General features: G+C 50.8%; 1 protein-coding gene across 2 annotated transcripts; it reads right to left on the bottom strand.

Annotated features, from left to right (window-relative positions):
• Positions 1-10,104: 10,104 nt before the first annotated feature.
• Positions 10,105-50,871, bottom strand: NDRG1 (N-myc downstream regulated 1; the record flags this gene model as incomplete). Of its 2 annotated transcripts, none has more annotated exons than XM_080693832.1 (15): positions 10,105-10,346; positions 13,713-13,764; positions 16,095-16,130; positions 18,541-18,588; positions 18,932-18,983; positions 19,707-19,763; positions 21,035-21,138; positions 23,738-23,794; positions 26,928-27,074; positions 28,081-28,141; positions 28,800-28,862; positions 31,116-31,236; positions 32,875-32,980; positions 46,309-46,344; positions 50,809-50,871. In XM_080693832.1, the coding sequence occupies 15 exons, from the start codon at positions 50,869-50,871 to the stop codon at positions 10,105-10,107; spliced, it is 1,245 nt and encodes a 414-aa protein (XP_080549958.1). The 2 variants fall into 2 exon arrangements, with proteins under 2 accessions (XP_080549958.1, XP_080549959.1); XM_080693833.1 differs by having other exon boundaries at positions 26,988-27,074.
• Between the last annotated feature and the right edge of the window lie 15,400 nt (positions 50,872-66,271).

Below are 66,271 nucleotides of genomic sequence, written 5' to 3'. Positions count from 1 at the left end.
TGAGGAAACCTCCCAGACAATACTCTAGGGGTGGGGCAATGTCAGCCAGTCTTAGAAGCAGCAGTTCACCAGTGCACCAAACCTGCTGCTGACCAACAGTTGTCCGGGCAGTTAGCCAGGCTCTTCTTTACATCCGGATCTTATTTCTGCTTGAGGCTTATGGAAGGTGGTGGAGCCCCTGGTATGGCTTCTCTGGCCCCTGAGAGTGTTGTCTTTGAACATTCCTCTACTCTTACTAAGCCCTTGGAGATGCCTTTAAGGTCTAGACCAGACCCACAGGTTGGATAGGGATCAAACCAAGAAGTGGGTTCACCTTGGGATGAGCTCTAGAGCTGGAGGTTATAAGAACACAAAGGTCTCTGGACCCAGAACACATCTCTTTCTGCTGCATTGACCTACATCATAGCCTTTGGGTCTGTGGATCAAAATGACCAGATTTCTGGTCTGAAAACAGAGGTTGACCAGTTGTTTCAAAATAGAAACATGTTTCATAGGGGTTAAAAGTCAAAAGGAGGTAAAAGCTAAAAGGAAGATAGGGTTATCATAAATAGAAATTAAGCTATTATTTATTTTATTACTAGAAAATAATCTTGTCATAATTCTTTTACCTAGTACCTTCTATGTATAAGATATTTTTTCTGTGCTTCATATACATTTTCTCATCAAATCTCTATGATAAGGTTGAGAAATTCTCATTACTATTTTTCTTCTTCCAAATGTGAAACAGCAGCTCAGAGAGGTCAGGAAACTTGGCGAGAGTCATTCGGCAGGTAGGTGAGGGAACTGTAGTTCAAAACCAAGTAGAATTGACTTCATAATTCCAAAACTCCCTGCTTCTAGAGCTTCTGAAAATGTCAAAATAAAAAAACACAGTGAAATAAGCAACTTCTCATTCTTCATTTGTACTCTTATTATTGTCTTCTTAGCTCCTTTCCCAAGAGAAAAGCGTATCTGATTTTTCTGATAATTTAAACATGTAAGCATCAAAGAAAAATGGGAGAGAAAAAAATATCCATGCATTCCCAATAGATTACCTCCTTCTTCTAACCAGAACCAGCTCATATTGTGCATTTTAAGGCAATTCTGTTTATCCAACACTGCATATTGGAGGATGTGATGTTATTTCCAATGGAAGTACAGCAGCATGCAGAGGGATTCTTAGGCAAGAGGAAGGACTGACATTTGACCTCCTTATGGCGACTTCCCAAAGGCTGAGCCCAGTGCGGGGCATATGGTGGTGCTTAAGATGCATTTGATGAATAAAATAAACTGTGCATATGTTCCTACCTTTATTTAGGAACTCTCTTCTCACAATTGTGTGAAAATCCATTTTTTATCAGTGAAAGTCTTACATCGAGTGCCATCGGAAGAGACATGTAATATTTTAAAGAAATGCATATTCATGTATGTACAGGAATTCTCATGTAAAGAGAATTTACTCCATGAATAATCTCTTCTGTAGGATTGTGTAGATCATGTTAGGTTTTTTTTAGAGCAGAAATACCTGGCATCTATAAATTTTAATGTTAGATAACAGCTAGCATATAAAAACTCCATATAAAACTCAGGAGAAAGCCAAGAGGTAGATTCTTACTAAATTTGAATCTTAATTTGGGAAACTGAGCATGATTTCTAAGAGTGTAAGAAACTTGGTTGGAGGAATTGGGGATTGTACTGGGAGTAGATAGGATGGGATGGCCAGAGCTACTCAGTTATTTTTGTTAATGAGAAATGGACATGAACTGTATAGGACCCAGAGGTGGCAGTCGCAGGGAGGGAGATTTGAGCCCAATAGAATGAAGGTCTTTCTAACAGAATTGTCTCAGTGGTGTGACCTGGTTCAAAACTTAAGACTAATAATTATAATTTTAAAAATCCATTTATTGAATGCTTCTTGGTGCCAAGAACTATGCTAAGTTTTACATTATTTTATCAATTTCACAGCAATTTTGAGTATACTTCTTATCCCCATTTCATAGGTAGAAGCTCCAATTGCTCTGGTGTGCTTAGTCATGGGAGAGAGACTAATTTTTGATACACCTTATAATAAGTACATAAGTGTTTGGTGAGCCCTGAGCATTGCCAGCCCTGTTGCTAGGTGTTTTACTGCCATAACTCACTTAATCTTCATCTTAAACCCAGGAGATGTGGTGTTATCATTGCCCTGTTTTAGAGATAAGACAGAAAAGTCTTATCAATGTAAGTAATTCGCATAAAGTTTTATCAGCTAGTGAACAGCAGACCAGGATGGGCAAACAACGGGCCACCTGGCACCTGAGCCATCTCTCTTGACACTACGCATAGTTATCCTGTCCCCAAACAAAAAGCACAATCTTTATAAGAGGTGCTTTCTTGACATAGTAGCTTTGAAGGTGATTCAGAGAATGATGGAAGAAAGTAGATTCAAATGATATGTCTGCACTCTCATATTGTACTGTGCATACATAGGGATTGTGGGGCAGTAACGTTGCCTGTGACTATTATATTGAATTATGTCATTGCTTTTTATAGACTTCTTTTGATGCAAAGTAACCAGGATGATAGCACTGCATAGCTGGGAATCTTAAATGCTCATTAAAAAAACTAGCTATATGTCCCTGCCTATATGTGTGTACGTGTATTTGTATGTGTATATATATATATATTTTTCAAACTGTGATTTAATATTTAAATAGCCCTACTGCCATTGCTGTAAATGACTAAGTAATACAAAAAAAAGTCTTAAAATTTCCCAATAGAGGAAAAATAGCACTTGGGCAACCTGTCGTGTTTCACAACATTCCTCATTTTTCTCATGATTTATGGAGCGTGGAGCATGTTTGTTCAACGTGAAGGGTTTTCATTGCTCAAATTCTGTTTACAGCCTTTCTCCTGAAAGCAATAAATCGTCAGCAAAGTCACTTACTGGACTGGGTGGATTTCCCTGCGTGTTACGTTGTTCTGAGGCAATCATAAAGCACTGGGCCCATTCCATCCACGTGCGGATGGCAGAAACTAGATCCCACATATTTTGGAGAAAATTTTGGATTTAGGCGTAGAAACATACATTCTGGGATGCAGAGAAAACCAGAGCTGCCCATGCACTCAGGATCAAAGACACCTCATAAATATAGGATGGAACTTTCAGCATTCATTCATTTATTTACTCCCTTCTTTAAAATTCAGTACTTTCTATTTCCCCGACTAGACCAGGGTACCTTGAGGTCAGGAAAACAACTATACAGTTGTCCGGCAGATGGGTAAGCTGGGCTTGGATGTGTACACAAAATCATTATTAGCAGCTGCCTTGGGAGCTGAAGGAGCACACGGAAGTGTAAGCGAGGCTGCCTGATTCAGTGGACGTGGCCCCACCAGCACAGCGCAGAGGAGCTGACGTACTTTACTGCTTACTGGACGTGTTCATTTCACTTCTCTGAGCCTTGGCTTCCTCAACAGTGGCATGCACAGAGTATCTACCACTGGGCAGGCTGCACACTGCACACAAACATTTCAAATAGAGCTTAGAACGTAGTAAGCACCTAATAAACACATCTATTATTAGCCAAGTCTCAGTTGCCTCATAAACAGGGTAACTCGACCAGGATACAGTCAGAATTAGCACCAGAGCCTATGTTTATATATTAAACTCATCTTCCCCTTCTTTTAAACAACACACATGAAGAAAAAGTGTCACCAATATGTAGTGAAACGCTCTTTCACTTTAATCATAGGCCGCTTTAGTCATTTGACTTTTTCTTTTAATTTTGTGTTTTTGTTTTATGCTGTAGCTTGATTGACAGCCCAGCCTTCTTAAGGCAGGGCGGATCTTCTTCCATGTCTCCTGCTGTACTCAGCACAGGATGGAGCACAGGCTCAGCTCAGTGAGCAGATGTGCAGGTGGCTGGGATGGAGGAAGCTTGATCTGTCCAAATCCCCCTCATCCACTAGCCCCCTCCCAGACACATGAAGCTCTCATAATAAAAGTCCAGGGGATACTCCATCGCAATAAAAATTATTTGCCATATGAATTATTTCCAAGGACACACGCTTTTGCAGTGAAGCACATTTATTTTAAAGAACTGGAAGTTTGATCATTGTAGCATCCGATTAAGATGAATGTCTAGCCTTTGGGAGGAATTGCCTTGGTTATCCAGTGTTTGAAATTTAGGGAAATTGGGATTAGAGGAATGACCTGAGCATTTTATTATTTGGCGTTTTATTAGAAATAGTGTACTGTAGCTGCTGGGTGCTCTCACGTGTGCCTGCAGTCCTGGGTACTTGGGAGGCTGAATTAAAAGGATTGCTGATCCCCAGCGTTTGAGGCCAGCCTGAGCAACACAGTGAGACCCCCTGTCTCAAAAAAATAAAAATATACAACAGAGATGCTGTGTTCTTTGTTGCCCCCACTGGCAAAATTAAAATGTAAAGACTTCCTCTGTACTCAGACATCCAAGTTCTAGCTGAATCCAGGCTGTTTCTAAATGTAGAACTGAGTCAAAGTGACTTCTGAGGAGATGCGAAGCTGGCACAGAGCCCAGGTTCCACACTGTGCATTCTGTACGGAACGTCTCGGCACGCCACGCTTATCCTGTTACTCGTGGCTTTTGCGCAATACTGACAATGTGTATTTCTTAATCCACTCCACAAAAAGAGAGAGGAAGCTGCTAGAAACAAGCTTCTTGATAACATTGAGAATATGTCAGCCTACTAGCAAAGGAGGAGAGAGAAGAATTACAAACCAGGTAAAAGATGTCATCAAAGTGGGTTGTTGCCTGAGTCTGTTTAAAGAAGTCACAAACACACCCACAGTTGATAAAAAAAACCTCCCAGACATCCATAGTCTTAGTCCCAGAAACCAAGTGATGCTCTACAACCAGAAGGTGTGGCCTGGTGGTGGCAGAGTCACACATGTGTTTACTGAAGTGTTTTAACAGACAGCCAGGAATATGATCCATTTTAGAAATGGTTTCAAAAGCTATTTAATCTCAAGTTTTTTTCCTGATCTATTAATCAAGGAGACCTTCTTATTACAGACAAAAACAAACTTAAAAAAAGAAAAAGAAACTGAGTATTGCTCTTGTTATAGGAAGTACTCAGTTACTTAACAAAAACCTCTGGTTATGTGTTTGACATTGGGCTGGCCTTAAGGATCCCAGAGTAAGAAATCACTAGTTTGGGGGAAGAAGATGGATGCTGGAAGTGACATGCATTACAAATACTGCAGGTACTATCTCTGCAGGTAGCCCATGCTTCCTGGGGAGGAATGGACTCTCAGGGATCCGAAAGCTGGAAGTTTGATCATTGTAGCATCTGATTAAGATGAATGTCTAGCCTTTGGGAGGAATTGCCTTGGTTATACGGTGTTTGAAATTTAGGAAAATTGGGATTAGAGGAATGACCTGAGCATTTTATTATTTGGCGTTTTATTAGAAATAGCGTACAGTAGCTGCTGGGTGCTCTCACGTGTGCCTGCAGTCCTGGCTTCCGAAATCCTCTAAGCAGGGATGGGGAAGGGCACATCCTACAGCAGTGAACTTGGCTGTCAGCGAATTAAACTGTGCAAAAAAGACAATCCAGTTCACCTGTCACAACCTCAGGGCTTTCTCTGAGCCTCCCCAACACCTCATGGGCAGGAAGAGAGAGAGGGGAGAGGGTGGGAGCAACTTGGAGCCCAGTTGTAGTTGATTGGACACAAGAGCCAAGCTGGGCCAATTAGTTTCCTTCTCTAAGAGACACGAAGACCTGACTGGTTTGGATTCAAGAACCCAATGATCAGGTTCTGGTGCTTCAGAATTGCAGACAAATCTGATATTCAGAGGAGGCTAGCCAGGCGTGGTGGCGCACCCTTGTAATCCCAGCATTCGGGAGGCTGAGACCTGGAGGATCGCGGTTTGCAGACAGCCTCAGCTACTTAGTGAGGCCCTCTGCAACTCAGTGAGATCCGGTTTCAAATAAAGTATAAAAAATAGGGCAGGGGATGTAGCTTGGAGGTCAAATGCCCCTGGGTTCCATCCCCAAACCCGCAAAAAAAAAAAAAAAAAAAAACAACAACAACAACAACAAAAAAAAAAAAACAGAGGAGGCTAATCTGCTCACTGCTCCTCCTTAATCCCCATCTTCAACCCCAGGGGGCCAGGGTTCATATTCAGCCCTTGGTTTCCAGGTGGGACACCGTGGAAGGGTTTCCATGAGCCAAACCAGCCCAAGACAGACACATAAGCAGGTGACTTAGGCTACATTTAGGGATCGATCCAGTAACTCTTGTATTGAGATTATGTCTGAGAAGGAGCGACCAGGAAGACAGCCTGGGGATGCCAGGATCATCCCTACAGACTCGGCCCACGGCTGAGCTCAATGCACATTTGGCCTCTGAACCGCTGCTGAAAAGCAAGGTCAGGGGATTTGAAACCAAATCAAACAGGAAGGACAGAAATAGACCTGCAGCTGGGAAAACAGCTCTGGGCCCCCGACACACGCCAACACCTGTAACAGTTCCCTGGCTTTGGGAAGCCTGGCCCGGCAGGTACACTGGGTACCTGCCACCCCAGAGTGATCTGGGCATTCTGTTGCCCTTCTTATCTTTGTTCTTGAACAGGATCCAGGGCAGGAAAGATACCTCTTCTGTCTGCCAAGTGTCAACAGGATCCTCCCCACCTCATTCCCGGCTTCTGAAGCAAAGCTTCTTCAGTAGCCTTTCATGGACCTTCCAGGAATCCATAGATAGAATTTAGTGGCTGTGTTCCTGGATGGGTAAAAAAAAAAAAAGCACCTCTGCTTTTAGTGACCTCGGACTGCAATTTAGTATTTATTTCTATCTAAATGTAGGCAACAAAACATATCTCCAGCTGTGATCATAGGTAGGCATCTGGTCACAACTGTGGCAGCCATCTCAAAACCCACTCACACTACTTAGAAGTTACAATGACACTGGGACCTCCCTAACATTCTGCATAGCTTATTTTAAAAAAATGCATGGGCTTCTCCTCTGTCTAGACACTTCTACATCTTCTCTCAGGAAGCAGCTCACCAAGTATGGCCCACGCTCAGATCTAAAACAGTCATCCTGAGCCGGGAGTGGTGGTACATGCTTGTAATCCCAGCTTTCGGGAGGCTGAGACAGGAGGATCATGGTTCGTTCCAGCCTCATCTACTTAGTGAGGTTCTTTGCAAGCCAGTGAGAGCCTCTTTCAAAATAAAGAATAAAAAATAGGGCTGGGGTGTAGCTTGGAGGTAGAATGTCCCTGGGTTCCATCCCTAGTACCACAATAAAATAAAATAAAATAAAATAAAATAAAACAAAGCTGCTATTTATGTTTTTTTTTTTTCTTCACTTCCTTCGAAGAGCTTCTTAGCTTTTGTAATTACCTCGAACACTCTCTAGGTCCCCATCATGGTACAGCCAGGCAAATACGACCCCAGCCCAGGGACCAAGGTCATCTCCTCAGTGACAAACCGTGCTGACATCACGACAGCATGTACCCTTGATAGGATGGGATGAGAAGGTACTTTGCCTCGGCCGTCCTCCTCCCATGGAAAGGCCCTGCCCAGCCTGTACTGAGGGACAGGCCACCAAATGCCTGGCCAGTGCCTCTCGGAATGGTCAAAAGCTAGGCAAGTCTGTGACTGTGGCAGCCACAGGAAGCTAAGGAGACATAAAATTAAATATAGCAGGGTCTCCTGGAAGAAATCAAGGAATAGAGAGAGCAAGGGCAAGAGTGATGTCTCACGGAAGCCCGGAGCCCAGAGCGGCGCTTCACCTGTGACGTGAGTGTCACTGGGGCAGATGTGGACAGGAAGCCGCGTGTGGGCCGACGGGAACTGGGAACTGTGTGCTATTGTTGCGACCATTCTGTCCATTTTAAGCTGATCTTAAATTTAAAAAAGACTCAATGGAACAGGAAGCTGTACATTTTTTTTTAATGTTCCGTAAAAAGCAAGAATTACAGTGGAGGGAAGGAATGGCCTTTCCACATAACTTCCTGTAATTAAAATAAAAATTAAAATATATGTTTCCCTCTGGTTTTAGTTTGAAAAGCTTTGTCATCTTGTCGCTGTGCTAACCAACCTACTGGGCACTTGAAATAAGGCAATTTCAACCTGCAGTGGGGTGTGAGTGTGAAATTCATGCTGAATTCTTAGCATGGGAAAAAGAATGTTAAATATCTGATTGATAATTTTACAGAAGCATCTATATTTTGGATATCTTAGATTCAATAGAATACATTATTGAAATTAATTTCACCTGTTTCTACTTTTATTACGAGTGACTATTAGAAAATTTAAAGTGGCCCGTGTGGCTGATAGTTATATTTTACTGGATAGTCCTGATTTATAGCAAAAGAAAATTTCCAATGAAGCAGAGCAAGTGGCAACAGACCCTGCACATTTTATACCCAGATTAACAATCCCCTCATGGAAAGGCCCATGCTTGTACCTCAGTGTTACACTCGTAGGCTCTCCGGTTGAGGAAAAAGACACAAGCTGCTGCAAAGTTACAAATTTATTGGTCCAGAAATAAATACAAATATGTCATTAAGAAAGACTTATATAATAGTTTCCCATCGGCGTTCAGCTACTCTTGCCTGGATTCCCAATCTTTCTGTGCAAGGTCAGGGAAGCCTTCAAGATAGCAGATAAACTGAGTCACTGCCACTCAAGCATGACTGTTTCCTTCTGCTAACTCTAGGGTCCTGGGAATCACCAAGGCTCAGCAGCTGACTCGCAATGTTCAATTCATTCTGATCAAACTTCCTATAAGAAAATCCATGGTTAGCCAAAATGAAAATCAAAAGGCAGTAGTATAGGAAGGTGGCAGGGTGCTGACGCCCCACTCAGCAGAAGGTTAACAGGGACGGGCTGGACGGGAAAGGCAGCGGAGGGAAGGAAGTTTCCCTGGAATGTATATTCCAGAACACTTATGCTTTCTCAGCCCATACCTCACATGAGTTCCCACCCCACTACAAGAGCAAAAAAAAAAAAAAAAAAAAAAAAAAAAATTCTATCTGAAGACCCAGCAAGGGTTCTCAGTCAGAGACATTCAGCTAGCAAGTTCGGGATCAACCCTAAATAGGAAACTAGATTTAACTGGATCATACAAGATTCCTGGGGAGCAGGCTGGGATCCACTGAAATCACAACTGTACTGGATTCCATCACAACCACAAAGAATCCCTTACATGCAGCCAACCGAATCCCTCCTCGTGCCCCGCCCCTGCGCGGAGACTCCTCACAGCCAGGGCGGCTGGCCCCGGGGTCTCCAACCACTTCAGAGAATGCAGCTACAAATCTAAATGACCTTTGCCATAAGCAAAACTAATCAATCACATACACAGGTGAAAGGCAGGGGGCTCGGAGGAGGCAGACGGCAGAGCCAAGCCTTACAACACTGTGACAATGAACGTCTGTCCAGACTGCCTCTGTGTAGAGCCAGCAGAGTTTGTGGCTTGCTTTCATTGTACATAAAAAGGATGCCGGGGATAAAAAAAACAGGCCCATATGTTTCGGCATCCCCAAATCTATATATGCACCAACTTTAGAAACTGATTTCTTCAAGTGAACTGTGTGGCTGTGTTTTTTATTCCCCCCCCCCTAAGGCTTCCAGCTGCTACCTAAATTTCTCCTCTTTTTCTCTCCTTCCTGCTTGGCCTGCTTAACAGAGGTACCCCGCACTACACTGCTCTCCCTTCCCCAGGTCAGAAGCAGGGCTGTTTCTAGGAACTGGGTCTGTGTGTGTGCAGTTGGAGAGGAAAAGGGGGAAAACGGCTGGCTAGCGCAGCGCTGCATGAACCAGGATGCTCGGGTCAGTCCGGGCTGGGACTGTGACGCATTCACTGCGGTGTTTCTTGTTTTTGGCCATCTGGTGTCTCTGAGGGTGGGCGAGAAAGTGGTAACCAGGCCACTAGTTAATGAAGACAAAACACTGAGATGCCTCTTTCCTTGGGTCGGCCACCACCCGCCCACCTCTGAGAGGTGCCCTGGACAGACCCCCATCTGTGGGTGCCGGAGCTCGTTCATACAAAATGGACTCTGGATTAATTCCGAGTTAGTGCAGGGTGGTGGGCGGGGAGGGGCGCTGCAGAGGAAGGACCGCTACAGAGATCAGAGTCCGGGGCGGTGTGCGGGCTGCCTAGCAGGACACCTCCATGGACTTGGGTCCCGTGCTGTTTCCAGCAGCACTCGAGTTGGGGGTGACGTCCAGGTGGGTTCCCTCGCTGGTGTGGGAGCGGCTGCGGGCGCCCTCACTGGTGTGGGAGCGGCTGCGGGTGCCCTCGCTGGTGTGGGAGCGGCTGCGGGCACCCTCCAGGGAGGTGACGCTAGAACCAGAGGCTGTGCGGGACCGCATCAGGCGGGTCATGCTGGCAGATGGCACTGGGAAAGGAAGACAGTTTGGTTAGGGGACGAGACCTCTACAGGTGAGGGGCCAGAGACACCTGCCCACCATCCAGGATGCTCTCCACAGGGCATCTTCCTATCCCTAATCCTTGCAGCAATCCAGACAGCCACGGGCTTCCCGAGTCTATGCACACATGCAGAGGGGTAAATGAGGCCCGCATGGGCTTGTCGCAAGTGACCTGAACCCAGAGAAGTTCAAATCTAAGAGCTTCGTAACTGTGGAAGTGTTCTGCTGTCTAAGCTTCGTGTTTCCTTCTATAAAACAGGGGACACGGATATGACCCCTGGTGTCAGCACCCACTAACCTGCCTATCGTGGTCAGTGGGGCAGGGAGGGAGGGCAACCCCTCTAAGCCAGGCAGGGAATGGAGGCCATACTGCCAGTTGATAACACACACATTAGCTGTCATTCTCCTCCCCAAAAGACTGCTAGCTGCCCGGCAATAGCAATGGTGCTTCCCAGTCTTTGAGATTCTAAGACTTAAGACTTGCAGAGGGCAGGCAGCTGACAGGTGGGATGACCAGGAAGCCGTCCTCCCCTCCTGGCCTGGGCTGTGTAGTGTTGCCTCCCCCCAAAAGTTCATGCCCACCTGGAACCTCAGAACATGACCTGTTTGTAAAAAGGGTGCTTGGAGAGGTAATAAGCTAAGATGAATCACTGTTTGTGTGTGTATGGGGGGGAGTACTGGGGATGGAACCCAGGGGCTTTCTCTCTCCAAGCAACACTGCCAGCCAATTTTTTATTCTTTATTTTGAAACAGGGTCTCACTGAGTTGCAAAGGGCCTCACTAAGTAGCCGAGGCTGTTCTCAAACCCGGATCCTTCTGTCTCAGCCTCCCAAATGCTGGGATAACAAGTGTATGCCACCATGCCCGGCTCTGAATCACTCTTGATTAGACTCATCTCTAATTCAATGGCTCTGTCCTTAATAATAGAAAACAGAGTTCCACACCCAGGGATGGGCCACAAGCAGATAGACGCAGAGCCTGCAGTGACAGAGATAGCTACCCAGCATGGCAGGCCAGTGATGGCTGCAGTCAGCAGAGCTGGGGGTGCACGGAGGGGTCTTCCTTAGCCTGTGAAGGGAACACAGGCCTGCCAACACCTTGAATTCAGACTCAGCCTCCCAACTGGGAGGGAATCGATTTCTGTTGTCTTAAGCATCGTGGCCTGTGACGATTGGCTAGGGCAGCCCCAGGAGCCTCACACCTCACCCAAGCGAAGGCTGCATTGATAGCAGCCCGGGAGCACATACAGGGAGCACTGCAGGGAGGGGCTGCCTTAGCCATCCACAGGTACTGGGGCTTTCTATGCAGATGCTTGGAGTGGTGCGTGTTGGACTCCACTCTCTCCTTAAAGGGCTGGTTTTGAATTCAGAAAGAATGAGGGTCAACCCCTACTAGTGGCTCATGTGTTTCCCCTGAGTCTGTATTTCTTGACACTAAATCTGGGCATGGGCCAACCTCCAGGACTATACTGGCCACCCAGCAATGCCAGCTTTGCAAAGCCCCATTCATGCCAGCCCACCGCTGTGAGCAGGCTCCCAGACGATGGACACTTTGTCTCCCTGGCCAATGCCTTTGGGACTATAGTTCTTTTTGCTATTTTCCCCAAAACTGCTGGGATAGAGCTGAAGTTGAAGCTGACTTTGTGGAAGAAAACAAGGCCTAGCTTTCATTCCCTGTCTCCCCAGAATACACAATCAAAGCAGAAACCCAAATTCATGGTAGGTCCAAGACAAACGAGCCCGGATTCACGCCCTGCAAGGTAAACAAGAACCGAGTGATGGCGGCTTCTCCAGTTTCCACCTCTGCCTGCTGTGTCCCCATAGGGAGAGCAGGATAGCCCGGAAACATGGCCCAGGCATGTGTTTGGCGGGATGAGGGCACCTGGGGACATGGATGATGCCTCGGGCATGGGAATCAGGCTCCATCTCTTCCTGCCTTCCTGGCAACCAACCTTGGCTGAGACCAATCTTAAGCCTACAGTGGTTACCAAATATCTTGTGGCTCTTCTTAAAAGGACAATAGTTTAAGGAAAGAAGAAACAGAAGAGAGCCGGGCATAATGGCGCACACTTGTAATCTCAGCATTTGGGGGGTAGGCTGAGACAGGAGGATTGCGGTTCGCGGTTCACGGTTCGCGGACAGCCTCGGCTACTTAGTGAGGCCCCCTGCAACTTGGTGAAACCCTGTTTCAAAATAAAGAATAAAAAATAGGGCTGAGGGTGTAGCTCGGAGGCAGAATGTTCCTGGGTTCCATCCCCAATATTAAAAAAAAAAAAATAGAAATAAAAAAGATGAAAAGCTCAAAGACTTCCTGGTTAAAAAGGGCACAGGAATTATAATTCCAGGCAGAAGACAAGAAATGCCCAGGGGGTTGGGTCAGACCAGAACCATGCAGATATGCCAACCAGCACTGACCACCGCCACTGCTCAGGTGGAGAGCTTAGCCTGGCTATCACAATACCTAGACAAGGCATGACATTTCTGAAATAGGGGCTCTATGTGTTTAACAAAGAAACTATGACCATAGGAGAAGAAGTAGGAATTTTTGAATTATGCTTCTATTCATCCTTTGCTTCCCGAATCAAATGATTTCACATAGATGCGCTCCATCTCGAACCTAAACAGCTTCAGCACCACTTACACACAGTGTTTGTTTCCAAAGAACTTCTATAGATGCCCCTCTGCGGCACACTTAACCTCTTCCAAGCCTCAGTTTCCTCTTTTGTAACCTGAGGTCAAGAACATCTTATTGGATTGTAATGATGGTTAATGAGGAAAAGGGGAGGATTTATTCATCCTCCACCACCACCACCTCCAGCATCTTCAGCATACCTGGTCATCTCCTAAGCAAGCATGTAATCAAACAAAAAGAAGTGCACTGCTCTGTCCTTCTCATCCTGTTAGTGACTATAGAGTTGGTCCTTATCTACACCCAGTGGGACGAGTGCTGTTCAACAAGCCAGCTGCTGTCACACGCTGCTCAGTGAGAGTTCGCTGAAGGGTGGCACACACACACACACACACACACGCACACACAGGGACAAGACGGTGGCCCTGCGCGATCACACCACTCAGTGGCAAAGCAGCTTAGTTGGTGTGAGCATGCTGCGTGCTGTTTGCACAGTGAGGAAATTGACTATCAGTGCAATTTTCCACATTTCCCACCATTTAGGCATTAGGCATACATAACAGGAAACATTTCTTCCCCTGCCCTGCCCAATGTTCAAAATGGCAAAGCCGGACAAGATGACACTCCTCCAAACGCTGCCAGGGCGCAGCGTTTCCTCCCCTCACCGGCCCCCACAGCCCCACAGCAACCGGGAGCACCACACTTACTGTATCCCATGCCTTGCACGAAGTACTTGAAGGCCTCCGCGAGCTTGGCTGGCTGTGGGAGAGAGGAGAGAGGCGGTAAGTGGCGAGGGCCAGATGGCCAAGGCTACCCGGAGCAGTGCCTGTGGTCACCTCCGTGCCAGGCCCCAGCCCCGATGGAAGCCACCATGTGTTGACAATACAAAACAAAAAAGTAAAATAAACACCCTGGGATTATTATGGGGACCAAAACTAGCTTTGGCCAGGGAAGACCAATTCAGAGTTGGAGGAACTTGGGCCAGTTATATAACCTGTCTTCACCAGTAGAATAGAGGTAGAGTGTCACCCCTGCTCTGAGTGTTTCTGGGAGACCACCTGAGACAGAGTTCTGCATCGGGCAGCAAGCACAGAACTTTTGCTGCATGCTGTGGTGCTCAGGGCTTGTAGTGCTCTCACTCATGTCTGACAACCCTATGGGGTCAGTGCTGTTGTATACGCATGACAGACATGGAGCACAAACTAGCCCACCCAGCACTCCACAGCTTGTAAGAGGCTAGTGCTGAAGACCAACTCCAGGGTCTCCGAACCCAGGACACATGGTCCTGAGACAGGTCACCATGAGCATCAGAACAGACGGATAGATAGATGGGAGGAAAGATGAGAGATGAATAGATGAGTAAAAGAAAAAATGAAAGGAAAGAAGGAAGGAAGAAAGAAAGGGAGGAAGGAAGGAAGGGAGGGAGAAGGGAGGAAAGAAGGAAGGGAGGGGGGAAGAACTATAATAGATGGAAAAGAAGCAAAGATGAACACAAAGGAAAAATGAGAAAAAAGGATGGAAATAAGAATGGATTATAGACAGATGGATGGTTGGTTGCACAGATAAGCCAATTAACTAGTGAACTAATCGAGCTACTTTAACTGCAATGAGTGGGGAATACTGAGACCACACTCGGTTCTGCCAGTTCCTCTCAAATGATCAGTTCTACACTGGGAGTTGAAGGCCCAAGTCTCAAGGGTGTGTTTGCAGCGTCTGATTAATTCCAGCTCTCCAACCCACCGCCCTGCGTCTTGTTCTCCTCTTCTTCTGCAACAGGGAGAGGTCCTTGGCAGAGAAAGGGCCTCCTGCTGCTCCCTACAGCTCCTGACACTGATCTACAAACAGCTGAGCAAAAATTGCCCTCTGAGATTTACATGACAATGAAAAAAGGAACAAGTGGTGTCAAGGCTTAAGAGAGAAGAGACATCTGTACTCAAGATGGTGTGCGCCCATAAGCACAAAGAACGTGCATGCACGCAGGCACACACATGCGCGCACCCCCCCCCACAAACACACATACACACACACACACGATTTGGTTCTGTACCCTGATACCCCTCTGATCTAGGCTCCCTGGAGCTCCCTGGGGCTCCCTGAGGACCCATGAAGCCTGTGGTCTCTGGGGAAGGTATGCTAAGACTCGACCACAAAGACCAAGCTGCGTTGACTTGGCAAACCCCTCAATATGTGCACCCCAGTAGCATGTGCTCCAAGGGGGTTGATTTGAGGAGGACCAACCGAGTCCTGTTGTGTGAATGTTTTATAAATAATAATATCCCTTTGGACCAGTATTGGGAAATGGCTTCAAAATGTTTTTGAAAATAGCTTTGGTATTAATGTGCCCGTATTGGGAAATGGTTTCAAATTGTCTTTGAAAATAACTCTGGTGTTAGAGAGCCAGAGCTTAGAGACAGGTCAGACAGGGGAAGAGATCCTGCAGAGCTCCAGGCACAAAGGGTGATTAGCAAGAAAATAGAGGAAGCCCAGTGTCTTTTACATTTCTAACAGAATCAAACTTCCCCAAGGATGTGGGGGGATGCTATGAGCCTTCAAGAGATCCCAGATGATGATCATCAACTAACACATTTTGGGGTGTAACTAAAGGCTTGGGGTCTGTGCCAGAGACAGGGCAGGTCTACAGGAAGGAATCCCCACATCAAAAGACCTGCCCCCCAAGAAAGGGCGGATTTAGTTCCATCAGAAGACTTGTTATAAAATGTTCTGGGTCCATAAAACTTCCAGTGACATCTTTTCAAGTCACCCCACTATGTCACCCTTTATGGTGTAGTGCTTTACTCTAAGCTATATTTTATCTTTCCATCTTTGTAATAATAAAATTGCTCACAGCGTAAGAGTTCAGGCTATTGTTTTCTACACATAGCTCAAAACAAGAATCCACAGCTACATCTCACTGTTACAGTTTGGGAGACCAGCAGGGCCCCTGTGACAGTCTCACAGTGTTACACCTTCACACCATTATTCTGTGTCACAGACAGGCAGCGAGGAAAGGTGTTAACAGGTCACATGGGTGCAGGCATGCCTCAGAGAGAGGTGACAGGCACTTAACACAAAGCCAAGGAGGCACTCACCTGGGAGATCTGTGGGAGGCCGCCGCAATCCGCCATCTAGGAGGGAAAGAGGCCGCTTAGTGCCACAGGTTAGTGCCACAGCAATCCGCGCTGTGAGCGCAGGTGGATTCTGGGGGTACGCCCCACCCACCCAGCGAGGCTGCCGCTGATCCTATTCCCATCCTCCCAGCGGCCGGTCACATCTCTCTGGTAACCACAACCTGCAGCTGATGACTTGCCAGGCACAGCCTGGGCCCAGGCCCCGGGAGCAAAGGAACTACAAGTGTCTCCTTTGGAAGGCAGAGACTGGCCCAACAAGAGTTTCAGCAATTAGTAAGGTTCTGGTCCAGCTCTGTCTGACCCAAGTGGGCTCACTGTACATGGTGCTTGATGCAATCCCCTTTGGAGAGGCCCAGGAGGAAACTGTTAGATCGGAGGCTGTGGCTTGATGGGGCTCCCGGTTGACTGTAACTTTCAAAGTATCTATTAAATCACCAAACCTAAAGCCATTGCCACATAATGGAGGCCATTTCAGCCACGAGTGAATATTTACCCTGTAGTGGAACCGAGCATGGCTGGAAAGTACTAGGAGAGGAGGAAGGAGTGTGTGTGGGGGGCTATTAGAAAGAGTGAGAGCTGAGGAGGTCTTGGCCACCCAACACCCCAGTGAGTCTCAAGGCTACATCCCAGCACTAGCCACAGAGCCATGTTCATCTGGAGCACCCCCTGGGGCTCACTGAGAATTCAAGTCAAATTTCAGGGTGCAGTGGTGGGGGCACTCAATAGAACAGGCTGGGGCAGTGGGGAGGATCTGTCTAGAATTAGGATGAAGTGGTTTCTGACCCTGGATCTACAACCCAGGCTACAACAGGTTTCTGACCCTGGATCTACAACTCAAATCATACTGATTTTGGGGGGTTGAATTCTATCTCCCCAAACAATAAGTAATAAAGCCATTGCCCCCAGGACCTTAGATATAGGGCCTTATTTTGCCTTATTCGGAAGGAAATGGGGACCTTGTAAATACAATCAAGATGAAATCACATTGGGTAAGGATAGGGCCTCAACCCAATGACTGGTGTCCTTAAAAGACAAAGAAAGAGCCGGGCGTGGTGGCGCAGGCTTGTAATCCCCGTGCTTGGGAAGCTGAGACAGGAGGATTGCACAGGTTCGAAGCCAGCCTTAGCTGGTTTAAGAGACCCTGTTTCCAAATATATAAAATAATAGGTCTGGGAGTGTAGCCCAGAGGTATAAGGCCCCTGGGTTCCATCCCTAGTACCACAAAAAGAGAGGGAGGGAGAGAGAGAGAGAGGGAAAGGGAGAGGGAGAGGGAGAGAGGGAGAGGGAGAGAGAGAGAGGGAGAGGGAGAGAGGGAGAGGGAGAGAGGGAGAGGGAGAGGGAGAGGGAGAGGGAGAGGGAGAGGGAGAGGGAGAGGGAGAGGGAGAGGGAGAGGGAGAGGGAGAGAGGGAGAGAACCTGGACAGGGGCCCAGAGAAGCCTGCTGATGATAGAGGCAGAGATCAGGGTGATCTATCTACAACCAAGAAATGCGGAGAGGGGGGCTGCTGGTGACCACAGAAGTCTGACAAGCAGAAAAGGATTTCCCCCCAGAGACTCTAGGTGGAGCCTCGGCCTGCCACACCTTGATTTTGGACTTCTAGCCTCCCAAACAGTGGGAATGAATTTCTGTTGTTTTAAGCCACCCAGCTCATGGAACTTGATTATAGTAGCCCCCAAAATATAGCACTATGAAGGCCTGAGGCCTTATATCTTCCAATCTAGCAATTTTTTAAAAGGAATCCTGAAAGAAAATCTATGCAAGGAGCCCAGTGCAGGGACCAGTTCCTCCAACATGGTAGGAACATTCTACTTGGAAGATGAGGTTGATGAGGTACAGTGGCCTAAAGCTGTCATCTTCCTGTCCTCCCCCCACACAGAACAGTTGGCAAATCTCCATGCTCATCCCTGCTGGTTACCTACCCTCACAGGGCTCATCCAGGCTGGGCCAGACCCTTCAAAAGGACTCTAATCTGGCAGACAGCCAGAACTTCAGGGCCTGGTAGGTTGCCCAGACCCTCACAACCAGCTCCAAGAGGGCTTGCTGGAGGCTGGCCGGCCCTCCCTGGCCTGGGAAATGTCTTCTCTCCTTGGCCAGGCCGAGCCCCCTTGGAAGAGCATCCTGCCCCCTCCCCTTGAAAGAGGAACATCTCTTCCTGCCAATCCTGGTCCATCTCTCTTCCCAAGAACCCCACAATCAGTAGACTTTTGTAGTCTCAAAGAGAGATCTGCTTCTCTCTGCAGCCTCAGATTCCAGCCAGCACTAAGAGATGTTTGGAAACAGATTTATTAGGTCTTTACTTCTCTGGGCTCTGGCCATTGGGTATGGCTTAATCAGGCACAGCCCCATTTGGCCGAACACTTGGGAGTTTCTCAAAAATAACAAATACAAACCGCACTGTTTCCCATACCTTGAGCAGAGTGGTCTTCGTGGGGTCCAGTTTTGAGTTGCACTCCACCTGGATGAGGGGCAACAACTCTGTGAGTCCCCTGCTTTGAACCAGAGTCAAAACCCTTCCCCCTTCTCAGCCTCTCTGCAGCACCCTCACAGCCCCCCATGGGGGTTTGTGGCTTTAAATCCCCCCTCCGGGGTGACTAACTGCAGGTTCAGGGCAGGGAAGAGGGGACAGACTGTCCAGCATCCGGGTCTGGTAGCCACTAGGGAGAAAGTCCAGGGCTAGGCTCTTCCCCAAAGCTAATTTGGCATTTAAACCACATCCCTTGAGGGTCAGAGGGCGCAGGGGTGGGCGGGGAGATGTCACACAAAGCCAGCTAGACTGGTGAACACAGTTTTTCACGTACCACAGCATCCACGGCTGGAGAGTCGTCCCCTACCACCAGCAACACCGGGCACCTGAGGCCAGAGAGAAAGGAAGGAGATGGCAGCGGGTTCCCTACAGGGTTCCTGCTCCCGGGTCTGCGCAGCTGGATTCTAACAGGATGATTCTGGTTTCCCAGCACCCTTTGATCACCCTCCATCCTCTGCTCTGCTCAGGATAAAAGAAGCTGCTATACCTCAGGCTAAATTTCAACCAGAGAGTTTTTGTGTCCTGATGTTTTAATCTAAAGTACCCTCTCCTCTCAGGGGAGGATGAGCAGGACTTGGCCAGTCATCAGGATAGAGACAAGAAGAGTTTGAATGACGGTGGGAAAGATGAGCCACATTTGGACAATATGGTGCATTAAAGACATGGTCATTACAGGTGGAAGCTCAGTCAGTTGTGGACATAACTATCTTTCCCTCCTAGACTTACAGGTATCTTTCATGAGGCTCCTATGCCATTCATTTCCAGGTTTTGAGAAGCCAAGCCCGACATAGTAGGTGCTTAATAAAGGAGGTTACAGTATGCTCAGCATCCCCCAAAGGGGAGGGCTCCAGCCTTGCTTGAGGGCGCACCCTAGCTGCTGCTGCCATCTGTGTGGGTCGAGGCCGGTACTAGGTGGGCCATATCCAGGTGTCACTACCTGTGGTTCTCACCACAAGGCTGGCAGTCCTGCCAAAATCGGCAAGAAGGTACAGCCAGCAGTTGAGAGCAAGTCTCCATGGATGGCGGGACAGGGAGAGAAAGCCACTCACTGCAGGGTGACGGTGTGCGCTCCTGGCATCGGCCGCTCAATCTCCAGGTCCCGGCGGCTGCAGGAAACAGTGCAGGGTCAGCATTTGCAGGTCCCGCCCAGGGGTCCCACCACTGGCCATTCTGGAAGACCACCCACACCCAAGCTGTGCAGTCACATGGCTTTGGGGACATCACTGCCTCTTGGTGTCCATCGAAGAGGTTAAAGGGACAGCAGGATTGCCAGTTCTAGAGGAACATGCCTCATTCTGTCCCACAGGTGTTCCCTTTCTAAGGCCCCGGCAGCTCCCCACTGTCCTAGTGTGAAGAACCTGCCCCGTGTGCACACACCCACCCTCTGCCATCTTGCAGCTCGCACAGTGAGGCGCTCTTTGCCAGCTCCCTGTCTGCAGGCAGACTGGCAGGACTCAGACCATACCCTACCACTCCTAGCTGTGTGACCCCGGGTAAAATACTAAACCATTCTCCATTCTGTGCCCTTACTTCCTCAGCTGGAAATGACCATGACAACAAGCACCCTCCTGGTGGGCTTTTGAGAGGGGTCTGTTCATTGCTGTGCTCTCCACAGGGTGAGGCAGCATCTGGCTGGGGGTGGCCGCTGGTCTCCTCCGGGTCCCCACTGCCTAGTGGATGACCTGCCTCCCTCCCGTTGTCAGCGATTGTTTGCTAAATGAATGAACTGCGGAGCCTCCTTCGTCACGCACCCAGTGACAACATCCGTAGCCCCCTGCTCTGATACAGTGGCCGGATCATAAGAGGAGGTGGGGACCAAACTTTTATGCAAATACCAACACCCTTCATGAAGTCAAGCTATTACTCTCTGAGGCCAGGAGAACCCTAGGAGTTCCATGCCTGTCCCCTTTTTGGGAGTTTGACGGAGTGGGTGGGAAGAAAGCACTCACTAGAAGATTCCAGAACCTCTGGCTGAAGCCAGGGCTCTGAGTGGTCCCATCCCTGGGCTGAGCTTAAACAGGCACTCATCCTTAGAATGCCCTAGGCTCCCTAGAATGTCCTGCACTGCTCCCAACCTCCCATGGTGCTTTGCAGCTCTCTTATAGCTTGGTCTGCACAGGCTTCCCTGACAGATCAGCCAGGACCCAAGTACTGACTCTCCACCTTCTGGGTGTGCAGCTGCATCCCGCTCCTGTCTGGCCCTTTGTCCTGGGTCAGCAGCTCAGATCCTTGCAAAGCACCAGGAACCACAGTACAGAGCAGATGTCTTTCCCAGACAGCAATCCAGGGACCTCAACTTCCATGAATGTTACAGCCCCCCCCTCCCCATCCTTTATGGCAGACCTCTACATCAAGCCCAATGCAGGAGCCTCGCTACCTGTTGTAGGAGTTGATGAACAGGTGCAGGTTGCTGGGGTTCATGTCATTCAGAATGTGATGGCGGTAGGTGTGGACCACCTCCACGTTGCTCTGCATTTCCTCCTGTGTGTAGAAAGAAGAATGCACTTCATCGCACTGTGTCCTGGGCTGGTCATTGCTCTCTCCCTTCTCCAAGTTATTCAGGTATGAAGCAAAAGTGATAATGTCTAGTATAAGAGACACCCATGGAATCCAGGGAGAGCCTGAGGATACAGACTGCTGTATGAGGATGGCTGGGGCATGGGGATATAGCACAGCCTCCTGGGCTTGCTGGGTGGTGAGTTTCAATTTGAAATCAGTCCTGGGTAGAGAGCTCAGCTTCAATGATGCCCCTTTTTTGGGTGAATCCTTTACCCTCTCTCTGAGTCTCAAAAAGGTGGTATATTACCTGCTTCATCAGGCCACAGGATTTAAGGAGTCTGTGTCCCAGCAGTCAAAGTCAGCTGAGAATGTCAGCAATTATTTTTCCATAGAGAGAATTTAAAAGATTTTTATGCGTAAAAAATCAAAACCAATTCATGCAGCTTCAGGAATAAGCTGTAAAGAAGTGGGGTTTCAGATCCCACAGGAGGCAGCCAGAGCCCTGCACAGGTCACCTTGGCCTCCCCTCTCGGGTACTTTTAGACTGTGAGTTGTGACAAATGAGTTCCACACTGGTTCTGCTTATCTCATGTCCAGCAGCAGATGCTGTGGTTTTTGCAGAAGGGTCTGATGTGACCCAGGGAACCAGAGCAGGGGTGATAGGAGCAAAGCAAGCCAGTGGCAGGCTGGGGCTGTGTCAGAAGAGTTCCAGTCACCAAAGCAGCCAGAAGGCCATGTGGCTACTAAAAGAGAAATTAAGAAACCAGATCCAAGGAATCAAAACACACATGGGCACCATTAGATGCCACTGTCTGACCTCCAGCCTCCATGAAACTCTCAGTACAGTCAGGGCAGGTGCTTGGCACTACACCTGATGCCTCTTCTTCAATGTGAGCAGGCGCTCACTCTAAATGATTACACACCCCTCTTGGCTTTAGGCTGAGCACTCAGGGCAGAGAGAACGTATCACAAACAGAAATGAACCAGGGCAGCAGAAATAGGACTGTGGCCCCCAAAAGATAGGCCCACACCCACCCCTAGCACTTGTGGATGTGGCCTGATTGGGGAAAAGAGTATTTGCAGATATCAATTATTAAGGATCCTGAGATGAGACCCCAGACGGCCTCAGCAGAGGAGAGAGGGGAGATTCAAACAGGGCACAAAGCAGAAACCCATGGGAAGACAGAGGCAGAGATCAGAGTGAGCTGCCCCAAGTCGAAGAATGTTGACAGCTTCTAGAAGCCAGGAGAAGCAAGGGAAGACCCACTAAAGTGCGAAGGCCTGCATCCCACCAAGGGACACACGATTTCAATATTCTGCCTCCAGGACTGTGAGAGAATGCCATCTGCTAATCTAAGTTATTTGGCTGGTAGCAATTTGTGACAGTAGCCACAAACCCAAACACAGTAGATACACCTCTCCAGCTTTAAAGTGGAGCATCGTGCGCTGCCCTGGAGCCCAGGAGAACATCAGACAGTCACACTTAGTAGCTTGCAAACAGAGAGCACTGTGAGAGCCACATTCTGCAAACAGAGCAGGCTGCCTCCAGTGTGGGCGACAGAGGGGTTTTCCAGACTCTGGTCTTGCACCAAATCCTAGAGCAAATCCTCCCAGGAACAAAGCTGGCCAGGGCTGACTGCTGGCAAGCGGCAAAGGTCTTGGCTCCCCTCCCCTTGAAGAGTGACTGCAGGACAGCAGCCCACCTAAGGGCCTGCAGGAGCAGAGGCACAGGCAGCCAGTGTCTTGTGTGGTTATGAGAATGTACTCTAGAGCCAGGATGCTATGTTCAAATCTCTACTATACTTCTTCCTGTCTGTGAGACCTTACACAAGTCACTCAGCCTCTCTGGTCTCAATTTCCTCATCAATAGACTAAGAAAGAAAGCCACACAGGCGATGAGCTTCCAATCAGACTCCACGAGCTAATACTTGTGAGGTCCTTGAGACTGGCATAGAGCTAACCTATGCACAAGCCTGCTGGAGACTTAACTGTAATAACTAGAAACTCAGAACAGCCCAACAGTGAACAGGTGGACAGAGGTGAACAAAAAACTAACTGGTGCACCCATCCAAAAGACGCAGCTCAGGGCTGGAACGGAATGACCCACTGAGAATGCTCAACAACATGGGCAGATCGCGTGGCAATCAGGCCCAAACCAGTCCAAAACAGAATGCATGATGCCCTTGATACCCAAATCTGGGAATTATAAACTGACCTGTAAGCACAGTAAGCAGATCAGTGTGGCAAGGGGACAGAAAACTTTTGGGGGTGGTGGCCATGCTCATTATCTTGTTTCCAATAATGCTTTTTCATTTTTCAGCTGTATGCACATGTCAAGCTTTGTCAAAAAATATGTGTCGTATATTGTACTTCAATCAAGAAGTTTTAAAAGAAGCTATGTTTAAAAGAACTAGGGAAAAAGAGAGAGTAAGACTTGCTTTCCACAAACCCATAGCGCTTCGGTATTTCCCAGCATGGATACGGGGGTCCCATCCTACTCTGCCTTGCCCTGTGACTCCCCGGCCATGCATTGCAGTTAACTGCTCAATGTGAGCGGCACAATCCCAAATCAAATACTCACTTTTCCAAAGAGGTGGGACATCACCATGTCCGGCAGGGCCTGAGTCCATCCAGAGATCTGTGGAGGATACACGCAGGTGTGTGAGAAACCAGGAGCTAACAGCAGGGAGACAAGGTCAGCCAAACCCGCAGCCCTGGGGCAGAGTGGCATTGCCAGGCCCCCAGCAGTCAGGTTCTGAGGACACCGCCCTCTAGGGCTTGGGTCAGGGATCTCATCAAAGGCCCATGTGTTGAAGGCTTGGTCCCAGCTCGCTACTGGGAGGTGGTATGACCTGTAAGAGGTAGGGCCTAAGGAGAGGCCTTCCGGTCATTGGGGGTGTGCCCTCAAAGGGAACTGTGGGGCTTCAGTCTCTTCTTCTTTGCCCCCTAGCCATAAGGGAGGTGGTGTGACCTGTAAAAGGTAGGGCCTAAGGAGAGGCCTTCCAGTCATTGGGGGCGTGCTCTCAAAGGGAACTGTGGGGCTTCAGTCTCTTCTTCTTTGCCTCCTAGCCATGAGGGACGTGGCTTGGCACTGTCACACGCTCTACTGTGATGTGCCAGATCACCACAGACTCAGAGCCACAGGACCAGATCTTCCAGAACTCTAAAGCTGCGAGCCCCGATAACCTTATCTCGCTAAAAGTGGACTTTCTCAGCTGGGCATGGTGGCGCACGCTTGTAATCCTCGCACTTGGGAGGCAGAGACAGGAGGATCACGCAGGTTTGAAGCCAGCCGCGCTGGCTTAAGAGACCCTGTTTCCAAATTTAAAAAATGTATAAAAATAGGTCTAGGAGTGTAGCCCAGAGGTAGAAGGGTTTCCAGGAACCCCAGTACCTCCAAAAAATTCGCAATAAAAGTGGACTCTCGCAGTCCTTTGTGACAGTGATGAGATGCTGCCTCTCAGACATTCCATGATGGGCACTCGGATCCTCTCTCTGGCTTCGCACTGGGCCTGTGGCCCCTGAAGCCCAGGCCTGGGACTCTCTGTCCAGCCCTTGGCTCCGGACCCACACACAGGGACTTCTCACTAGCTTCTAGCTTACCCTGATACAAAAGCTCTCCAAGTAGAACAAAGATGGCCCCATGCACCCCTTCTAAACACACTGAGCTCCCCGTCCACACCCAGGGTCTGAACCCCAACTGCCCCGCCCACACCATCCTCTAGCTCTCTCCCCTCAAACCAGTTTCCCTCCTATGAATTCACTAAATTCTCTGTTGAACCCCTCCTGCACCTCCTCCTCTCTCTCCAACAAAGATATGTGTATAACAGGAATTCCGAGAGTGCGGGTATACAACAAGAGCTCCGTAAATGTTATGTATACCACAAGAGCTCTGCAAATTCTGGGGATAGAGTATAAGCCCCATAAATGCATGCTGACTTCAGCACCAGTGGGGACTGAGGAGGAAAGCTCTTGATCTGGGGTCCTCGGCTGGCCCCTGCCTGTCCCCTTCCTGCCCCATGGCACTGGGCAAGGCCTCAGACCCCCACTCTTAACAAGTCACAAAACCACAGTGGTGATTAGTGAGGCAACTGCAGGTCCTGAGTACAGCCCACAGGCCGGGAGCAGCTCTGAAAGCCCCAACATGCCTCAGGCCCCACTGTGGCCAGTGGGCCATGTCCCTAGCCTCCAAGCCTGGCTCACAACAGCTGTCCAGGAGCCAAAGTGGCCTGGCTGGAATGCAGTTTCCTTTGCTGGAAAATCAAATATAAAACAGGGAGTGTGTTCCATTCTGAACATCATGTGGGCAGGAGGGCAGCGCTCCTGAGTGCTGGCAGAATGCTCGAGGAAGAACGGTGACATCAGATGGGGGTTCATGACCCCTCAAACCTTCTGTTCTGAGAGTTACCCTGAACTTGGCCAAAACACACTTTCACAATGAGACATTGGATCACCCAGCCTGAAGAGTTTTGTCCTATTTTAATTTGAATGAGTCTCCCTTTCCCTGTCAAACACTGGGGCCTTTATGAAAAGAATTTTTTTTTAAAGGTAATCATCATTTTAAAAAATAAAGAAGGAACCTTAGGACACCAGCCAGGGCAGGGGCTTCCCAAGGTAGCTCAGGCCGCTTCTCCTGGAAGCCCTTCTGTGGCCTAGGCCTGCGCGTGTCTTCTACCTCCAATCGGGGATGGACAGATCCTTGGGCCACAGAGTCACAGTGACAGGCACCTGGTCCCAGTTCCACTGCCCAGCTTTGCGTGACCCTAGACAACTTCCTCAACCACTAGGAGCCTCAGTCTCCTTTTCCATGCAAAGGGTAGCAGAACCCCCACATCCTGGAGTTCCCCTGAGCATGGAGTGAGGCAATGCAAACACAGCCCGCAGGGTAGACGAGAGCCGGCACACAGCCAGAGCTGAATACATGTTAGCTAACAAGCAGCACAAGTAGTGGCACACCCAGTCCTAAAGCCATGTTCCTCGCTGTTCATCAACTTGGGTTTCCTAACAGGCTTTGTCCCATTCATCAGGAAGGTTCATGCATCAAGATATCTAGCCTTTTGCGAGAAGCCCAGCACATAGTAGGTATCCAGCAAGTACGTGTGCACCAAGTGATGCTGAGTGAGCTGGGCCCATGTCTCAGTAGTGCCCCTGGCTAGACAGCACGGTCCTAATTTAAATCTTTTGCACAACACATAGTAGACGTCATATTTGCTACTCTCAGTAGAAGAAAGCTGCTTTCTATGCTGGGGTGGGCAGTAGAGGGTTGTTATGGTGGGGTATAGAATGTTCCCTGAAGAGCTGATGTATTTATTAATGTTCAGAGGTGATTAATTAAGTCATGAGGGCTGTAATATAATCTGTGGATAAGTCCACTGCAGTGGTGGATTTACTGGGTGGTTACCTAGGCAGATAGAGCGTGGCTAGAGAAGGTGGATTTCTGGGAGTGTGGCCTTAGGGTCTGTCATTTTGTCTGAATCCCTTTGCTTGCTTGCTATTGCTTGCTTCTGGCCTCCATGATATGAGAGCAGAGCCCTCGCTTTCTCCCTCTCTTCTCTTCTCATTGTTATGTCCTGAGCTCTGCAGACCTGGCCTGACATGGACTGAACTCCCAAATTTCCAAAACCTATAGGCAAATAAATGTTCCTTCTTCTAAGTTGTGTTTTGGATTATAGCGGTGAGAATTCTGTTTGTTTAAAACAGAGATCATGGAGGAATGAGGCTAAGAGAAATCTTGGCATTCCGAGGCTCCTCCAGGCTGAGGCTCTGTGCACCTGTCCCTCCGTGTGCTTGCAGGAGCCCTGCTCCCTGCCCAGTCCCAGCCCCAGCCTCACCTTGGTGGCCGCCCAATCCATCCAGCCTTCTGCACAAGGGTTCACATTAATGAGGACCAGGCCTTCCACCATCTCAGGGTTGTTCAGCTGTAATTGAGACACAAAGTGAGACAGACAGCCCAGCACTCTGAAACCCTAGGGAGCTGAATTCAAATGGAATCCTAAGAGAAGCACCCAGAAAAGGGTGGCTGTGAGGACGGGGGCACACTGCTGTTCTCAGGGTTGCAGACCCCATTCCCACCCCAGCCAATGCAAAACTGAGGCTCCAGCTGTCAAAACGAGCTCAGGTCTTTAAGAGTAGAAGAAGGAAACTTCTAGAAACCAGAGAGAACCCAAGCTCTGCAGATCAGCCAGGAGCAAGCCCCTGTGGTCCTCTGAGTTTTATCTTCTCCAGTATCCCATCCACTGTGCACATCACACAGGCATATAAAGACTCTCTGAAACCTTGTTGTTTCTAGAAAATACCTATATGCCTGGGATACAGCTGAGACCTTTTATTAGTCTGCTCAGAGCTGGGTGTCAAGGCACTTTCATATTCATGTCTATCTCTATAATCTCCAGGAAGTGCAGCCAATAACAGGCAGTCAAAACAGCTGTGAGTGAATACACTGAGTCGTGTGGCATCCTACGCAAATCCTTTGGTAAGGATACGAAGGACCAGATAGCACTTGATCTTGGCTGACAGTAATAGCGGTGATAATGGTCATGTCCACACATGTGTCTGATTCTCACTTAGAATCCAAGAGCACCCTTAGCTCACAACACGGGGCAGCTATTAGAAAGCAGTGCGGGAACCGGAGAGATGTACCCACTGTGGCAATATGACAAAGGAGAGAGCAAAGCTGTGTGTGTGCATGTGTGTGTGCGTGTGTGTGTGTGTGTGTGCGCGCGCGCCTAGGGATCACAGAACACACACGCTCCCCACACGCAGCACTGGGGCATGGGACACGGTTGCCCAGTGGTTCCTGCTTGGAAAATCGAGGTACACTTCATTTATTTTTCTCTTTGGGGTTTTCTAATGCTTTTCCAAATGTCCTCCTTAAATCTTGAATTTAGTTCAAGTGCAATATTTAAAAAATGCTAAAGAACTCACAGCAAATCGGGTGAGGATGTAGGCACCCGCTCCCGTGCCCAGGCCAATGACGCTCTTCAGCCTGGAAGCAGAAACCAGAAGTCATGTCCCAGGAGGCCAGTGACAGGTCCCCACAGCCTGGCACTCCCTGTCCCGCAGGAGCCCCACCCCTCCCTGTCTGTCCAGTCCCTGCGGAGGGGCCAGAGTTTGCTGCTTTATGACTCTGCAGGGAGCGTGGAGGGACTGGCCTCCTTTCCTAGTTTCTGGCTGGGAGACGCCTGACATTTGCGGGAAGTCCCACAGAAGGCTTTGCTTCTGCCCTCTCCTAAGCTTTATTTTGGATTCTAAAATGTGGAATGAAAACAAATCGAGCCATAACCGTGGGCTACAATCTGCCTCACTTGCAAGGCTCAGGGGAGAAAGAAAGGAGCGCTGGCAAAACAAGGGTCTGGGGAGAAGCTACGGTCTCAGGCAACCCTGTTCCAGAATGTTCCATGGGAAAAAGAAAGGGTGGAGGAACAGGAGGCGAAGACAGGAGGGAAGGGGGCTACCTGACCCTGCAAGGAGAAAGCTGGGGCTCTGGGGGCAGGCGCGGGGGGCGAGCAGGAAGGACAGTGCTCACGCTACTTTCCTTTCCTGGGCTCTCCTTCCCTGCTTCACCTTTAACTCCAGCCCATGCCAGGGAGGGGGCAGAGCCAGCCTTCTCTGAAACGCCTGGGGCGGGCATCCCTCGCTCTTACCCAAACTGGTGAAGGACCCCAGGAAGCATTTCAGCCAGCTGATCCATGGAGGGGTACATGTACCTGAGGAAGACAGGGGCAGGCAGTTAGAGAGAGCCCCATCCTGGCAGGCATGGGTGATCCCAACAGGCTCCCCTTGAAGGATGAGATCCACCTGACAACCCACTCGGGTCCCCAGCCTGGGCCTGAGCATCCACCACACACATACAGCTAGACTCACCTCCATGCAAGGGGACTACCCCATCCTCTCCCCCAAATTTCCTCCCTCAGCTCAATTCCCTCCTTGCATTTTGTGAAAGTAGCTTTTTATTCAGTGCCCCTTCTGCTCCAGGCCCCAGAGAAGAGGCCTCAGGTGAGCAGAATAAGCTCATAGCATCTTCAGAAGGACTCTACGGGGCTGCTGCCACTGAGTCTGGCCTGGCCTCACCAAAGCAAGGGGGTGGTCAGCCAGGAAGAGCTGTCCTCTCTGTTTAGCTCTGGGGCTGGGGTATTGGAGGAGCCTGGGCCGTGGGCTAGGAGAGCCACAGTTGCAACCTCAGGGAGGCCTAGCTAGGGCAAGGCGAAGGGACTCCATCCACAGGAGTGAGGGACCGCACACAGGCCAGGGTGGCGGAGAGGCAAGAAGGGGACCACGTGAGCACAGCTGATGAGCCAGCGCAGAGTCAGCAGGTGAGTCAGCAGAAACTAGCCTGACTCATGATAGAGCCCTGGGGAGGACATCAAAACCAGGAGAGGACACCGGTGCTCAGAGGTTCTGCTCAGGTGGCCAGAGAGGGCTTTCTGGGGAAGCAACACTGAAGGGGAGTGGGAGCAGAGGAGAGAAGTGTGCGACGGACACGTCCTGGGCCGGGATAGTGTGTGCAGAAGCTTCAAACACACCAGCAAGTGCTTGGGTGATATGAGTGGATGCCTCTGAACTAAGGACGGCCTCTGGCACAAAGGTGCCAAGCCATGGGGCTCCATTAAAATGGCCACAGCTCAGTTTGCAGCCAGCAGAGCCCCAGAGCGTGACTTGGCGGAACCACCTCGCTGAAGGGCTGCTGCTTCAAGCCCACAGGGATTCCTGTGCAGGGAACAGACCCCAGAGTGGGAGAAGCCAGCATGTCCCCTGCCTCTGCTTGGCTGACTCAGCCTCAGGATGGAAGGACTTCACCCTGGGGGTGCCTGGAAGATGCCCCCCACAAGCCCATTCACACAAGGTTTTCATAGGCCACACATTCAAAGCACAGGTAAATTTAGAGAAAACCACCTGCAAGATGGTCTCCAGATAACTGGAATAAAAAACTACTGGGGGTGGGGTCCAGGCCTCATGATACTGTGAAGGCCTCTCCAGAGAGCTAAGAACCTCGCTTTATCACCCCGTTGACCGATGGAAAACCCTCTGGTTTATCGCTAGTTAACAGTTAACCGAGTCTCATTGTTTTGATAAATTTTCTACTTCAATTCCTGCCTGTGTGCCTGGGTGTCCCTTCCCTTCCTTGCTGATAAAAGTTAATAATTAAGAATAACCTTGAACATTAAGGAAAAAGGGCTTCTATCTGTAAATGCCAAGAAGGCCCTCCTGGAAGCCAGGAGGTAAGCACCTGCCGGCCCTGGCTCTGGGCAGCATCTGGTGTGGAATGGTGGGGGTGACTCAGAATCAGCCTCTGCCACCTGCAGCTGCCTGGGGTCAGCAAGCATGACCCACAGTTAGCCTACTGGGGCTTTCCCGTGACCTTGAGCAAATCAATCAACCCCTCTTTGCCTCAGTATCTTCATGCAGAGAGTGGTGCTAACAACCACAGCCATAGGCCGGCAGCCTCAAGGGCTGAGAGCCAATGACAACTGTCAGGGACAGTGCTGAAGCCTGGCCTGCTCAGGGCTTGGTCCATGTCACTTTCCTCCCTCCCTATTTCTCCTCAACTGTCTTAGATCCCATCTCCCGCACTAGCTGGTCTAGTCAGGGACCCCTTCCACGTTGGTCTTGTCCAGGTGAAGCACACCTGTCATGAAGCCAGCCTAGCAGAAATGGGGAGCTGGGGCTTAATGGACACAGTGTGTCAAAGGATGGTTTTAAAAAATCATCCTGGAGATGGATGGTGGTGATGGTTGCTTAGCAACATCTGAATAAACTTGATGATGCTTAAAAATGGTTAAAATGGAAAGATATACATATACCTTTCACACACACACACACACACACACACACACACACACACACACACACACAATGGTTGAAATAGACTATATTTTACTATGATTAAAAAAAATTCCTCTAAAGGCAGCGTAAGGCCCCCACCCCTAGTCCCTGCCCTGCAGCAGGCCTCCTGCACTCACCCCATGGGGAAGGAGGGGGCACCGTCCTGCTGGCCGGGGGCATCCACGTGGCAGACAGCAAAGTGCTGGGTGATCTCCTGCATGTCCTCGGAGTTGAAGAGGGGGTTGTAGCAGGTTTTGTCTGGAGAACAGGGAGGAGAGAGATGAGAAAGAAGTTCGATGAGGTAGTGATGTGCTGGATGGCAAAGCATTTTGGTTTTGTTAGTTCTGGTCCTGTTCCTCAAGGGGAGATGAGCACACAAGAAAGAGTGAAGACATTCCCTACCCCCTTCCACATCCCCCAGGTGACACAGGCAGCAATAAGTGACAGCGTGGGGTGGGGTGGGGTGGGGTGAAGATGGTCAGTGAACCTCACTGCACAGCCAGCTGGTGAGTCAGCCTTGCATCTGGAGCTGGGTGGGGCTCCCAGGCTGGCTCTTGCCTCTTCCACAGCCAGGGCCACAATGGCACTGCGTGAGGAGGGCTTTCTCCACCCACATTCCCTTCTCTCTGTGTCTCCCAGGCCCTCATACTAGGAATATTGGCTAGGGCACACATACTTTCCAAACAAAGAGAACAAGCAGAAAAACTATGAATTGTCCTCTTATGTGGCCTTGGATAAGTCTGCCAGTTGCTGGAGACTTGAGACAGAAAGGGCCACCAACAAACCATTCCCCTTCTCTTCTTGGGCACAGAGCTGAACTACATTTCCCAGTCTCCCTTGCAACTAGAGGTGGTCATGTGACTGAGCTTTGATCAATAGCATGCTATGCTCACCATTTCCTCTCCACACCTGCTATCTGCCCAAATCTTCTCTCCTTCTTCTTCCATTGATCTACTAGAAACAGAGGAGCCTCAAAATGCCTCTGAGGACCCAGGGATAGCAGGATCCTGGATCCCTGAGTCACCACATAGAACATGGCTCACTGAACACCCACTGAATTGTTTTGTGAGTGAGAAAAGAAAAACAAAGATATTTCCTTCAGCCACAGAGGTCTTAGAGTCTTTCATTACAGGACTCCACCTTCTACTGTAACTGATATCTAATGAGTTTCTCCAAAACTGGAAGCAACACCAGTGAAATAAGATGATGTTTATTAAAGAGCTAACACGGAATGAGGTAAATAAACAAATACGAGGAAAAGATAGGAAAAACATGAGCTAGAATTGAAAATAAAGGGCAACTCTGGTTGTCAGTGCCTGGCATCACTCCACTCTGAAGGTACTGAGGAGCTGTAGAAAAAGCATGAATAAGGCAGCTCATCCCTCCCTAACCAAGCAAGGCTCCAACTCGCTCCAGCCCAGAGAAGGACTTCCGCTGGACCACAGACAGACTTGGCTCTATTCCTCAAAGTGGCCCCTATTCCACTTCCTTTATGAAAAACAGGACATCCACATGGTACGACTTTGTGGCAATCTAAAGAAATCAGTGAATGAATATTCACAGCATCACTACTCATAGCGAAAGTGGGAACAGCCTAAATGTTCATCAACTGGAGAATGGATAAACCAGTGCGGTATATCCATACAATAAGACAATGTTCTGCCATAAAGAAATGAATGACAGTGACGCATTGTGAAAACATTATGAAGAAAGCCGGTCACAAAAGACCACCTATCCAATAAGTCCATTTACATAAGCTTCTCCTGGAGGCAATCAATAAGAGTTCCTTCCAGAACAGCGCCAAGAAGTCCAGGAAAGAAGAGACAGCCAGCTTCCGGTAGCCAACACTCCCTAGGGAGCCAGACAGCCGGGGGCCCCGGGCTCCTGGGAACTTACGGTTCATGCCAATGTCGTGGTAGGTGAGGATAACAGGCCGGTTTCCCTTGGGGGTCCCACACAGCGTGACGTGGAGGGAGCCATGTAAAGTCTCGATGTCCTGTTCCTGAGGAGAGAGTAGACAGAGCGACTGTCATGCAGGGTTGGTGGCCTCGGTGTGGCTGCACTGCTTGGCAGTGGACACCAGCGGGTTTCTGGCTGGCTTGCAGGAAGCTCTGAGTGCCATCTCATTTGGCCACCAGAGCCTTGAGTTTGGGGCAGCAGATCTCTCTGGCCAGAAACCACACCAAAGAAAGAGGAAGGGAGGGAGGGAGGGAAGGAAGAGGCAGGAATGCTTCCAGGAGGCAAAGGAGAGTTCCAATGCAGACCCTCAACTTCACAACACTCCAGGAAAGGGTAGCCCAGTGACCTGCTCTGTGAAGGACTTTGTTCTCTGTCTGGGAAACTGAGATCATCAAAGTATGAACCGCTCTCGGACCTTGCCTGTCCTACATGTTGTTACCTCTGGGATGGGTGTGTGATGATTTGAGACTGCCCAGAATTTACTTTCTATTTCCAAGAAAGGCCTCCAGTTTCTCTTGGGAGTCCACCCCTTTCTCTCCTCCGGTAGGTCTACTGATGCTCTCCCCTCCCCAGGTTTCTAGGCCAAAGCCAATCCTTGCTCTCTGTCTCCCAGCTGCTGCTGGTCAAGCCAATCAGAGCCAACCACACTCATGTCCGGCTACTGGAGAAATGGATGGGACTTGCCCTAGCAAGGCTGGAAGGGCTGGAGCTACAGCAGCCACACTGTTATCAGGAGGGCAGGACCTCCTAAAGAAGCTCCAGCCAGTTCAGAGATGGAAAAGGAGGTCCTAGAGATAGCACCTACCATCTGGGATCAGTTAGGTGTGCCAACAACTTCCAAACCCGTAGGAATAACTTGGGGTTGACCAAAAGGTCCTAAGTGATACCATATTCCTCCTCCCTCCCACATCCTCCTCCTGGATCTTCTCAGAGATCCAGTCGGCTCTTCTGGTCTGGACCAATCCTTCAGCCTGTACGCTCCTTTTTTCAGTCACCCTCACACTCCTTGTTCCAAAGCCTGATGTGACCCACAGTCACTGCCGGGTGGTGGGAGAGAGAAAGGGCAGTGTTCACAGCCTCGTGAGAGATGCATAGGGTGGACTGCCCACTTAGGAGCCTCGAAGACTGGGGCAAGCCGTCCTTATACCATGGAGATAGCCTAGCACCTGTCTACCTCCTGAGGATGCTGGAACCCCACAGGAAACAGCAGGCGGGATCATGCCTGGGAGCGCGATGGGACCAGCCACACTCATACTGTCTACACAGGCTGGGGGCAGATCACACTTCTGCTATTTCTTACCTACCAGACTTAGGTTAGTTCAAGTTCATTCAGCAAACATTTATTAGGCATCTAGTATATGCCTTTATTAGGCACCTAGTATGTGCCTTAGTCCCAAGATAGGCTCACCAGCTAGAGGGGGTGGTAGGAGGGTCCTCGGGCTTGAGGTGCTCTGGGAATGGAGCCAGGAGCTGAAGAAGAGGATGGGGAGATGGGATGAACAGGCTCTAGAATCCCCTAAGGCTACAGTTCCCCCAAAAAGAACAGATTCAAAAGGAAAGCAAGATCTATGTTCTAATTCCCAGTCTCTGTGTCTGGAGAATGAAAGCTCAGCATTATGATTTTGACAAGAACCCTAAAGGTTAGAGGAATGAGGTCTCCCATGAGTACTCTGAAGACCCCCCAAGCCAGCAGTCCAGTTGCCCGGGGCCTCCAGGAGGGAGGGAGACTGAACCTCCCAGTGTCATGGTATGTGCGCGCGCGCGCGCGCGCACACACACACACACACACACACACACACACACACACGAGGCCCAGCTTGCCCAGCCTGGATCCTCCTGAGCCACTTGCTATTAATCAGATAAACAAGTCCCCTAGGACCCAGAGCTCACCCATCTCCCTGTCCTCTCTCTCTCTATTCCTCTCTCCTGCCTGTCATGAGCACTGGAAAAACCCATGGCCTGGAGCAACAGCCCAGCCTCGGGGCCGGATCATCTGCTGGGCCCTGAAGCCACCAGGAAACAAGAGTTCTTTGTAGACCACATTCTTCATTGTCTCCCCAGCTGACCCACATGGCTCCTTCTAAAAATAGGACCAGCCAGGCAGTGTCCCCTGTGCCTGTGCCCCGCCCTGCCCGCCCCAGAGTCCTCACCTCTGAGAAGGGAGAGAGCAGCCCCCACCTGGCTCCCGAGGGTGAACACCACCATGTAAAGCATAGCTCAGCTCCGGCAGGCAGCTGGCTCTTGGCACGGGAGACACGAGGCTAAGATGGTGGCTGAGAGAGCTGGGATGCTCACTCCTCTGGCACCTGGAATGTTCCTGGTAGCCTCAGGATGAGGATGGGTAGCAGATTTCAACTCATCTCTTTGGCAACCTTCCAATTATATTTTTGATTTGAAAGGTCCACTCATCAGTCCCAGGAGGAAAGGCCTCCAGGGTTGACTGTTCTATGAGCCGTCCCAGATGTCTGCACACAGAAACACTCAGGTAAGAAAGCCCTTAGAGATGTCAGAGCTACCTATGCTGGGCCTCCCAAAGAGCACAGCCTCAAGGATACCACTGCCCCTTCTGGGTTCTCCATCTACCTGCTCCTATCTAGGCTGCAATGGACCGGTTTATAGTTTGGAGATATATATATATATATATATATATATATATATATATATATATATATATCAATCACTCATAGGTTGCTATTCAGAGGTGGTATCATTGAATTCTGAGGGTATTGTCTCATCAATGGATGGATCCATTGGGGTAGATTTGTAGAGTGGGAAGGTAAGCTAGGGAGGATTTGGCTGGAGGAGGTGGATCACTGGGGTGTGGTCTCGCAGGTCCTTTCTCACTCTTTCAGCCTCCTGCTATTTCTCCCTGAATTCCACAGATGTGACCAGCCTGACATGAACTGAAATCTCCAGAACTGGGAACCAATAAATCTTCCTTCCTCTGAGTTATGGTTGTCAGATTTTTGGGGTCACAGCACTAAGACCAGCCCCTCCAGGAAACATGTCCCAGGACAGCGAGAACCTCTTAGAGGTTTGCCCTCACTGGCTTGCTTTCCAGAGGGCTCACATGAGAGTCACCGCCCTAGCCCCTGTATCAGCCTGCCTCACGCATCCACCTGAGCAGGTCCTGTTTGCCAGGTGGTCTTATCAGGAGGAGCCCAGCCCCAGAGGGTGGCATGCTATGCAGAGGACGCACAGGTGCAGGCAGCCTCCTGTCAGAAGTGGACATGGTGGAGGGAGGTTTACTAAGTGGCCACCTAGAGTCTAGCAGGTGCCTGACTCAAGCCACAGGAAGGGCTACCAAGCCCATTTCACAGATAGGGAAACTCAGATCTCCAAGGTCACCAGCTAATAGTGCTGGAACCAGGATGAGAACCTATATCTGCAAGATCTATGCCCTTGTGCCGAGGTCTGTTGACCCTGCCATCCCTGACTTCCAGGCCCACCAGCCCACACAAAAAGGGAGAAACAGAGAACAAGTGCTGGGCTATTTCCCCCAACACATGCACGTATGCACGAAGGGGTTCTAATCCAGCCCCAGAGCTCTCTCTCCATTGGCCTAGGCCAGGAAGACCATGTCTGAGCCTGAATGGAGAAGTGCAACATGCACAAACACACCCCATTGTCCTCTTTAGTCCCACGGGGACATTGTGTCCTTCTGTCCCTGTGGGATGAATCACCCAGTGTCTTGGAGGGAGGGACCCATCATGTCTCTTGCAAACACTGCACACCAAACCCAGAATGTCGCGACAGCATGGTGCCCTGCGCGTCCTTGTGCCTGATAGGGAAAGTCCCACTCTGGGGCTCACCAGAAGACATTCCTGCTGGGGATATTGGTGGAAACACACACTGTTCCTCTCCTCTCCCTCCCCCACCATCTTCCCCTCTGCTCTCCCTCAGCTCAAAAGCCCCTGCTCAAGGGTCTTATCCAGCCAGGGGGATGCAAGAGACAAAAACCCAGGCCATGCTGATTTCTTGTTGACCTGGAATGGTCTAGAAAGCTGCTCTGTCCAGGCACAAGGTAACAGCAATGATGGTGTCCGTGAGAAGCACACCGGCCACTTCTCCTCTTGGCAGCGCCCAACACAGAGTACACACCTGTTTAATCATTGCCTCCTGGGCCAGGGTGCCAAGCCCCAGAGGAAAGGCTGGCTCTGCCATAGACAGGGTCTGGCATTTAGAGATCAAAGCTGTCTACACTGACTACAAGCCAGCAAGTCTGAGTATGGCACTTGCTGCTACACCTACACTGCTGGCAAGTGGGAAAATGGTACCCACCACTGCGGACACCTGGAACATGCCATCTCTTTGGCTGCCAATCCTGGTTTCGGGGGTTTACGTACTATGGCAGACCACTGGCTGGGCTTCAAAACAGACACTCCTCACTTTTTCATGAATTCCAATTTTGTACCAAGCAGCGATGTGCCTGACAAAATTCCCCTCTTCCCTGACAAAATTCTTCTCCTGGGCAGGAGACTTGGTTCTGTGCAGTGAGATGTCAATAGAACTTGCTGGGGCTTCATGGCGAGTTTTTTTGTTTTTGTTTTAAAAGGCTCAGACTTAGAAAATTTTCCTTCCTCTTGCCTTTTGACCTACTTCCTACCTGGAACGTGGATAACAGGCTTGGGCACTCAGTAGCTGTCTTACCAATATGAGGACAGAAGCTATGTACTCAGGGTGAGGAGGTAGCCAGAAAGAATCTGTGACTGGGTGACATTCACGGTCTGCTTGGCTAGGCCCTCGAGGTTGGCAGGAAAAGCAAATATTTCCATGTTAGGGCACCATTTATTGAGTGATATTAATGCTAATGACACATTCACTAAATTGGTCAAATTATCAGCTTTCTTTGTGAAGGTCTGTCCTAAACTATAAAGCCCTCTTGCTCCCCAGAGCCCTTTCCAGGACTAAAATAACCATAATGACCTGAGAGTATGTTGCCAACGGCAGCATTTCCCTCCACATTGGTTGGACAACTGGACACCTAACTACTCCAGAGGTGATAATTGAGTAGCCACAAGGAACAGCCTGATAGCTTAAGTCAACTGGATGGGTGATCTGGCTAGGGGGGCAGACAGCGACTGTACCCCTCCATAATCGCCTTCTTCCAGCAGCCCAGACTCTAAGAGGATGAGCGCTGACCCAGCCCTAAGTCAGCAGGTGCACTAGGACGCCCCTCCCCCAGTCTATCAAGCTGTGGGGTCCAGGCACAGCCAGGGCAGCTGGTGCCCTATGGGAGGGCAGGTCAGAAAACCGAGTGTGGCTTATCAGACCCATTAGTACGTTCAGTTCAGGCCTGTTGAGTCAAGAAGGCCCATCATGAGAATGGTGACCTGCCAGGGACCTGTGCTGCCGACACCATCTTTTATAAAACAGCACATGGCTATACCCTTGGGTTTAAGACCCTTACAATTAAGGAAGAGACATAGAGAGAGAATGAGATGACGTAGTGGGAAGGGGCCACAATAGTATTTGCAGATAAAGCCAGCTGCCCATCTCCAGCAAATTTACGAACCCAGGTCTGGCCCTATACTTTCATTCTGGCCCTTTAAAGACAGCTGTCAACACTCTCCCACCTTTAACGCCCAGGGAGGTCACCAAAGTGGTCAAGGCTGAGGGCTCACCTCTGTCCACAGCATCCTTCCCGGAGCATCAGCAGAGGAAGGTCTACACTGGGCCAGCCTGTGTGGAAACAGACCTCAGATCCCTGGCTCCACTCACCACCCTGGGTGCTGGGCATTCCCAGGAAACCCACAAGAAGAGATGCCGTGTTTATTTCTCAAAGCCTCCTCCTGCACTGATCCAGATGAGCGCCCTGCCATCTGTCCCCGGGTTTGTGCTCTGAGTCCCAGAGGCTCTGCCAGGAAGTGGGGCAGGGGAGGGGGAGGAAGAAATAGTGGGTTGTGGATTTTCAAGCTTCTGTCTTAGTCCTGCCCACCCTCAGTCAGGGGGCAGGAAAACAAGAAGCAACTGTGCGGAAAGAAAGACATTAGTAAAAGGTCACCATGTCTATTTTCCCTGTGAGCTGATGTGCTTCCAAGAGAAGGGAAAATAATCAGCCCCCTGACGGGGATTTTACTCCCTGGACCCAGGAGCCAGCGCTCAGGAGACCCCTGCCCAACAGCCTCCCGCCCCGTCCTCTAACCTCACAGCAGAAGGGCCTGCGAGAAACATCAGCTCATTTCCCATGGAGCCCTGGTGAGCACACAGACACGGATTCCCATGGAAACCAAAACAAATCAAACCATCTGAAAAACTAAAGATCCAGGTGGAAGGGATTAGAAATCGCACATCCAGAAGGAGAGACAATTCGAGGCTGCGGGAAGCTGCCCAGCCCACGGGCTAGGAACTAAAGGTAGTGGGTGCAACTCTGCCCGTCCTGGCAAGTAAGGAGGAGGATGTCAGTTTGAGACAGGAAACTGAGGCAGCCTCTGCCATCTGCCCCACCTCTGTGTGACCCTGGACAATCCCTCAGGCCTTCCCTCGGTATTGTACCTTCAAGGATAAAGGAAGAAAGGCTAGCACAAGGATTAATAAAGAAAATGTGGGGAAGGAGCTCAGCCAGACTCTGGATACGGTCCGTGCTTTAAGAAATGCCAGTGGTTGTGACTTCCATTATTATTTCATCTCCAAGGGTCAGCTGGACCTCAGGACTGTCTGCATTTTACCTTTTGGCAATTTCCTACCCATCTTCAAACTGGTCTCTCATCTGCAGCAGGGGTCAACACCTCCCACCCTGGGGAGAGGGCTTTGACATGGGTAGGTGCCCAGGGGCCTCTGAAGAGGCTCTCCATCTGCAGCAGAAGGGACCCGGGCCATCTCAAAGGCATCGGTCAGCTCTGATCAGCTTGAACTCGAGAATTCTAGCCATAGGAAATGAACCAGAACTCTAACTACTCTCACCCTCTCCACTCACCAAATTTGCAAGCACAATGAATGGATGCCAAAGCCTCCTTCTCAGTAGAACCAGATGAAACAAAATCCTCCTTGCAGCCAGGGCACCCCAGCCAGGAGCCTGGAGCTCTGGGGGCTCCATACCCCCCAGGAAGGAGACAGGAAGAATAGGGAGGCAGGACCTCGAGTGCACATCACCAACTGAGTGACTCTAAAACATCACCCATGCTCAGACAAACAGACCACCCCAAGATGATAACAGCCAGGGAGAGAGAAAGCCGAGATGCCATCTGCCTTGGTGTTCAAGCTGTCTCCCAAACAGGCTGCTCAACAGCTCTGCAACAGACGCTCTGCAGATTCTCTGCTGAGTGCGTATGTGTGTGTGTGTGTGTGTGTGTGTGTGTGTGTGTGTGTGTGTTGAATCTCTAAAACGCCTTAAAAGCTGAAATTCTTGGCTATACCAGGAGAGAAAGGGAGAGTTGGCCTGACTTAGTCGTAGCCCGGAAGCACCAAGGATTCTCCAAGCCACAGCACAGGCTGCTATTAGATCTACTAGGTAAAACATCGGATTCCTATCAGCCGGGTCCCCAAGAACTGCCAGCAGACAGGGCCCCGTTATAATCGGCAGATAAGTGCCAGCAGACTGTCATCAAGGCCCAGCGACGAGTTCCATTCCAGCTTACAATCAGCGAGTTCAACATGAACCTGAGGAAGTAGTGTTCAGAGCAGATGTCTGGCCAGACTTGTAAAAAATCAGAAACCACAGAGGGGAAGAGGAATCTAGTCACACAGAGCTGGGATCCATGGGGCTGCTTTGCAGATGCTGGCCATGAGAAAGCCTCAGTTTCTCCATTTGTAAAGCAGGCATGATAGCACAGGTCCCTGAAGACCTGGCCAGAGAGCATGGGAGATGCTGGGCCCCAGCCTGGCTGTCTGGGAGACACTGGGGCCCATGGCAGCAGATGCGGGGAATCCTGAGGTCAGAGTGCATTGTCTGGTCTCTGGATGAGAAGCCCGATGGCCACTGAGTTCTTGCACCTAGAAGCACAGCAGGCACAGGGTGGGCATTTGTGAGTGACTAAGGAACTGCGCAGTAGGAAAGTGCCCGCTCTCAAGGGTGAGCTCTGGGATGAAAGCCCCAGGCCAGGGCAGGATGTTCTCAAAGCTCTCCTGACCTCTGCCACCCCCTTCCAAAGGCTCCTCTGGGCATCTCCACTTTTTTAATGTCCTACGAGTGCAATTTCTTTGCCCCTGCGGTCTGAGACACCTTGACCAGAGGTAGGGGCCCAAGCTACCTCAGGCCTGGGATAGGAGCAAGGGCAAGTGCTTTAAAAACTATCAAGAGTGATGCAAAAGTGAGAATTTCCTTCAGAGAGAACAGATACACTGTGCTGTCTAGGTTTCCCAGGATCAATAACCAGAGTTTTGTTGTTGTTGTTTTGTTTCTGTTTTTTTGTTTTGTTTTGTTTTGTTTTTGTTTTGCGATGCTAGGGATGGAACCCAGGGGCATTCTACCTCTGAGCTACACACCCAGCCCTATTTTTATTCTTTATTTTGAAACAGGGTCTCACTAAGTAGCTATCCCTGAACCACGATCCTCCAGTCTTAGCCTCCCAAATGCTGGGATTACAAGCATGTGCCACTACGCCTGGTAATAACCAGGGTTTTTAAAAAATCCACAATAATTCTATTATCCAGCATTTCTCATTGTTATAGACATCCCCTCAACTAAGAATTGAAAGTAGCATCATGAATAGGTACTTGTGTTCCCACGTTTATAGCAGCCTATGGGCGAAGCCAAAGGTGAAAGCAACCCAAGTATCCATGGTGGATGAACGGATGTGTAAAATGTTGCATACGTTCAAAGAAGCATTATTCAGCCTTGAAAAGGAGGAAAATTCTGACCCAGGATCCATCATGGATGAACCTTGAGGACCTAACGCTAAGTGAAATAGGCCAGTCTCAAAAAGACAAGAACTACCATCAAATGAGTAGAAGAAAAACAAAATGGAGAAAGCCAGGGGCTAGGAAAGGGATAACAGGGGTCACTGGGTAGTGGGTACTCAGAGCTGCATAACAAACAGTCCCGGAGGAGATGAACAGTGGTGGTAACTGCATGACACTGCGCATGTGCTAATGCCACCTAATTTTACACTTAAAAATAGTTAAGATAGCACATTTTATGTTACTTGTGTTTTACCGCCAAAAAAAAAAAAAAAAAAAAAAATTGGGGGACCCATCACAGTTAAAAGGCAAGGGGTGTGGTGTTTGGCCCAGCACCGAGGGGCTAAGAACACCACTATCTTCCCCACTGCCACTTGGGCAAGGCTAGAGACTTCCCAGAGGAGACTAAGGCTGGGGGGATGGGAGGAAACTCACTGCCAAAGCGGCTGGTAGTACATTTTGCTGGCTATGGGACCCAGAGGATAAATAATCACAACAAGCAAAGAAAAGCCCCCAGTCCCCCACCCACAGGAGCCCCCCGCTGCTGCCCTGGGGAGCTGCAGCAAGCCACAGTTCAGGGACAGAGAAAGTAGGTTAGGAGGGATGGATGGCTTCTAGCAGACCACTGGCTCTGACCCGCCAGACAGCCCCTGGGGCTCCCATTTAAGGCTTTACTCAGGTCACAGAACCAATCAAACAGCCAGGGCCTCCAGCGGCAGATGCTGCTGCCGATTTATAGCTCTAATTGCCCTGAGACATGGAAAAAAAAAACTGATTAGATGAGAAGCGATGTCACAACCAGGAGCCGCTGCTCCGTGCAGCCCTGCACGGATGGCTTCCCTTGCTCTGTCCCTGATGTCACCAGCTGAACAAGATAAACCTGGGATCTCTGGAGATCATTCAGTCCCTTCCCAAATCTGCCCTTGCCTCGTGCCCTGAGAGATCAGACAGAGTTAGATGGAATTAAGCTCTGGCCAACACAGAAGAAGGGAGATGCCTGAGAACGTTCTCTTTCTCCCATCTGGCACACTGGGTGCGGTTCCCGGGCTCAGCACCTGTCCTCAGCTTCCCCATATAAATGAAGGCAGTCTGGCACCTCTGGTGTTGATCTGCAATACCGGCACTGGTCACTAACTTCGCCAGCATCTGCCCAGGCAGCATGGGCAGGTCTGGGATGCGATGGGGAGACCCAGGGTCTGGCACTACCTCTCCCAGTCATAGCTGGGTAGCCTCAGAGAAGTCATCTCCCAACCTGATTCTCCTCTTAAACACGGAACTGCAGACCTCCGGGAGACCAAGACCTGTGTTCCATGTGCTGGATGGAGCTATTATGGTGACAGTCCAAGCCCCTCTGAGCCTCTTACAGCTGGGTAGAGGTGACAGGTTGGGCCTCCATGGGTCAACAAGCCTGGGCTGGTGGTAGGGTGGTGGGTAGGGATGAGTGACTAGCTGTCCTTCAGGTCTGTGCTACCCATAGTCCCCTTTCCCGATCCCTCTTAGACCCCAAGGAGCCGCACATCCACCCCTCTCCTCTCCTCTCCTGCACACAGGGAGGGCTGAGCCTGCTAGGCAGCTCTGATTCTAATGGCGTTGCAGGCTCAATGGAGCCCACCCTGCCGAGTGCAGGTAGGGGCTCCCCTGATAGTGCCGCCCCCTGGGACCTCAGGGAAGAAACAGTGCCTGGAAGCATGATTCTACTCTGACCATATCACCTCTGGCCCCTGGGGCATGTGGAGAAAGATACTGGTGGCCCAAGGAACCAGCCCCCAGAGTCTAAGGCTCACTTCTGCCCACCCAGCCTGCACCCTGCACTCTTGGAGAGGTGGCCTTTGCCTTCGTGCTAAGGGTGCTGCTCTGAATTCCACTGGCATGAAGGGAGAAAGGGGTCCCAAACAGTGGACCCCGGGGCTCTGCATGTGATCCCATGACACAGAGGCCCTGGTCACCCGAAAAAGGAAAATACCATGACTGTACTGGTATTGGGAAGAGGGTTTAAAATGTATTAAGGTATAAGTATTGGGAAAAGAGTTCCAATTTTAAAAATATATCCTTTATACTAAGAAGGCCAGGGCTAGCAGAAAGGAGGGACTTGTAATTTACATTTCTAAAGGGAAGGAAAGAAAGCCTGAGAGGCTCCTTTACATTTCTGAAAGAGAAACAAATGGCTTAAGGGAAATCTGAAGAAATCCCAGATGCCTGAGAGAAACAAATGGCCTAAGGGAAATCTGAAGAAATCCCAGATGCCGGAGAAACAATTTCACACTAGAGATAGGGCTAGCATATCTACAGATCAAAGGACCTTCCTCGGACTTAGAAAACTGGAGGTCTTTGGCATTTTCGTTCGAATTGCCCCCCTGTGCCTGCTCCGGCACAGGGCTGTAACTATCTCTATATTTCTATCTTTTTAATAAACCTCTTTAAATCTGCAGCAGCTGTCCAAGCGATGAATACTTATTCTTAGCTTAGGACAAGAATCCACGGTTTTTCTGTTTGTCTCTGTGTGTCTGGTGGTGGGGGGGGTTATTTCACACCACACACCTCCCCCCCCCCAACTTATCCCCCACAACAATGACCTCTCTAGCCAGGCCTCTTGGACAGATTCAGTGAGTGCATTTCATTAAATAAATTGATCACCACATGCTTGTAACAGTGCCTGGTGCACAGTGGGCACTCAGAGAGTATGGACTATCTCTGGAGCACAGATGGAGGACGACCCGGGCTCAGTGAAGATGAGCAACGTGCTCCAAGCAAGGCACAGAGACTGAGAGAGGGTGAGTCAGAATCCAGTCCGCATCAGGCAAGCTCGGAGAGGCCCAGTCCTGACCTTTGGCAAGCTTCACTGTCTCAGTGACTCAATTTCTTCACTGGCTAAATTCAAAGAAGCCAGCCCTGGCTGGAATTCACCGTCTGCAGACACAGGGAGAGGCTGACTGCAGAGTGCCCTAGAGACCTGCTGATTAGGCCAGGAGACTCCTCGGGCACAGGAGGCGGGCCTTGCCGGGCCACTTCTAAATCAGTCCTGTGGGGACTTCGCTGTGCTCTCTGTCCCAGGTGCCCAACTCTGAGGAAGAGCTCAGGCCACATGACCTCGCTTGACCATGCTATGTTCAGCACCAGCTCACCACGTCGCTCCTCAAGGAAGCCAGTGCGGGTTCCCAGAGCATGGCACAGACGGTGGCTGTCCCTGGACTCAAACTACCTTTTTCATGGTCAAACCCCACGGGGCACCCTTCTGGCCATGTGGCCATGGCCCGGCACACCTAACTCTTTGGGCTTCAGCTTCCTCTACACTAAGAAAAGAGGCGAAGAAGACCGGTGCAGCGGTACATGCCTGAATCCCAGTACTTGGGAGGCTGAGACAAGAGGATCGCAGATTCAAAGCCAGTCTCAACAGCTTAGCGAGACCCTGTTTCAAAATTTAAAAATATTAAAAGGGCTGGTAGAATGTCCCTGAGCTCAATCCCCAGTAACACACACACACACACACACACACACACACACACACACACACACTAGAAACAAGAACTACTTTGTAGGACTTAAGGCTCAGGAGGATGTCCCCTGCAGAGTTAATGGCACACATCTTACAGAGACACGGGCTGTGCACAACATCAGCTTAACTTGTAATGTTCTGGATGTCAGTACTGCAGCGCTGTCCTTAGAAGCCAAGGCCTGGGACCCATGCTGGTGGTTCGTCAGAGTCTGGGCCAGTAGTTAACATGCAAAGGCCCATGTACCTGCAGCCAGTATTCAAGGCCTCTGGGACCCTGTGCAAGCCAGCGTTTCCAACCCCAGCCCGACATGTTCCTTCCTAAGACGATGCAAGGTTCCCTCCTGGGGTGGACAGTGAGACTCGGGATGAGGGAGCAGGGTCACATGGGGAGGAGAGGAGTGGAGGACAGGTGTGCAGAGACTGTGGACACCTGTGCAGGGGAAATGGCAGCTCAGGTGCGCGCACCTCAGCCTGCCTGTGGCCACACACCCCTCTCCTCTCCTCTTCCGGGAAGACACACGCTCCAGATGGGAGAAAGCTTTTTGCCATCTCCACAACCACCCCGGGGGACTCAGCACAACATGGGCTCCTGGGGGGGAATAAGGAATCCAGGACCTACAGTTGCTGAGGTTCTGACCCACTGAGGGCCCAGCCAGCTCTCTGGAGAGTTTGCTGCCAGGTAAATATAGCTAAAGATGCATCCCTGGCCCTCTCGCCAACCCTGAGCCCCATGCCGCACTTAGGTCCTGGGCCAGTGGCCCCAGGGAAGGCTGGCCTCATGGCCCAGGCATGAAGCCTCCCAGCACAGTGTCCCAGGTCCGCCATCATCTAACCATGTCCTTTGTATGCATCTGTCCTGCTCTCCTGGATTTTGGCTGGCTGCTGCGTCTTTGTCCAGAATCAAAGCAGCTTCAGTGACCAGTGGCACAAACCATTTCTTTCCCTCCCCCTGTCCCCCGTGTTTAAAGAGCGGTGGATTCCAAACCAACAGAAGAAAGGAGGGACAATGGGAAGGGGAGAGGACCACATCCTCTACTTGCCTGAACATCGAACTCCTGCAAGAGGCCAGTGATGGTCTGTGGAGAGACAAGACACAGAGATGAGGTCAGTTTCCACAGTCAGAGAATCAATATTGGAGCACACAGGCCTCTCTGCATCCTGCCTCAGTACCCATCCTCCCTGAGTCCTTACAAAGAGAGGCTTCCTTTTTTGTTTCAAAAATAACAGACCAACAGAAAAAGCAGACACACTGGCTGGATTACTTGGTGACAAAAGCTTTCGTAGAAAGAAGATCTGATGGTCCAAGCTGACCACAGCCTGGAGCTATGCAGAATTGTAAGTGGCTTTTAACTGGTCTTATCGGCCCACACCTGCAACACTTTTAAAACTCCAACCGGCCCATTATCCTTCTTAATTTTTTTTTCTGTGGCTGCCACTATTTGGATTCTGAATTAAGGCCCAATCTTTGATGAGAAGAAGAGGAGAGAATAGAAACTTCTAAGCTTTTCCCTCAAACTAAACATTATGAATTTCTGCTCACCAAATTTCATCTTTCACCATCACGCTCAGTGGCAAGAAAGGGCCAAGAAGACCAGGAAAGGGCCCCGCGTCTGTTGGAACTGTGACGGTGTGGCTCAGGGGGAAAATGACATTCTATGACACACCAGCGTGCCTCCCCTTGACCCAGAGATGGACCGCAAATGCTCTCCAACGGCCAGCCCCAGCCTGGCCCACCACTGACCCCAGCAAAGAAGATGGCTCTGTGGACCCTAAAACACAGAAACCTCCTTTATACAACAAGTGCTCAAAGACTCCATCTTGACAGATGTCCAGCTGCTGGGAATTAATATACCTTTGCATCCTAGACAATGGATAAGGACATCAGGAGGGTGCTAAATACACATGGTAGCAAAGGTTGACAACCATGGTGTGTGTGTGTGTGTGATGTGTCTTGGCAGGAAGGGTTGCAGAAAGCCATTCTAAATGACCTTCAAAAAGTCAACAAGTCATTGTCAACATGATTTACATTATGATGTGAGACTATGTCGCACCAATAAAAGCACCTTAGAAAAATATCAACAAGAGCCGAATGACAGTCCAGACTGAGGACAGACATCAGGATGAACTTTCCAACACCAAATCTCATTTGAAACACTTGACTGGGTGGATCTAAGAAACTGGAAGAGATCTCTTAACCACAACCACATACAGGTGGACTAGCCTGTAACCTGGAGTTTGCAAGTTCTTTGATGCCTAAAGATGCTCTAAAGATACCAGTGAGCTGCTGGAAATAGATAACATGTTTTTTGGGTTTTTTTTTTAGCACTGGGGTTGGAGCCCAGGGGGATTCTACCTCTGAGTTACACCCTAGCCCTATTCTTTTATTTTTTTTATTTTTTTATTTTTTTGTACTGGGAATGGAACCCAGGGCCTTTTCTATCTCTAGGCCTATTTTATACTTAATTTGGAAACAGAGTCTCACTAAGTTACTGAGAGCCTCACTAAGTAGCTGAGGCTGGCTTCGAACCTATGTGATTCTCCTGTCTCAGCCTCCCAAGCGCTGGGATTACACGTGTGCGCCACCACGCCTGCCTCAGATCAGATAACATGTTTTAAATGCACTTAGCCTTGGGTCCAGGAATGTCATCTGAGAGCCTTTCCCCCAGTCATGCCTGCACACGTGTGACGTGACATGCATGCCAGGTGTAGTGAGGCCCCCAATATTCTGCACCACTGTTTGTAATGGAGAGAGGCTGAGAAGACCCACGTGTCCACGTACCAGCCACTGACCCAAGAAACTGGTGGGATACTATGTAGCTGAATAAAGAAATGCAAGCTGTCTATGAGCTGACATTGGAAAGCTCCCTGCGACATGTTCTTACGTGAATAAAGCACGGCCCTGTTTACTATTTTCACATATTTTCCTAAGGGAGGGCAATAGGAATTTGTTGCTATGAATTTGTTCTGCCTGGGAGTTTTTTGCTTGGTTGTTTTCAAGACTGTCATAGACTTGGAGTGAAGATAGAGAAATGCAGTTAGCGCATGCATAGTACGTGGTAGGGGTGGGCCGACCACAGATCTGTTTTTGTAAGTGAAGTTTTATTGGGGCACAGAAAGCCCATTCTCACAACATGCTATAATGGTGAAACTGAGTAATGGGCATCTCTTGGTATCCAAGGGAACCCCCTTCGACCCTGGGTATACCAAAGTCCTCAAACGCTAAAGTCCCTTAGATAAAATGCTATAGTATTTGTATACAACCCACACAAATCCTCTTCTATACCTCAACTCATCACTAGATGGCTTGTAATACCTATTACAATGTAACTTCTACTTAAATATTGTTAGAATATAGTGTTTAGAAAATAATAAAAATTGTTCAGTAAAAATGCAGTTTTCTTTTCAAATATTTCTGACCCATAGTTGGTTGCATGTGGGCCCCCTGGACACAGGGCTGGCTGAAGTGGCCGCAGAGTCACAGGGCCACAGAGCCCAGCAGCCACCTGGCCTTTTGCAGAGGTTTGCAGAGCCTGGGGACAGAATGGTCATTAAATATTCCGCAGCTCCCCCAAGGCAGGCTTGCTTTCTGACTGTAGTTACATTGACTCTGAATGAAATTGGGCAAACTTTTTTCCATCTGAGAATGTGTTTTTTTTTTTTTTTAATCTGCAAAATGGGAATGGAGATAGGCGTCTCACATATTTAGAGTAAAACCCTCATGAGATTACAAACCCGAGGCAGAGCCACCGGTGGAGTCCTACAGAAATTAAACGTGTGCTCTGTAATCAAGGGCAGATGGACGGCCTTCAAGCCCATGTCCCACACTAACTATGTGACCAAGGACAAATTACCCTCCCTGATGATGAGGATTACAGAGCCTGGTGGCACCACGCCAGGGACAGCAGAAATGTGATTAGCCGGGAGCAGGCATGAGGGACTGCTCGATGAGCGTTAATGATTACTGTAAAAAGCATTTAGCCGAGCGTGGTGGGCACACTTGTAATCCCAGCATTTGGGAGGCTGAGACAGGAGGACGGTGGTTTAAAGACAGCCTCAGCTCCTACTTAGTGAGTCCCTCTGCAACTCATTGAGATTCTGTTTCAAAATAAAGAATAAAAAAATAGAGCTGGGGGTGTAGCTCAGAGATAGAATGCCCCTGGGTTCCATCCTTAGGACTGTAATACAAAAAGGAAGCGTTACTTGTCCTTGTAGCTTCGCTTTCAAGCCTGAGCCTCCACATTTTTTTAATAAAGTCATCAGCAGAGGCAGGGAGGAGTCTGAGAAGTCGGATGTGAGCATGATTTAATAACTAAATGGCAATTCTGCAAATAGGAAGGCTTGTCCGTTGTCAAAACAATTAGCCCAACATGCACCGCACCAGCCCGGAATGGAGGGCAGGGTCTTCTGCTCCCAACAGGAGGGTCTCTGTTCACAGAAGAGCTTTGAATGAAGAGACAACAGCCACTGCAGGTGCTGACGTGTAGTGCTCCTCTCCTGCACAGCCAGCGCCCACCTGCTCAGTGTGAATCGGTGCGCTGCCTCCCACCCAGGCCCACACACGGAGGCCCAAGCTCTCCAGGCACAGCTGAGAACACACAGCATAAAGAGTGTGAAACATTTACCAAGCATACAGAGCTCTAAGTGCCACGGCCAGGCCTCGGCCCAGGCTGCATGGCCCCAGAGTATGTGGCTGCACCACTGAGCCATGAGGTGGGCAGACCCCGAGGTACCCAGGCTCCGTGTTTTATGATCTAGAACCACAGATGTCAGGCACAGGGCTGCCGGGCAAGCCTGGTCCAATGACTGCACTTCATAAACGGGCAGAGAAGGACCCCAGCTCACGGTGCTATGGTACTTAGTGGTCCAGCTGGAACTTGTGTCAATATCATCTACCCCTGTGCATTCAAGGAAGCAGGGAGATGTGTGCGTGTGTGCGCACGCATACACACACATACACAGAGTTGTGCATATGTGTGTACATGTGGGGCATGTTAGTTCAGATATGTGCATGCCATGCACATGCGTGCTGTGTACTTGTTACGGTGGGGTTTGGAGTGTCCCCCCAAAGGCTCTTGTGTTGAAAGCATGTCCCCCATGCACAAGACTCAGAGGTGGAATAACTGAATCAGAGCTCTAATCTTATCAGTGGATAAGGTCATTGTAGGTCTGATCATTGGAGTGGATTTACTGGTAGTAACTTAGTTAGGCAGGTAGGGTGTGGTTAGAGCAGGAAAGTCACAGCTAAGAACTTTGTGACTTTGGAGACTCTGTCTGTCCCTGCTCACTTCCTCGCTCCCTCTCTGTGTCCAGCCATTGAGTTGAGGTCAGCCTCAATGCCACACCGGACTGCCACGATGTCTGTCTTGGAGCCAGCCAACTATGGACTGTTCCTCTGAAACTGTAAGCCAGATAAACTGTTCTCTGTGTTGTTCATGTCAGGAGTTTTGGTTGGAGCGGTGGAAATGCAGACATGTGGAGGGGAATGTGGAGCACGTGGAGGGGAAGCATGTGGAGGGGTGGCCATGGGCATCTCCACTCACCTCCCCTTTCTCCACCAAAGGCTTCACCTCGGCGAGATCCACGTCCTGTAGCTCTCGAGACATGTCCTCGCTGTCACCTGCCTGCAAAGAGGGAAAGTCAGGAGGTCAGCACTTCCTGCCAGGAGGTGCTTCCTAAAGGCAGCAAACCCAAGGCTGGGGAATGAGAAGGGAAGAGGCTGGGCCTCGCTCTACCCAGCAGACCTTCCCCCGCACCTGCACTATGGTTAAGAGGAAGTACCAAGGTATGTATGCCCAATACCCCTTCCCAGCTTTCCCGCTGGGGCTGAGCAGCAGATTTCCTGGAAGAGGAAATGAAGTAAATGGACACAAATACCTTTCTAACAAAGCAAATGGACAGAGACTCAAAAGCAGGTTTCCACACCAAGGCCTGGCCACCCCCTAGATCAGGATACTTCTCATGCATTTTAGAAGGAGACACATACACACACACACACATACACACACACACACACACACACACACACACACACACACACACAACTCTAGGTTACCTACTGAGCTTGGAAGGGCAGGGAACTGGGGGAAAACTTTAGCCAAACCCTGACAGGTGTTGAGCACTCTAGGATTTTGAAGAACAAGGACAGTTAAGGCCGAAAGCAGGACTTAAGCTGACAAGGGAGGCAGGCTGGCACAGGTGGCAGGGGCCCTCCTTCTCCTTGACTCTACCTCCGGGCTGGTACACAAGGGCCAGAAAACACGGGCTCCAGGATATTTGGAGCAGAGCTGCACCAGCCTGGAATTTGACCTCGTGATCTCCTGGGGTAGCCAGGCCTGGCAGGGCGGAGCTGTACTCCCCAGAGCTTACTCTGGGAGTTGAAGAGATAAGCATTCATCTTTACTATTGTTAGTCAAGATGAAGAACTGAAACGTCTCTCAATACCTGGGGGAGGGATGAGTGTTACAGTGGAGGCCTGGGGAAACGTGAAGGGCAAGAGGGGAGCCCAGGCCACGCCCAGTCCTCTAAAGGGAACTCTATGGGAACAGCCTGGCCAAGGCCTTTGAGTGCGCACCAGACCCCACTGCCCAGGCCCTTTGGAGGCCATGCAGAGAGATTCTGAGATTCCAGCCCAGGGCTTCTGCACAAAGCCAGCTCCTTGAGCCCACAGGAGCCCCGTGAAACTCTGCCCTGAGGTTAGCCGGCCAAAGCAGGGCCCCCAGGACCCACGCCCGGTGCCAACACATGGCATTCTGTGGGCAGATCCTTTTGGGCACCGGATGCTCTGCTCTGGGGCCAAGCGTGATTTTTCTGCAGCAGATAACCATCCCACAAGAATGCCTTTATGCAGTCTTTGGAGTCGCTGCTCCAGAACATTCCGAAGACAAAGTCAGTTTTATATCTGCAAGCATTCCTGGGCAGCTGCCAGCTCAGAGGCAGGAGGCATGAAAAGCCAGGGTCTGTGAGCCTTGCTAATTGTGCATGCCCATGGTCCCGAGACCCTGGCCCGTGGGACACCTCGCCTACACAGCCAAGGGAGCCTTCCAGAAGCCCAGAGGCCCAGCAACACCACCCCCCATGCTGAGAGTAAAAGGACTTCAGGGTTCACAGGGACCTCTGGACACATCCGGCTCAACAAAAAGCTAGGGGCAAAGCCGGGGTCTTCCAGAGCCTCTGGCTGGGTGGGCGGCCGCCTCCTTCAGCCCACCTGTTAGTTCGGCCAGGCAGGAAGCTCACCTCTCCGGTCCCTCTCTGCCTCTAGCGCCTGCATATTCCAGGTGCTCCCGGTGCCTGGAGAGAGCAGCAAAGCACACAGTGGCACGTTCATTTAAGTGCCCTTTGAATGGTCACTAACCCACCAGAGCAGAATGCCTGGAAAACATTTCTACACGGATAAAGACTCGGTACATGCAATCGTTCAGTGCACTGTGGTGGCTGGCAGGAGCTGTAATCACACTGGGATACGAAGCCGGCCTCTAGCAGCTCCTTCCTCTGCCTTGAGAGCAGACAGAGGCCACGCTCAGCCTCCGGTTCCTCAGTGTGCCCTGGAGAAACCCCTTTACCCTGTACCTTTTCTTCCTCCTCTGACTTGGCCCCACAGACTGCAGGAGCACAGGGCTGCAGAATGGCCGAGTTCTCTCAAGGGTCGAGGAGGAGGGGCTCCATTTGCAAAGACCCCTCAGCCAACTCAGGGCCCCGGGGAGCCCAGAGGAGAAGCTACCATTGTCTGTCTCTGCATCTAGCTCGGCTAGGGCTGACTCTGGCTCCCAGGGGAGCTGGGGCAATGCCTAGAGATATTTTGCCTGTCACACACGGGGATGCTACTGGAATCTAGAGGATGGAGGCCAGGATGCTGCCGACCACCCTACCACACCCACAACAGCTTCAGGACCTGAGCCAAACGTCAACAGTGTGGAAGCTGAGACAGCCCGGTCTAAAAGGAGGACTCTGATGTCTGCAGCGAACAGGAGAAAGCTTGGGTAAAGAAATTGGATACAGGAAGCTTTGTGCATGTCCTTGGGATTGTGTGTGGGGGTACATGGCACAAACACAATTGCCCTGTAGGGTGGGGTTTGTCCTACCAGGTCACTGCCCCACGGTGGGGGCTGTGCACACACCTGGGCTCCAGCACACGACCTCTGCTCCTGGAGTCCCTCTCCCGCCCCAGTGGCTGGACCCAGTGTGTGGTCAGCTGCAGAGACTGAACGTGAGTGGTCGTCCCACTTTAACACTCTGGATAGGGACAGTCATGGGCCAGTCCCCACCATCTCAGATGCCCCAAGCAAAGAACTTTCCAAATTTCTTCAAATGCTTTTGGGCAAAGGAAATGTTATAAGAAAGTTCAATATGCAAAATATTTTTAAAGTATTTAAAAATAAAAAGCTGGGGTGCCTCTGCTGCAGACAGGTAGAAGACCTGGCCCCTCCTCACTACCAGCCCACCATGCCCTGCCCTCAAGAGCTGCCCATAGAGAGCACAGAGCCCTGGATGTGGTGCTAAGACAAAAACAGCCATGAGCTCTGTTGAGGAGCACCTCTAGGTGACAGTCTGAGGATTGATTGGCCTTGACCAGGCCCAGCTCCAGGTCCCAGGAAGCTCAGCCTCCAGGGCTGTGCTGCCCTTGGGCTCAGTCAGATGCCTGCGGCAACATCCTGTCCCTCTGTCTCCCTCAACGGCTGCTGTTCTGGGGCAGGGGGATGTGGTCCCACCGCTGGGTCTCCAGATGTTCTGAAAACCAAAACTGCTGGCTCTTAGAAACCAAGAGCTCTTCATTGTGGGGGCTGCTTTGGACATCTTACGGAGTTCATCAGCATCCCTGGTTCCTCTGGCTGCACCCCCAAGTTGTGACAACTGCAAATGGCTGTAGATGACACCAAATGTCTTTCTGGGTTCCAAACCAAGCCAGGCTGATCTTGGCAAGTCCTGATATAAAATAGATATCCAGAAAATGTCCCTTAGTCGCAATGCTTATTTAGCCTAGTATACACTCTCACACTCTCATGCACACACACACACACACACACACACACACACACACACATACACACACACACTCACCACCCCCATCACATGTATTCAGAGAGGAGGCAGCTGAGCCCACAGGGGCCAATGACCCTCCTGAGATTACACGGCATCTGGGGGGGCATGGGAGGGAGACACATCACACACACTTACTCCCTCAGAGCGGGAGTTCACTGAAAGATGGTCCCAGTAGAAGCACTTTCCAAGGCTGTCTGGTCTCCCCCCACCAGGAAGGAGGGGTGCTGGCTGGGGTCCCCATGCCTACTCCCCTAGAGGGGCCACAGCCAGGGCTCACCGCCTCCAGTGGACCAAGACCAGCCTCGTTCAGCCAGGAAAACAACTCCCTTGGCACAAAGTCAGTGCTGGATCCCACCGCCACCTAATGGCACGTCCTAGCTGCAGAATGTCAGGACCAAAGATGGGCCAATGTGAGGACACAGGGAAAGCCCACGCATAGCTCCGTGAGGGGACAAATGCCCTGGCGCCTGATCTATCGGGACAGTGGACTGGAGCTGCCCACCCACAACTCCATAACTGACTTTGGTCTCCAGGAAGCAGGCAGAAGCCCCAATAGATGAGGAATTAGGTTGGGACAGGTCTCCTCCTGCTAAAACTACCCTCTAAAATCAGGGCTCCCAGTCACAAGAGAAGCTATGTGACTTTGGAACCACTTCTTCCTCTCACACCTATCTACACCAACAAGTTCAAAAAAAAAAAAAAAAAGCAACATCAGACACGTGGAAAGCAGCCTAGAGCTAAGGAGAAGGCTGCTGTGGGTCAGACTTGAGCATCACCACTGATCAGTCTTGGGCCTCAGCTTGCTCAACTGCGACATGGGCATGAAAACCCCTGCTCCCAACAAGAAGCAGCAGAGCTTAACCAACGGCACAATGATGCTGGTGAAGAGCTGCTTAGTTAATCAGTGTACCTTCCTTCCCTGGTGGCTTTGGGACCTGGGGGTGTCATGAAGATGCAGCGTTTGTTTTATACCCTGTTAATCCCAGAGTAGCCCATCAAGCAGGGGACACATAGAAGATGTTCAGAAAATGCCACAAGGGTCTCCAGCCCTTAGACCAGTGTCCCGCTGAGCTTCCTCTCCACTGGGAACTTAGGTCGATGAGTGGCTCAGGCCCAGAATTCAGGACAAATTCCTCTCCTGTTCACTAGACCCAGGAGACAGTAAGTGATTAGCAAGAACATGGTTCCAGGCCAAGCCAAAACCAGGAGAAGGGAAGAATGTAACCCCAGGACGGCAGGCAGAGGCATCTTGGGCAATCTGAGGCTACCTGAGACTTGTTAACCAGTTACTGGGGGACCAAGGGGATACATAGCCTACGATTCTCAAAAGAGCCTAAGTGAGGTAATAGGGGCACTGGCTTAGGAGTCCAAGGCATGGGAATCATGTCCCTTCTTGCTTCATGACTCTGAGAAAGGCCTTCTCTGTTTTCCCCATCTGTAACATATGCACAGTGTATATTCTGTGGAAATTGCACAGCCCATAACGAGATCAGGGTACATAGAAACCCAGGCAGGAAACTGCCACACAAACACCAAGGGTGCACAGGGCTCTTACCAGGGTCCTGCTGAGGTGAGCTATGGCCAGAGTAGCCCCACCACTTAAACCAAGACCTTCTCCTCCCCACCTCTGACCCCCACCTGTTAAGACGGGGAGTCTCTACTCCCCTCACGAGAGCTACCTCAGGGGCCCTCCCAAACCACCCCCTTGAGCAGTCTCTCCTGGGCCCCCATAGGGTGGGGCCAAGGGGGCAGCCAGCAGAGATGCCTCCATGACCTGCTCTGGGATTTCCAGGACCCGGTGACCACAATGAGACCCTGTGCGACAGCCACAGAGCCACTTCTACAGCAAAACCGGGTTCCCATTCACAGCAACCCCAGGAGAATGACACCAGCACATCCACCATTTAACAGATGGGTAAACTGAAGCAGAGAGCGGTTACCATTTGTGTCTCAAATTAGCAGGTTTTAAGCTGGCACAGGTTCAAGCAACCTTAAAAAGAAAAGTTAATAACAATATCCCATTGCCTAAATATACGCACAGTCCTTGGCTCCGCCCTCTCTGCCCGGATACAATGTCCCGGGGAGGCCTGCGTGTGACGGGGAGGCATTTAGTGGGTATGGGTGAGTGGGGACAGTCACAATCTCTCCTTGAACCCTGCCCGTCACCACTAAGCCACCACCAGTAGTCCCAGCTCGGGGAAAAAATCCTATCTTAGACTTTTCTATTTTCCCTTCACAGTATCCAGAAGGGTCTCTGTTGTTAGCTGTCCTGAGTTGGAAAACTCTGAAAATGTTTGCACACTGCATCCTGCCATTTGTCCCCCAAGGAAGTGGTTGCGGGAGGGTGGGTAGTACCATGAGCAGTCCACACTTGGGCAACCGGAGGCGCAAACACGACCCATGAGCCTCCTGGAAGCCATGGGTGTAGACTCCTCCCCACTGAGGGAAGGGAAGGGCGCCACGCTCACCCCTTCGCTTCACAGAAGCAGGGCTTGGGGGATGGTGGACAAGCAGCCTCCTGTGTCCTTCAGTGAGGCAGACAAGGGAAGGGTGCCACGCTCACCCCTTCGCTTCACAGAAGCAGGGCTTGGGGGATGGTGGACAAGCAGCCTCCTGTGTCCTTCAGTGAGGCAGACAGGGAGGCCAGGCGAGGCCGCCGGCCAGTTTAGCACCAATTGCTATCGTCAGCAGCTGGCCCAGATTTGGTCCCCTCGGTAACGTGCCTGGTTTCAAAGCCATGTGAAGGCCAGTGTTCTTTTACACGCTGGCTCTCTATAGAACAGGTCTTTAAAGGGGGAGAGGGGGAGCCAATCCACAACACTGCTATCTGACATAGCAACTTCCCCAATGCAGCAGTCCCCAGAAAGATCCAGAAAGCAGCACCATCTGCTCCAACCAACGCTCCTGCCTTACTGTGGACACATTCTTCGGTCGACTGTTTGCTCGAGAGATTCTATGGTCCAGCCGCGAGCTGCTCCGGGCTCTCTTGGTGTTTTCTGGACCTTTACGAACTGAAGGCTCTGGGAAGGGAGACAAGGTTGACAGCCTGCGCGCTCAGTGTTTTTTCTTATGTAATCAGCCCAGCAAATGCTATGGCTGGACCTTCAAGAAAGTTCTCTGGTTTAGGGGAGGAGAAAGTCAAGAATAGGATTTTCAAAAGTTTCAGAGAGATCACAATCAGCGAAAAGGGGTACAAGGCAAACATTTCCAGACTAGGAAACTCCCAGGGCCTCAGGGCGCTGCGTGGAGCCTGAGGCTCGGTTGGAAGTCAAATCCAGGTCCCCTGGCAGGCCACCAGAGTCGCTTCCTTCCCTGGGTACTCGCTGGAGTCAAAACCAAATTTTTGTGTGTCCCACTGGAGCCCAGAACGGAGAGGTCAGGGAGGGAGGCCGAAGCACAATCGCAGGAAGAGGGAGGGCTCAGGAATCCACTGTGATCTACCTCTCCACAATGCCTCGGGACCTTCCTGGCGGTTCTGACCAGAGGGAGTCTTGGCAGTGGAGTTTTGGCTTGGCAGAGAGAAGACAGCTATCTAAGGGGCCAAGCCGAGTAACTGGAAGTCCAAAGAAGGACACTGGTCACCTCAGAGGAAATGTTCTGTGAATCTGCAGGGCAGGCCGGAGCTGCACTGGATGGTCTGAGATAATTTGTTGAAATCACACAAACAGAGCCAGTGTTAGCTTGGGACGTGGAAATGGGTCCCTCATACAGAGCCCTTTGTCCCCATGCTAAGGAGATCCTTCCTCAAAGCAGTCTCTCTGCCTCCACCCAATGGAATGGCCCCATCTTCCCAGTGCAAGATGGCCCCGGTTATATCCCTCAGAAGTAGAGGTGTCCTTTTAATGGAATGGGCACCATTCCATTAAATGGGCACCATGAGCTCAAGGAAATGCAAAAGCAGAGAGCCAGCCAACCAGTGTGACCCGGCAGGACACAGGGGACCATGTAGAGCACCCAACCCAGCCAGGAAGAGAAGCCAGGGAGATGGGGGTGTTCTGGAGAAAGGAATAGAGGATGTCAGAGATGCTAAGAATTACCTATTATCAGCAGAATCCAGAGCCTTCAAATGTCCATATTTGAAGAAGGCTACTTGGAACCCTCTCCAAACCAGAGTGGTAAAGCCAGAGGGAGACCGGGACCCCTAACTCTTTGAGCAAAACTCTGTGCAGGTTTAAAACATATACTTGTTTGACGGTTTCCCCAGGTTCTGGAGATACCATCTAAATCCCCAGACTGCTAAGAAGCCTCCCTTCTGACCTCTTGAGGTGGAGGAACACTTTTCTGCTCAGACAAGCCCAGGGAGGGAGCCAGAAAGCAGGGGGAGGTCTACAAATGCTTCAGGGGAGATCAGAGACCAGGTCAGGAGAGGCCATCTTTGGACCCAGTTCTGCAGTCAGGTCCAATCCCTCATGCCAAGACTCACTCCCCACTGTTTCCTCCAGGGCCTGGGTTTCTCCTCACTTGAGGCCCACCCTGGAGAACTCAGCTCCATACTGACACCCAAGGGTGGCCCTCCACCCCTTCACAGCCTCCACCCCTTTGGCCCTCAGTCTCCACCCACCCCTCAGCCCATCCACCTTAAAAAGGTCAACCTGCTCACAGCAAGGCCACACTCAACAGACACCGCCAGCCAGCCCGGCTTGGTGGCCACGTTTAAGAGAAAGAGTAAGGTAGGAAAGCAAGCTGTGCACAGGATGCCACCAGGTAGGCAGCCTAGAAACGAGGCCGGGGAGCCAAGTTCATCCTCAAGCGATGGGCCCGTAGGCTCTGGGCGGCCTTGAAGGGCAATGCTGGAGTGTGGAAATGGCTAGCGTGGCTCACTGTGATCCAGACATACTCACTTGATTTGGGACAGTCAGGTCCCTTGCCCAGCCTTTAAATTTTCTGACCTAAGAAGCAAGATTACCTCCATCCTCGATGAGATGAAGTGATGATGTACAACCACAAGGTACATCCAGCATACAGGAGCTACCTACCGCGAGCATCCTTCAGTTACTACACCTGAGGACGTGGGGTGGCCACGAAGACAGGATACCTGTGGCCACCCCCTCCTCTCTCCTTTCCCCCAGCATTCCCAAGCAGCAGGTCTCAACTGGATGCCCTCAGTCTACCTGCCCAGAAGCTCAGCTTTTGGAAAAATCACAAAAATCAATGCTGGGTGATCTCACAGTTACGGGTGGGCTTGGGATGAAGGGCCTCAGCCACGAATTGCCAAGGAGTTGACTAGAGTATGTCTTTCACGCTGACCTACACAGCCCTCCCACATGCTGGGCTCTGTTCTCAGGTTATAAGAATTCATTCCACTGATACCCTTGTGTTCTGAGAAGCCTGTGCCTGTGATTTTCATTTGACAGAAGAGGAACCTGAGGCTCAGAGCTCCTGATTGCCACTCTCTACGTCCATTCTGGCTTGCTCTCTACAAGTGCCCCAGCGTATTGTCCTGCAAAAGCACAGAGGCTTTGGAATCTCACTCTCTGTGTTCAAAGCCTGGCTCTCCCACTTTCAGCCATATGGCTATAGGCAAGTCTTCAAGCGCTCTGGCCTCAGTTTCCCCTTCCATTCAATGGAGCTGATACAGCCCAGCCAGAGCTCTCAAGTACTGAAGAGACTGAGAGGAGACAGTAACTATTCTAAAGAGAGAGAAAGTGAGATGTCCTGTCACTCTCAGGCCTCCTTCCTGGCCTGTGGCCAGCCCTGCTCCCTGCTAGAACCTTCCACCTAAGTCACCCTGCTGTCTTTCCTGCTGACCCACAGGGTCTTTGAGTCACACCTTGAATGGGCGCTCCGGAGTTGTTGGGTCCCAAGGAAGAATTGCAGCTTTGAGCCATCAGAAAGTCACCTGACATCTTTCCAGCCCGTGAGAGCAAGCTTTGGCCAGCTCAGATCACATCAGCTGTCCATGCAGGAAGAGGCTGCCCAACTCCATAAAGCTACCCACTCAGCAGGGGACAGTGGCTCTTTTCTTTTTCTCACTAAGTTGATTTTGCTAATCTTAAAATACCCAATTTATGCTTTTAAAAAAAAAATCACCCATATTGTGCCTCCTCTGCTCCAAAATGTCCTCATCACAAACTGAATGAAGATTCCAATGTACATCTGCTCCTCCGTCGCAGACAGGCAAAGCCAAGTCCAGTCTCTCCCAGGGAGCCCTGGAGAGGGCCTGGAGAGTGAGGCCGGGTCCTCGCTTGCCCTTGGCTCAAGCCTCCCTTGTTCCCATCTGCAAAGCTGGAAGAGGTTTTGTATTCCAGTCCAAATGACCCAACCAATGGTTTTAGCAATCTCTGGCTTGGCTGTCACTCACTCCAGAAGAATTCCTTCAAGAGGGGAGACACTGAGACAGGATCCAGGCAGGAGCCAGCTCCCACACCTCCACCCATTCAGGCACCCACTTTCCTGGGACCCTACCTAGGGGATCAAAGGGGAACAGGGCAGCAGGCTAAAGCTGTTCAACACTGCATGCATGCGTTCAAACTCCTCCTACATGCTGGGCACTGGGCCAGGTGCCAGGCCCAGGCTGAGGCAGACAAAGTTCTCCTCCCCACCCTGGCATGGCTTAGTATATCCTAGAGACAAGGTTACACAGAGCCGAAAAGCCACAGGGCAAGTGATGCCCCTTGTTGTTGCTTATACCAGGGCAATAGCCCTCTGGGCGTTTACCCTCCCTGCCCAAAGCCTGGGGCTCCTTGGCTCCCCGGCGCCTTCCCTGGCTGGGGCTGGCCCAGCCCCTGCTCTGTGCCATCCTCTGCTCTTGCCCTAGCCGGCCTGGTGACAGCAGGCATGGCTTTCCTGAGTGCCTTGTCTCTTCCAATTCACATTTGTGAAACATGGTCAGGATCCCCAAGGGTCTAAACTGGAGGAGGCAAGCTGGAAGTTTTGCCTTGAAACTGCATTTTCACAGCAAGAGAAAGGGGCTTGGGGCTTGTATTGAGAGACTATGTTCATTGGGGCAATGCGGGGAAAGGCAGGTCCAGCTGATGGACATTAAAAGGCTGTCGAAAGCCCACGTGGTGGCCACTGGCTGAACTTCTCCATCCTCCCAGGGGCTTAAAGGAACCAAACTGATGTTCCAGGACCTCTGTGAGGAAGGGCTGTTCTCTGGCACAAGTGAACCAGGGACTCTCCACCCCTACACACACACACACACACACACACACACACACACACTCACTGCCCCTGACAGGCACCTCCCACTTTCAAGTCAGAGGGTTGGCTCCCAGAGACAGCTGTCAGCGGGAGAGATGGTCCAAGGCAGAACAGGGGAGGTGGCCTAGATAAGGAAGTGTTTCTCTAAATCAGAGCTTCTGCTACTAATCTGACAGTGGCTGGGACAGGGCGACTCCCCGGACCCGACCCTGCTGTGTTCTGCAAGTGCAGAAGGGATCGCCTTCCAGAGGCTGAATCAGAGACTGAGGCGGATCTCCAGGAACATCCGAGCAATTCCAGCTGTTCTTCCCGCTGGACGATGGGCCAGCCCGGCCTGGGAGACAGAGGAAAGGGAAGCGGGGGCGGTGGGTGGAGGCGACGATGACGCCACTTCTAGCTGCAGCCCGCGCAGGGGCCGCCACAAGTCTGGACCCCTTTCGCCCAGGCCACCACTGAGCCAACCCCGGGCGGCCTCTGGGGGCGCGCCCTTGCCCTACAGGGCTCTCCAGACACTCACTCCTGAGCGTGCAACACGCGCTGGGACACATCCCGACCATCCTCCAACACACACACTCACACACACACACACACACTCACACACACACACGCTTCTCACGCACACATCACTCTGCCCCAAGGCTGATTAGCACCCTGAGATCCATACCAGCCCCTGGCAACCTCCGGAAACCAGACACACCCACGCCCCTCTCCAGTCTCTGAGCCAGCACAGCTCACCCCCACTGGTCTCCGGTCCTCATAAGGCGCAATCTCCCCCTCCCCAGACACCTAACACACACGCGCGTGCACACACACACACACACACACACACACACACACACACACACACCCTAATGCCTCCTGAGCCCACTTCCAACGTGCGCCCCAGCCGTGCCAGCTGTACCGCTAGAAGAATGCCAGGAAGCACAATCCAGATGCTCCCGGGCTGGCTCACCGCCCCCTTCAGACCCCCAGAGCCTCACTTCTCTAGCTAGGGGAAAAGTGGATGGAGAACCCCTCTCCAGCGGTGCTGGCGTCCCAAAGCCCTCTCCCCGCGGGAGCGCCACTGGGCCACTGCGGGTGATCTCGCTAGGAGCCCGCGGTGCCACAAAGGGCCGGCCGGGTGCCCCAGCAGCACGCCCAGGCGAGCCCTCTACGGTCGTCCATGTGGTGCCAGGGTGTGATAGTGCGTCGAGCTTACCCAAAGCAGAGAGAGAAAGGAAAGACGCGGGTGGCGAGGGTGCGGCGGCGTGGCGCCCAGTCGGAGCGGAGGAGAGCAGTGAGGATGGGCTCGCGCCTCGCAGCAGGAGCAGGCAGCCGGGCGAGGTTTGTTTATGTCCCGCTGGAGGGCGACTTTATAGGCGCTGCGGCCCCGCCCCCGAGCCCCGGCCCTTCCCGCCTCCTCGTCCCGCACGCAGCAGGGACACACCCCTTCCCCGCTCCCTCCTCCCCGCGCGCCCGGCGGGCAGGGGCAGCGCTGGGCTGGCGGACCGGAGCCGCCGCCTGTTGCGCAAGCCTTTGTACAGCCTCGGCAGGAGGGGCACCCAGACCGGGGCTAGGGTGCAGCTCTGCGGCCCCCTCCCGCTCCACGAGGCGGGCGCTCAGCGGGCGCAGCGGGTGCGTGTGCGCGGGGGCGCTGCGTGTGCGCGCTCGCGCGTGTGCTAGTGAACTTCCTTGCCCTCCAGCAAGGCCACTGGCCCCATCTCTGCCTCGGAGTTTTTCTCCTAAGCCTCAGATCGCGCCACGCCCTCACATCTCTTCTGGGCGGCTCCCCCACATCCTCCAGGTCTCCGCGTCGTCGTCCCAGCCCCATCGGCCGCCTACTAGGGGCGGCCTCCTTGGCTTCTGCCCGACCAGTTCCCCGGGACTCATCCAGGCTCCTCAGCTCTCCTCTGAAACCCTAGCTACCATTTCATCTCTCCCATCCCTGCCTGCTGCATCCCGCACCTCCCCTTCCCTTCCTCCCCGGGGTCCTCGGCGCCCCGCCCATTCCCCATTCCTGCCTGGTCTGGCCCCAAAGCCTGGCTGGCTAACCTCTCCCCAACCTGCCTCTTCTGGTCGACAAAACTCGCACATAGCTTCCTCTGCCCCCGCCACCGGGTGCTTTTGTGAAACCGATCGTGGTTGGTGTGTGTTCATGGACCAAGGAAGGCCTCAATTCTCATCCCTGCTGTGAAAATCCCAACAAGCGTTTGTTTGTTTTTTCGTTTTCTTTTCTTTTCCTTTTTCTTTTTTCTTTTCTTTTAAGATGGAGGCCACATCCCACCATAGATCAGTTTGATCCGAATCTCAGGGAGTGCAAACCAGGCGCTGGGATTTTTAAAAGCTCCCGGGGTTGGTCACATGGAGAACCACCACACTGGAAACATCATTTTATGAATACAGACTGACTGACTCACAGCTCAGCCCAGCCACTGTCCCTAGGCACCTGTCTAGCTTTGAATTTGCCTCTGAGCTGAGGTCAGGCTCAGGGGCTCCTCCCTCCTGCTCCTACTGACTGTCAAAGCACTCTACCCCCTCCACCAGCCCAAGGTTGCCCTGACCAGGGACCCGGCTTCCTTCTTTGCAGCCCATTTGTCTTGCAGTCCCTGACACTGACTCTGCCACTCTGTGAACACTTGTTGAGCTGCATCTGTGAGCAGAGTCTGTGCTAAAACCCTGGGAGCTGGGCATTCTGGGCATGCTTGCAATCCCAGCATTCCAGAGGCTGAGACCAAAGGATCAGCGGTTCGAGGACAGCCTCAGCTACTTAGAGAGGCCCTTCGCAACTCAGTGAGACCCTGTTTTGAAAAATAAACTAAAATATAGAGCTGGGTTGTAGCTGGGAGGTAGAATGCCCCTGGGTTCCATCTCCAATACTACAAAAAATAAATAAATAAATAAATAATTAATAAAATAAAAAATAAAACCCTGGGGAGGTATTGAAAAGGGAAACCCCTCTCCTTCAGGAGCAAGGCAGTATAGAGTTCTAAGACTCAGATTCCCCATCCAGGATGGTTGAGCTGAGACCAATCATTTACTGGGCACCTCCTATGTCCAAACACTGAAATAGAACCTGGGAACACGAAACTAAACAAAGAGTCGGCATCCTTGGGAGCCATCCTGTTGTCCCAAGAGGCTCCCAGATTTAGCAGTCTGTTATCCAACTTACTCAATTTCCAGAAGCCTCCCTTATTTTGCCTTTCAATCAACATTTATGGAGCACCTGTGGGTTGCTCCCCATCTAAAATACAGCATTAAGTTCAGCAGTGTGAAGGAGGATGTCCACTTTTTCAGTAACAAATGGCACCTTTATTGTGTGGATTGGAGAAGATCATTTTCACCTTCAAAAGGCCACCAGCTCCCATCCCTGGCAGGAAGTCTTCCCTGAGGCCGGGTGCACAGAGCAGCGAGGTCCTACGGCTGGATGATGCTGGTGGGGACTGCGCTTGTGCCTGGGAAGCTTAACCTTCTAGATGACCCGCAGTGCAGAAAAGACCCGGGAACGGGGCAAAGAGAGCAGAGAGAAGACAGAGAGAGGAGGAAAAACTTCAACCGTGGGGTAGAATTTTCCAAGAGTTGTGCCACTCGAAAACCAGAGTCCAAAGCTGAGCGTGGTGGTGCACACTAGGAAACCCAGCATTTGGGAGGCTGACACAGGAGGATCATAATTCACAGCCAGCCTCGGCTACTTAGTGAGGCCCTTTGCAACTCAGTGAGACCCTGTTTCAAAATAAAGAATAAAAAATAGGGCTGGGGGTGTAGCTAGGAGGTAAAATGCCCCTGGGTTCCATCCCCAGTACCACAAAAAGAAAAAAAGATAAAAGAAAAAAGAAACCAAGAGTCTAAGTCACTTTGGAAAAGTTTGAGAAGGTTCCATTTGAACTCCACGCTCCTTCTCTCTGTAGCAACAATCCAGCCGAGTTCCCCTTTTCTGTTGTGCTTGGCTTTTTCTCTCATTGAGCACCAGAGGAAGTAGCTGTCTGTGTCTAGAAAAGACTTAGCACAACCCTGTATGCATGCACGATATGGGGGTGCTCGTTCTATGGAGCAGTCACCCCCATAACTGAGAGTCGCCTGCGCATCCACATCCCCATCCCGGGCAGCTGAGGCAGCAGAAGCTCCTGGAGCTGAATGTGGGTGCAGCCACATTGAGCTATTTAAATTATTTCCCTTTCTCGCTGGTCAGCAATAGAAGTAGATTTGCTTAGTAAATACACACGCACTGCAGTTCTGTCTATCACAGGACGAGATTAGATTTCCTGGACTGATGTCCACTGGAAATTTCTATTTAGCAATGCCTTAGGTTTTAAAATGCCTCTAGAAATCGGCTGTTTCCAATCCTCTTTCTTGAAGTCTCTGAGTATTTGGAGTTGGGAGGAAGCCAGAGGACAGCTGGGATTCATAGAAAAGAACCTCCAGGTGTATGGCCCCAAACCAGAGGTCATCATTTACAGGCTGGGGTTCCTAGGGCATGTTATCCTACCTCTCTGTGCACGGAGGAAATGGGTTAGAGAAATTGTCAGGTCTTTGGTCAAAATTTATGAGCCAAATGATACCACGTCATATTCCTTCTATCCTCAATTAAATGAGAATCTGTCCCTGAGAACCAATATCTCTCCAGTTCCAGAAAAAGGCTTGCTGAGGATTCCCCCTCGTCTACAGCATACATCTCTCTCTTTTTTCTGGATCTTTCTGGCCAGTAAGTGTCTTAGCTTTGTGTTGCTGTGACCAGCACACCTGACAAGAACGATACAGAGTAAGAAAGTTTATTTGGCCCACAGTTTCACAGGTATGGTCCATGGTCGGCTGACTTCAGGACAGATTTTATGGCGTCAGGGTGTGGCG

The sequence above is a fragment of the Muscardinus avellanarius genome (assembly GCF_963383645.1).
Source record: "Muscardinus avellanarius genome assembly, chromosome: 4".
Taxonomy (NCBI): Eukaryota; Metazoa; Chordata; class Mammalia; order Rodentia; family Gliridae; genus Muscardinus; species Muscardinus avellanarius.
This window is presented reverse-complemented; position numbering and strand designations above follow the sequence as displayed.